The sequence below is a fragment of the Aegilops tauschii genome, chromosome 3 (assembly GCF_002575655.3).
Source record: "Aegilops tauschii subsp. strangulata cultivar AL8/78 chromosome 3, Aet v6.0, whole genome shotgun sequence".
Classification (NCBI taxonomy): domain Eukaryota; kingdom Viridiplantae; phylum Streptophyta; class Magnoliopsida; order Poales; family Poaceae; genus Aegilops; species Aegilops tauschii.
Genome location: NC_053037.3, coordinates 561518135 through 561590223, shown reverse-complemented (window position 1 = coordinate 561590223; position 72089 = coordinate 561518135). Strand labels below are relative to the sequence as shown.

Below are 72089 nucleotides of genomic sequence, written 5' to 3'. Positions count from 1 at the left end.
CACTGTTTCTGTTCAAAGTTCAGAAATTCTGTGTTTCAGTTCAGACGACAGTGTCGTTTCCTCAGAACCGCGGCGTCAATCTCACCAGCGCACGCGTTGGCGCCTTGCTCCCTGCTCCTCCTTCTTATCCACCGCGCCGCACGGTCGCCTGGACGGTTGCGAGCGTCGGCGGTGAGCTGGCAGAGGTGCATCGCCCCCGTGAGCGGCGGCAGCAGCACTTGCTGCGGCTGCCAGAGAGGCGCAGCGAGGGACGGCGCTGTCCAGCACCGCCCACACCACCAGAAGCCTACGCGTGGCCGTCTTCTTCCCCGTGCGTGCTGCAGCACAGTCGCCGTGGCCTGAGAGGCGCAGAGCACGCTCTCTGCCGCCGACGGGCCCGTGAGGCCGTTCCGTCGAAGACTTGGAGTATCGCCCAAGTCTGGTCAAGTTTAGCTACGGGATGAAGCTAGTGATCCAATCCGCAGCTGCCCCGACCCCTAAACCCCCGTTCGACCACTGCCTCGCCGTAATCATCGCCGGAGTTATCCCGTTCTCCGCAACCGCCTCGGACCGGCTATAAAAAGGAGCCCCGAGCTCGCCTTCGACCCAGCACCACTCCTACATCTCACCAGAGCCACGCCTAGCTACTAGGGAGACCTCGGGGAGGCCTTCTTCCCCGACTCCGGCCGCCCCGATCCGCTTCGGGCTCCGGCACGATTCCCTCTGCCCTCCCCGGCGAGATCCACCACCGCCCGAACCACCGTCCGCCGGAGTGGAGGCCGCAGTCGACGTGGTGCTCGCCGACGACCAACTCCACCACCCACAGACGCGGGAGAGCACCGTGAGTCCGTAGGTACCATCCACTCCCCCTACCTCGCCGTGGATCGCCGTCGGCGACCACCGCGACCCTCGGGCGCCGGGTGCTCTGTTTTGATTTTTAAACCTGACGGGTGGGACCCCCTCGTCAGCCTCTCTCTTTTATTTGAAATGTTTTCTGAAGGAAGCGCCTTCGGGCAAAGTATGTTTTCTATTTTTATAAACTAACCCCTGGAAACTTTCTGTTTCATTACAGATGAGTCCCTGGGCTAAAATCCTTATAACTTTTAAACAAAAGATGATTTTGAGTTGATTCTTTTTCTGTCTAGTTTTTTATCATATTTATTTGAAAAAAATTGGAATAATTTTTATACACACACGCTATTTACGTTAGTATGCGATTTCTTTATACCGTAGTACCGGAGGAGGTGACGGAACCGCGAACTTCGCCGAGCTAGACTCCGACTACTCCGAACCAGGCAAGCATGTTTGAACCTTTGATATGATGAGTGTTTTGCATGTTTGCTTGAATAGTTAGTTCATGGCATGTTTATATGAGCATCAGTGAGTGTTATATTGCATGCAAGGCAACTGCCAGTATGCTTCGAAACTTGATGTGATCATTTGATGGGAGATAACATGATCATGTGGTGACATGAAAGGTGGTAAGATGGTATTGTTGAAGCATGCCAGTCTTATGTCAACCGTTAAACTCCAGTGTTAACGTGGATCAAGCCACGTTACCGTCCGTCCCCTTTTCGTGCTGCCACATGTTTTCTGCAAAGAATACGGTTTAGTATGTTGCAAACCTCTTTCCTCGTACACACCAAATAGAGGGGCCGTGATGAGGGTTCCATGGCCCTGGATTAAAGCCCATCATCCGGTCAGGGGGCATGGGTGTTTCCGGTTGGGACCGAGAGGGGGGCACCCCTTAGAGCACGCGATATAAATTTGATCCCATGCTACTCGAGGTTGTGGCCTCCCCGCCTTAAAGTTTTTCTTGAACGTTGCCTAGGGTGATCCCTGGCAGCGGAATGTGGAATGGGTGTGTACTGGTTAGATGTGTTTCTCCTAAAATACCGTAAACGGAACTAGTCCTTTGTGACTACACAAATCCGTTGGCTGTGGTTAAAGAGTACAAACTCTGCAGAGTCAAAACCCATCCGAGTAACCGTGTCCATGGTCAAGGATCTTGGTCAACATATCCATATCAGTATCAGTCTCAACGTCCGTCTCAGCGTCAGTCTCTGTGTCAGTCTCAGTGAAAATCCCCGGTGAATAAACATGAATGGTAAACCCGGCTGAATGTTATTCCCGTGGATGGACTAACCAGTTTATTATTACATACATGAGTATTCCCTTGAGATGATTTAAATTCATGAGCTACTTGAATTCGAATAATGAAATATAAGCCCTTTATGTGATGTCGCTCAGACGTCCGACTGTGGCACTCTTGTTATTTACTTTTGATATAAGCCCTTTATGTGATGTCGCTCAGACGTCCGACTGTGGCACTCTTGTTATTTACTTTTGATATAAGCCCTTTATGTGATGTCGCTCAGACGTCCGACTGTGGCACTCTTGTTATTTACTTTTGATATAAGCCCTTTATGTGGTGTCGCTCAGACATCCGACTGTGGCACTCTTGTTATTTACTTTGATATAAGCCCTTTATGTGATGTCGCTCAGACGTCTGACTGTGGCATTCCTGCTATTTACTTTTGATATAAGCTCTTTTCGAGATGTCGCTTAGACATCCGACTGTGGCACGCACTGTCGTTTATATTTCAATATGAGCCCTTTATGTGGCGTCGCTCTGACGCCCGACTGCGGCATTGTTAATTTATTTTACCTTTCGAGGCGTCGCTTCAGACACCCGATCGGTCTTCAGCTATTTTATTGGGATTTCGGGAGGACTACCGCCTGACTTCCTTTTTATTTATCATGCAGTGCAATTTATTATCTGAGTGCGCATTACTAATCTGCTCATGTGCATCGTGTTTGCATTTGTTATATCTTATGTCCAAACTGTCTTGCGAGTACATTCAAAGTACTCACCTGGCTTGTTGATTTGGCCAGATGTTGACGAAGGCGATCTTATGGATGAAGAGTTCGATAGCGAGTCCGACGCCTAGAGGAGTCCCAGTCAGTTCTGTGCGATCCTGGAATTGGTCACTTGTGTTATAAACGCTTCCGCTACACCAACAAAATCATCGAGCCTCACTCCGGCGCTCGATGAGCTGTAAAATTTAGGAGTCTTGTCACCCATTTCGCTGTGACATATCCACCACCACTTTTATTACGAGTCAGTAGTTATGCCACCATACTCCTTGTGTCATATCCGCCCTTATGTATTATATCGGCGTGCTTGTAATAAATTGTTGAGCAACCTCAGCTCAACCTTGTATAATATTTAGTACTTCTGGATTTCTGTATCAAGGATTTGTCCACCAGTAAGAAGGATTCTTCTATACTGGTTTGATATAAGGGTCGGTTTCTCAATAAATGTTTTATTGGAAAACCGGTCCTGACAGACAGCCTACTATCCGGACCAAGTTCCCACGCTGCACAATAAGGTGTCTCGATACAATACAGAAGAACCCAAGTATAAACCCAAGCTGCCTCTATTCATCGGGCAAGGGGGCAGGGCTGGATGCTCGACACCTTATATCATGCCACGAGATGAGTGGGAGGATGTCATGTTCTATATCTTGCACAACATCAAGGAAGTTGAGGATGAGTGGATGAGGTAATACCTTTGCACCATTCTTTTAGTCAATTCGTTATGTTCACTTTGCCTAGTTCTTATACCGCTTTTCTTATTGTAGTCGATTCGTTGATAAAGAGTGGACGGGAATGCTGCCTCCTACTGAAGCGGGGGCACTTGCTCTTCTCCGAAAGGGTGCTGATGGAAGGAAAAAATTCGTTGTGTGGTTCATGGAGAAAGTAATTTTTCACACTTCCCTATTACCTATTTCACCGTACAATTCCAATTAAACTCATGCACCCTATAATTTCAATTAAACTTGTAGGGAAATGATCCGAACGAATCAATGGATGAAGAATTGAGATGGGTTTCCATGTGTTTTGACCCTGCCGTCATGACATGCCAAAAGTATGATGTGAATGGGTATCGCTTCCATACAGAGGAGCACTAGAACAGTCGGCCTGATCCCAAAACCATAAATACGGGAGTCTTCATCGAAGGAGATAATAAAGTAGATTACTACGGAAGGGTAGGAAAAATATACGAGCTTACATTCAAACGTGGCCGCGAACCCCTAAGTCTCACTATGTTCAAATGCCGATGGTTCGACCCCAAAAAGGGTCTGAGACATCCGCCTTCTGTTGGTTTAGTTGAAGTTAAACCATCAACCGTCTATGCCGGAGCTGATCTCTTTATCGCCGCTACCCAGGCCACACAAGTATATTATCTGCCTTACCCATGCCAGAAAGAGTACCTAAAGGGTTGGGAAGTTGTGTTCAAGGTGTCGCCACATGGTAAGCTACCGGACCCGAACGATGATGATTACTACAACATAAACCCCATGACATACGAGGGAGTGTTCTTTCAAGAGGAACATGATGACGTGGTCTGAAACAAGGAGGAGGATGACTTGGGTTATATTGACCTGGACCCAAACAACAACGACGCACGGATTGATGGTGAGCCAGTTGTGAATCAAAGAGACATAATTATGCTTGAAAAGTTAAATGAAGACGCTGACGATGAGGAAGAGCCTCCACCTCCGTCAGACAACGAAGAAGATATGCGTGATAGTGATGATGAGACCGGTCGACAAATAGATTACAATAGTGATGATTCATATGGGTTCTAGAAAATGTAAGTTCTTTTAATGATCATTACAATAGTATGCTTAATGTGCTCTTCTGTTATTAATGTTCTTTCCTGTATGCTTAATGTGCTCTTCTGTTATTAATGTATTTCCTGTATGCTTCTTTATTTGATATCCTTACTAATTGTTTATTCTATTCTCAATGCAGGTTTGCTAATCATGGGCAAGTCCAGTGGCGCCAGTTTCCTCAGTAAATTCAAAGGACTTACTCGGAGTGGACGAGCCCACAAGGTTCCCTCCCGATTACGCGAGGATGACACCTCACAGGGAGGTGGATGGTTCGGGGGAGGAGAGCCTAGAGGAGGAGGGGGTGGGGGAGAGCCCCTAGAGGAGGAGGAGGTGGGGGGAGAGGCAGCCGGGGCAAAAAACTCCGGGCCGTGTCCGAAATAGGAGGGTCTTCTTCGATGCCCTCCTATACTGAGGCACCTTCTGAGTCTGAGGAGGAGGACTATGTTCCTGATGGCGAGGAGGGGGAGGGTGAGGAGGAGGAGGGCGAGGAGGAGGAGGGTGAGGAGGAGGAGGCCGAGGAGGAGGGTGAGGAGGAGGGCGAGGAGGGTGGTGGAGGGGAGGTTGACCCCGAGTTGTGGGGTGACTTGCCACCGGGTGCTCCGCAGGGGTGGCTGCGTGGTACTGCCGGAGTACCTACACCACCTTCTATCAAGGCGCACAAGTGGCTCATTGAACCTGCGGGGACAGAGTAAGTGCCTCTCAATCATATTTTCAACACATGACAACATTTTCTTATTATACACATGGCAATCCTTTGATTCTTTTGCAGTAACTAGATCCTTCACGGAAAGGGCCGTAAACCGAGAACGGCCTTGTCACTGTCCTATTGAAGGAGTTTTGGCCGGGCCTATTCTTCCCGTGGCCAGACAGGGACCCGCAGCTGCGGGTTTTGGCCACGAGCTGGGCCCACTACGAGGCTTACAGCCACGCGGAGTATGGGACGGCCGCTAAGGTTGTGATCACCAAATTTTGGGTAAGTTCTCTTCTGAATCACTTGTCTTCAGTTTCGTTCATAGTTTATCATTGAATCACTCAACTCATGCCTTGTTTGCTTCTGGTTTATGCATGATTGCAGCAACTCTATAGAGTTCTTGACGAGCACAAGGCCAGAGCCGACGTGGTCTTGCTTGCGGCTGCGATGAAGAAAGATCCTTAGTTGCAGTACGAGGTGCGCTGGGTTGCCGTCTCGCAGTACTACCACATCTACCTGCACCAAAAGATGACCAAAACTCAAGCACAGAGGCGACGACTTTCTCATGAAGGTAACTATTACTGACTTTTCATTATTTCAAGCAGTCAACTATATGTTTCGTGCTCACATGTCATGCTTCCAACATTTGCATAGGTTGTTCCTCGTTGGTGCTATGGAAGGGATGACAGATGGGCGAGTTTGGTGGATAGGTGGCTCGGCGACGATGCAGAGTTTGCTGCCAAGAGCAGCAAGGCCCGGGTTAACCGTGGAAAAGACGGGACACACGGCCAAGGAAATAGGAACCATTGGGGCTTCAAGGCCATGAAGGTATATCTATATGCATGATGCATTTTTGTTCTTCTTTACCGTCATGTTCTTATGTATGGCTAACTTCTGTTTGACGTTGCAGGAGGACAAGTTGAAGAGGCCGCTCTCAGACATTGAGTCATGGAAGCTGGCCCGCGAGCGGAGTGATCGCACGGACGGCGAGAGCCAGTACTACGGCAAGACCGAGGAGCACCTGGAGTCTTACACTCAGCACTTTTAGAAGTTGCATCCGGATGTTCCTGTTCCTGTGGTCGCCCAGTCTCAGATCGACGACACGGTGGTGGTGGCCATCCAGGGGAAGCCCCATGGCCGGTATCCGTGTTTCGATGGCTTGATCACTCCTTCGGTCTCGTACACACGGCTTCGGGCTACCAACCGGATCCCATTAGAGAGTACGGGGCGTTCGTAGCCTCGCTTAGCCCGCCAGCATGCTGTAAGTACTTCCCCTTTATCTTCTTTCTCTCTAACATTCTCAGTTTATTTTTAGCATTGCTCACTTAGAAACAACCTAATTTATGTAGGCATATAAGGCCTTTGTCGAGCATAGGAATCTCGAGGTGCGGGAGTACTTGCAACAAGTGAAGGCAAACGATGATTACAACCGTCAGATGATGACGGTTAGTTTTGCCCTCTTAAAACCAAGCTAATTTTTTGCACTTTCATTCCTTTTGACCTTCTAGTTTGTTTGTTTAACTAACATCCAGGCTATGTTGGCGTCTTGGAGTAACCGCACGGATCCACCACAAATGGGACCCCCACCACCACATGCGGGAGAACCCCCACACGTGCCCACGTTCGATGAATGGGTGGCACTAGGCAGTGATAGTCCGGTTAGTACATTTGCCTAACTACTCACAAACTAGTTCTCGTTCATTCAACACTATCATATGATATTTACCGTTAGAATCTTCTCTCAAACATGTAGGGGACTGGTGGCTCGACTCCTGCTTCGTCGACCCGAGTCACTCTGATCTGGCAGAATGATGGTGGTCGCGGTGGCGGTTTTGGCGGAGGTGGTCTTGGCGGTGGTGGTTTTGGCGGAGGTGGTCTTGGCGGTGGTGGTTTTGGCAGAGGTGGTCTTGGCGGTGGTGGTTTTGGCGGCGGTGGTCTTGCTTGATGTTGATGATGATACCCATGCATGTGGCCGTCGTGCCATACCTTTCATGTTCCTACTTGTTAGTTTCTGCTTTGAAATGATGTTCTATGTCTTGCACTACTTATGTTCATGAACTTTCGCCGGTGATGATCTTTAGATGATGAACTTGAGTATGTTTAAATGATGATGATGAACTTGAGTATGTTTAGATGATGAACTGTCATATTTCTGCATAATCCCATATTTTCTGCTTTGAAATGCTGTCAAAATGAATTGAAAAAGAGAAAACAGGGGAAATAAAAAAACAGATCTATGCCGCCATCGGCATAGATGTGCCCAGGGCTTCCCATATTTTATCTACGCCGACGGCTTTGCCGTAGGCATAGCCCTGCCGCCAGGAGGCACCAAAGGACGCCACGTGGCAGAGGTATGCCGACAGCTTGGCCGTCGGCATACCTCTGCCACGCAGCGCCCCGTGCTTCGTCAGCGCTTTTGACGGCGCCGTCCATTGCCGTCAGGCGAAAAACACTGCCGACGGCCGAACGAGAGCCGTCGGCATAGGCCCTTATTCTGACGTCTAAACTATGTCGACGGTTTGACAAGACTACGCTGACGTGATCTATGCCGATGGCAGACGTAAGCATAGATGTATGCCGACGGGAAATGGCCTATGCCGACGGCCCTGGGCCGTCGGCATAGGTGGCGAGTCCGGTAGTGATTTAAGGGACCAACAACGTAAAGATAGTCAAGCATTGGACTTTTGTGTAACATTATTTACTTACACAATCATACACTTCTTTTAATGTGCGAGGACCACCAATAATACACATTTTATTTGTTGTGTTATTTCCCAAGAAAATAATAAATAACTGTACTATCGAAGTCACCACTAATAACGATTCGATCGGGACATCTAGATTCTTGCAAGTGCAAAAAAGTAATTCTTAATCATACGGCTATCTAAAATTAAGTAAGAAAATAGTTATCTCTTAGTCAAGTGACTCAATTCTCAAGTGAACCATAGGCAAGCGCATTATCCATGTGGAAATTTAGAATACACTTACCAAGTTATGATATAGCTAAGCAAACAATCACCCCTTCATTTCTTAGTTGGAAAATAAAATATACTCTACTTTCATATTTAGAAAATAAAATAATGAGCACTGCATGTTGTTTATTTCTCATTTATAGTTCTATACATGCATGAGAATTAACACGTCTACGCAGCTGCTAGCAACGTGCTTTTTTGCGGGAAACTGTCGATATATTCATCTTCAATCATGGTAGTACAACAAACACCAGAAATAATAAAAATTACATCCAGATTCATAGACCATCTAGCGACGACTACAAGCACTGAAGCGAGCCGAAGGCCCGCCGCCGTCATCGCCCCTCCCTCTTCGGAGCTGGGCACAACTTATTGTAGTAGATAGTCCGGAAGTCGTCGTGCTAAGGTCCCATAGGACCAACACACCAGAACAGCAACCGCCGGCGATGAAGAGAATTTTAGATCGAAAGGATCCAATCTGAAGACACATGAACAAAGACGAACAAAGACCGGATCCGAGCGGATCCACCAAAGACAACCACCGACCAAATCTCGCAAGATCCGCCGGAGACACACCTCCACACTCCCTCCGATGATGCTAGACAGACCATTGGAACGGGGGCTAGGCCGGCAGAATCTTATTTCATCTTCAAGAAGTCGTCGCCGTCTCGTCTTCTTGGGCAGGACACAAAACCCTAACAAAACTTGAAGAAGCACCTAAAAACGGAGCCCTCCCGCCAACAAGGACCGGGACCCACCGCGCACCCATGGCCAGGCCACAGGAGACGTGGAAGATCGGCGGCACCGCTGACGGGAGGCAGAAACCCTAGCCGCCTTTTCTTGGAGGAGAGACAAAGGGAGGAGACACGTTGCTAGCAACGTGCTTGTGAACTATAATACGTGTTAGATATGTGTGTCAAAGATGACTTCTTTAGGGATACATTAGGCGTGCATGCAATATATGTTCACATGTGTTGATTACACTATGTTTAAGTGTACATGGCTAACCTGCATCGATCAGAATCAGATACTCTAATAGCACCGTCCCTTCCTTAATTTGCTTGTCTTTTATAAAGTGATGATGCTACACAAGTACATTGTACACTCTGTACACGTGTATCTTGCCGATGGAGCATCTATAAGTGAATGATGCTCTTCCATTTGCACGTTCTTGTTGAGGTGAGAATCTGTTCAATCGTGTATTAGATACGCTACAGTTGAGACTTGTCGAATAAACGGTGTGTGTGACTGCTGACTTGCTTCGTGTCTTGTTCCAGAGATCAGCTGCTCGACACTTCACTATTTATCTTTTTCCATCCTAAGTCCAAAAGAAGAATAGATTAAAAAATTCTTCATTTTACATGTGAGAATATAGACACCTTCACACGGTACGTAGTACTATATCACAACTGAAGTTTTAATTAGTCGTCATGCTTGCATTGCATGACAGTTTTCCAGAAACCGGGACAAATAACATTCTTATAGACAAAATTGACTCAAGAGCCAACACGCCCCCCTTTATGGTTAAGCATAATTTCCTTGACCCGCAAAAAGAAAAGGCATAATTTCCTTGGAATTTTCTGTGCTGAGTGCTAGCTGAAGGACCACAATATTTAAATCTACTAGCTTGCTTCAAACGAATTTCGTTGTTTAGTTGAGCATGTTTCATCCTAAAATGTTAACAAAAAAATATTTGCGTAAATTCATACTCTGCAGGCAAGCAACCAAATGGTCCGAGGCACAATGTTTTTTGATGATAAACGTGCCCTCTCCGTGGACGTCACTACCGTCGTAGACTTGTGCAAGCAGTATTCTGGTCCAATCGCCGCGGTTTCCTTTTTTGTTTATTATTTCCATGTCTTCCGGAGAAAGTGCATCGATTCGGTCAGCAAGCTCACCTTCTCAAGATCCCCTCTCTCCGTCTCTTGTAAAATAGTGTATTACATACGTACGAACGGTTTTTGTATGCTATCTCCAAATGATTAACTCTGTGATTAACAAATAAAAATGATCTTCAGAAGTCTCCCGTCCAAATGATATAGTTTATGCTTCATTATTAGCAGAGCTGCTGATCTGCACAAGGCTGCCGATTTCGTGGCATGCCCTTGCTTAGTTTAACACTGCATCTCTGGCCATCTTGTTTCTTGCTCTTGTGAGTTGGGCTAATCAACCCAATAAATATATTCAGAACCATGCAGGCATGGCATGCACATCCATTTTAATTAGGTCAGCACCACAAAGTGCCGTTAGCAACTTAGCATGCAGGAAATGAACTCATGAGCACTAATATAGTTAGATCATGGAAAACTATGGATGGAGCTTATTTTTCTGTTACTCTGTCAATTGCCATATGTGGATAACTGTTGTTGTAAAATAATTAGTTCATGATGTGGTTCGCGGCCCTAGTTGTGTGGAGTGACACCAGAGAAAACACGAAAGGGAACAAACACAAGAACAGGGATTAGATCGATCTTTAGCTAAACCTAGCTAGCTTTTTTTAGCTAGCAACTTAATTGGGTGCAATGCAACAAGGAGTTCCTATCATCGTCTCGTTGTGCGTGCGTACGATTGCCGGACCAACTTTATAGATTAGATGCTCGCCAAATAGAAGAATCCGTAGGACACTTCCATCATCGACGTTGAGGTCCAAGTAATCGCACATGCTACACATTGCGGCTTGGATATTGAATCCAAGTTCCAGCTTCGTGTGTTGGAACGGAGAAAGCGAGACGATTCATGTGTTGTACGTTGCAGAGCAAGAGCGCTCAATGCCAAGTAGCATGTGTCGATCACACCGGTCCTCCCTTTTCACAAGCGTTCAAAAATTCAATGTGATGGTGCTTGGACTAAGTAAACTTTTTGCTTGTGTGTTTCTTGGGCAGCACACAAAATTTACAGCTAGGCCTCCTTGGATTGCCTGTTATTTAGACCTAGTCCAAGCAGACCCTAATCCTACGTTTTTTCCTCCGAACATATGCACGTGGTAAGTAGGACGGTAGGAGTAGTAACATTTCTATTCTTATAAACTTTGGAAGCTATAACATGTGTGCAAGTGAAGAAGACACACTTTGAACTGTTCCGCCACTTGTATATGCATTCTTCTTCCACGAGCTGAGTGAATTGCAAAAAACCACCACATTGACGCATAGGTTTGCAGAAAATACTAGTCTACAAATTTGGGCCAGAAACCACTGATCCTTGGCCTAATCTTTTGCAAAAAACACTGATAGGTCTCTTTGAGCATTTTAACCAAGATTATGACATGTGGGTCCTACAAAATCTGACGTGGCATAATTGTTGGTCCCTGGTATTTTTACATAGGCACCCTTGGGGGGGGGGGGGGGGGGGGGGGGGGAATCCAAAACGCAATCAGCTCCTGTGGCACACGCGCGGCTGCTGCTTGCTTGCGCTCCGGCTCCGCCGCACGGCTGCTGCTTGTTCCGCTGCAGCTGCTTGCTCCGCCTCCGCTGTTGCTGCTCCGCTACTGCTGCTTGTGCGCCGCTGCTGCTGCTTGCACGCCGCCACGATGCTGCTAATTGCTCCGATGCTGTTGTCGCTTGCACGCCGCCGCATCGCTGCTGCTTCCGCGCAGCCACGCCGTTGATGCTTCCTCCGCCGCCGCTGCTGCTGCTCCCGCGCCGCCACGCCGTTGATGCTTCCTCCGCTGCTGGTGTTGCTGCTCCCGCGCCACATGCACCTAGGTTATGATGTCTGCCGTGCAAATGCAATATGTCGTCACATACATGGGACCGTCTATTTGTCAGGTACCTAAAAATCATGTTTAATCAGTCACTTTCATCAATGCCCGTTAGATCTTCATCAAACGGACGAAAATAGATCAAGCACTGTTCATCTTCAACCTTCAGCTTCCTCTTCCTCACCCCACCCCCTCCCCCCCCCCCCCCCCCCCCCCGTTGTTGCGGGCCCGCCCTCCGCTTGCCCTCCCCCCACCGCCCTGCTGGTCGCCGCCCCGGCCATTCCTCTAGGCCCCGCCTGCACTAGTGTATAACTCCGGCGTTCCCCTGCACCCCCCCCCCCCCCCCCCCCACACACACACCCCTAAGATAAATAATGGTGTTATTATGGCTTCCTCCTAATTAAAATAGATAACAAGGCTACGTCTTCCCCCTAAAATATATAGTAGGGCTGGTTCTTCTCCAGCGAGGTCGGACTCGGACCTCCACATCTCGTGTGCTTGGGAAGAAGAAAAAGATGACTGACGCAACAACAAAAAAACAGGTACATAAGAAATAGCAAAACGGTAAATAGAAATATTAGGCAGTATTTCTAAAAGTTTCGTTAACCTCTATCGTGATGCCGTATTGCCATGTCATCTAAATTTTTTTAGCCCAAACAAACAATACACTGTTTAAACGTGGTCGCAACTGCATGCTGACTAGTGCAGTGCTAGATGGAGCATAAACAACTTTGGCATAGCACTATTCTATCCTAACCAGTGACGCGTACAGCGCCATAAACTAATGATTCAGACACCCTCCCATAGTTTAGTACGCCAACGATCTGACAAGAATACACCGTCGCATTTAGTACGCCGACGGTCTGACAAGAATACGCCGACACATTCTATGCCGACGGGAGTATGCCTACGGCCTCGGAGCAGGCCACATACGAGCACGAGCCCAACGACGAGTAGGCGATCCGCCGCGGGGCCCATCATCAGCGACATGACGTCCTTCCCCAACGCCACAACGGACGCCGTCTGCTTCCTCCTGACCGCCACGACCGCGTCGTCCCCTGCGTCAGTGTTGCTAACTCTGTAGTACTCGGACCCGTGCGAAGCACCATAAATCGTGTACGCCTTCCCATCGCGGCGACCCTGACGATGGCTCTACTGCCGTGTCGCCGGCCGTCCTTGTTCAGAATCCTGTGCTCCTTCCGAACACTGAAGTATAATACGGTTTTGATCGATATGAGATGATGAGCACTGCATGCAGTACGTTTCTCATTTATACATGCATGGAGCATTATGAAAGCACCTGTTCCTCCATGTCTTTCTGATAATTAAAATTATGGGCGACATGGCAACGTGCTCGTTAAGTATAATACGGTTTAGATGTATGTCAACGATGAGTTCTTTAGGGATACATGTATTGTTCAAAGTGGTGATTCGACTAAACTATGTTTAAGATTAAGTACATGGCAAACCTGCAGGGATCAGAATCAGATACTTTACAAGCTCTGTCCATCCCTTCGTTTGTCTTTTGTAAAGTGATGATGCTACACAAGTACATTGACTGTACACTCTGTACACGTGTATCTTGCCGCTGGAGCATCTATACGTGAATGATGCTCTTCCATTTGCACGTTCTTGTTGCGGTGAGAATCTGTTCAAACGTGAGCAGTGCTGCACTCGATACACTACAGTTGAGACTTCTGCGCGTCTTGTTCCAGAGATCAGCTGCTCCACACTTCACATATTCTTTTTCCAACCTAAGCCCAAAAGAAGAATACATTAAACAATTCTTCCTTCTTACACGTCAGGTATATATAGAAGCTTGACGTCTTTTCTTCCAGAGAATATGAACACCTTCACACGGTACGTAGTACTATATCACAATTGAAGTTTTAATTCTTTTTCATGCTTGAAAGACAGCTTCCCTGAAACCGGGACAAATAACATTCTTAGAGCATCTCTAGTAGTACCCCTAAACCCCCAAATATGTAAAAATAACTGCTTTTTTACAGTTTGGACAGAAAAAAGTGCGTAGACTAGACCCCTTTAACCATTAGACCCTAAAATTTTTTTAGAGGCCCAACCCGGAAACACATCTCCAACCTGTAGAAGTGAGGGCTTGGGAGGAAAACAGGGGTCGACCCCCAAATCGTAGCAACGACGCGCGGGAGGGAAGTTTCATCCTCCCCAACCTCCGCGCCGCCGCCGCCGCGCGGATCCGACCGCCCGCCCGCCGTCCCCGCCGTCCCGCCGGCGCCTCACGCCTCGGCCGCGTCCATCCCCGGCCCCGGACGGCCGCGCCTCCTCCTCTCCGCGCGGATCGCCGCCCCTGCCCGCCCTCCGCCCCGCCGCGGTCTTCCCCGACGCCGGCCGCAGCGCGTCCTCCCCGCCGCGGTCTTCCCCGGCCTCCGCCCCGCCGCGTCCATCCCCGGCCCTGGACGGCCGCGCCTCCTCCTCTCCGCGCGGATCGCCGCCCCTGCCCGCCCTCCGCCCCGCCGCGGTCTTCCCCGACGCCGGCCGCCGTGCGTCCTCCCCGCCGCGGTCTTCCCCGGCCTCCGCCCCGCCGCGTCCTCCCCAACCCACCTCTGCCGCGCCCCTGCCCGCCTCGGCCTCGCCCGAAGGTATGTTTATTTTTTTTTCTTTTTTGTTTCATTTTCTTTATTGTTTCAATTTGTAGCACTAAATATTGAATGCTTTTTGTAGATGGAGATGAACAACGATGACGTTGCCATGGACTCGATGTCCGATTCGTCGGATTGGTCGACATCCGATGATTCCGACATTGATGAGTTGTTGCAAGACGACGACGTCGAGATGATGAGCCTCCTCATCGACGTGCAATCGTTTGAAAACCGCGTGAAGCTGATGGATCAGAGGAGAGGGTCGAAGATGGGGCGAGTCACCATCTACCGGAACCGCGCTCTCGGACACGAGCATTTGATGGAAGACTACTTCGCGTAGGTACCTACATACCCTCCTCGTCTCTTCCGCAGAAGGTACCGAATGCGGCGTAGTTTGTTTGTGAAGATTGTCACCGATTGTGAGGCCGCCTCCTATTACTTTAAACGTCGTAGATCCGCCGCCGGTATCATGGGGTTTAGTGCATATCAAAAGATATCGGCGGCAATGCGGGTACTCGCTTATGGCATACCCGCGGATTATACCGACGAGTATCTTCGCATTGGGCAAGATACAACTACGGAATCAGTCCGTAGGTTTGCCAAGTTGGTCATCCGGTTGTACGGTGAGCAGTATCTTCGGGCACCAAACGAGGAAGATACAAAGAGATTAATGGAAATGAATGAAAAAAGGGGATGGCTGGGGATGCTTGGTAGTCTTGATTGCATGCATTGGAGGTGGAAAAATTGCCCAAAGGCATGGCACGGAATGTATTGCGGTAAAAGCCGCGATGCTACCATTGTGCTTGAGGCCGTAGCATCTCAGGACACATGGATTTGGCATGCATTCTTTGGGTTGCCGGGAACACTCGATGATATCAATATCCTCAATAGATCTCCTTTGTTCAAAAGATTAATTTCTGGGGATGCTCCAGCTTGCAACTACAAAATCATGGACAATGAGTACTCAATGGGATACTATCTCACCGATGGCATCTATCCCGAATGGGCAACTCTTGTGAAGTCCATCAAGGAGAAAAATGGGGTGCCCTTAACAAGAAAAGAGGCTCATTTCACCAAGGCACAAGAGGCAGCCCGCAAGGATATTGAGAGAGCTTTCGGTGTTTTGCAAGCAAGGTTTGCCATAGTTCGTGGTCCAGCTCGGTTTTGGGACAAAAAAACCTTGGTGAACATCATGAAATGTTGTGTGATTCTACACAACATGATCCTAGAGGATGAGAGAGGGTTAAACCTCCCTTGTTTCTATGACAATGTTGGTACCCGTGTGCAACCGGAAAGAAACCCTTCTCGCATACACGCTTTTCTTCAAGCACATCGTGAGATTGAGGATGCAACCACTCATGGTCGGCTCCGGGATGATCTAGTAGAGCACCACTGGCAGTTGGATGGGCGGCGCATTGGCCCATGATGTATCTTTGGTTTACTTTTCTATGTCCTATTTGATTCGAACAATTAGTGTAATTTGCTCAAACATTGTTGTAATAATTTGAATGATTATTGTTTTATTCGGTGTTGTAATAATAACTATTGTTTTATGTCAAATGTGATGGAATTTGTGATATGTCATATGATGAAATGTGCGATATATGAAATGACAGTTTTAAATGTTGGGGGTGAGGCAAAGACTAGAACCCTCAAATCCAACCCTTAAAGCAGTTTAAGGGTTGGGTTTGAGGGTTCTAGTCTTTGCCCCTGTTTTTCAACCCTTAAAAGTGTCAAAAACTAGCACTTCTCAACCCTTAAAACTGCTATAAGGGTTTGAGGGTTTGAGGGTTCTACTAGTAATGCTCTTATAGACAAAATTGACTCAAGAGCCAACACGCCCCCCTTATCGTTAAGCATAATTTCCTTGGAATTTTCTCTACTGAGCGCTAGCTGAACGACCAAAGTATTTAAATCTGCTAGTTTGTTTCAAACCAATTTCGTGTTTTAGTTGGGCATGTTTCATCCTAAACTGTTAACAACAAAAATTGTTTGCACGAAATTCATACTCTGCAGGCAAGCAACTGAAGGCTCCGAAGCACAATGCTTTTTGATGATAAACGTGCGCTCTCCGCGGACGTCACTACCGTCATAGACTTGTGCTAGAACTATTTTGATCCAATCGATGAGGTGTCATTTTCTGTTTTTTTTTATTTCCATATCTTGCAGAGAAAGCGCATCGATTCAGTCAGCAAGCTCACCTTCTCAAGATTCTCTCTCTCTCTCTCTCTCTCTCTCTCTCTCTCTCTTAAAATAGTGTATCACATACGTACGCACCGTGTGCTATCTCCAACTAATTAGCTCTGTGATTAACAAATGAAAATGATATTCAGAAGTCTCCCGTCCAAATGATATAGTTTATGTTCCATTATTAGCAGAGTTGCTGATCTGCACAAGGCTCCCGATTCCGTGGCATGCCATTCCTTTGTTTAACACTTCATCTCGTTGCTCTTCTGAGTTGGGCTAAGCAACCATATAAATATGTTCAGCACCATGCATGCAAAGGCATCCACATCCATTTTAATTAGGTCATCAGCACAAACCGCCATTAGCATGCAGGAAACAAACTCATGCGCACTAATCTAGTTAGATCATGGAAAACTATGAATGGAGCTTATTTTTCTGGTACTCTGTCAATTGCCATGTGTGGATAACTGTTGTTGTAAAAGAATTAGTTCATGGTGTGTATTGCGGCTCTAGCTGCGTGGAGTGACATTAGAGAAAACAGAAGGGAACAAAACACAAGAATGGGGATTAGATCGATCTTTTAGCTAAACCTAGCTAGCTTTTCTTAGCTAGCAGCTTAAGTAGATGCAATGCAACAAGGAGTACTCCCTCTGTAAACTTTTATAAAATCTTTTGGATCACTACCTATCATCGTTTCGTTGTGTGTACGTACGTGTCGGACCTGCTTTATAGATTAGATGCTCATCAAATAGAAGAATATGTAGGACACTTCCATCATTAATGTTGAGGTCCAAGTAATCGCGCATGCTACACATTGCGGCTTGGATATTGGATCCAAGTTCCAGCTTCATGTGTTGGAACAGTTGATGTATTTGTATGTTGCAGAGCCAGAGCGTTCAGTGCCATGTTGCATGTATCGATCACTCCAGTCCTCCCTTCTCACATGCATTTGCAAATTCAATGTGATGGTGCTTGGACTGAGTGGATATTTTTTGTGTGTTTGTTTCTTGGGCAGCACACAAAATTTACACCTGAGCCTGCTTGGATTGCTTGTTATTTAGACCTAGTCCAACCAGACCCTAATCCTACAGGTTTTTTTTCCTTTGAACATATGTATATGGTAAGTAGGACTGTAGGAGTAGTGAACATTTCTATTCTTACAAACTTTGGAAGCTATAACATGTGTGCAAATGAAGAAGCCACACTTTAAACTGTTCCGCCACATGTACATGCATTCTTATTTCACATGCACCTAGGAAAAAACATGTTTTATCAGTCACTTTCATTAATGGCCAATAGATTTCCATTCAATCGATGGAAATAGATCAAGCACTGTTCATCTTCAACATCCTCCTTCTTCCTCATGCAACTGTCGGCCAATCCAGGCCTAACCGCCTGCCACCGCCCTCCCCCACGGCTGGCGGCAATTGCCGCCTTGCTGCTCTGCCCTCTCCTTGACCTCTCCCCACCGCCATGTTGGCCGCCAGCCCGGCCACTCCTCTAAACCCCGCTGCACTAGTGAACAACTACATCGATCCCCTACACCCCCATCCCTAAGCTAGATAATGGGCATGTAGCTTCCCCCTAATTAAGATGGATGATGAGGCTATCGCTCTCCCTAAGATAGATAGTGGGGCTGGTTCTTGTACAGCGAGGTTATGTTCACATCTCTCTAGCCCGCACCCCCCGCGTCGCCCCCGCTCGGGCGACTCGGGCGGGATCCCAACCCTAGCCGCCGGGGGCTCCCCGTCCTTCTACCCCTCCCTCCGCCGCCGTCGAAGGACGCCGCCGGCCTATAGCCCGGGGACTGACGGCGGTGGCGGGGGCCTTCCCTCTCTCATGCGCCATGGGGGCGGTGCGGAGCCCCGCGACGTGTGGTGGCACGGCTGATCTGGCCTTGGTGGCGTGGCAGGCCTGCCTTGACCGGCGGCGGTGCGGCGGCCGCCTCGGCCTAGGGCGGATGGTGGCGGGTGCGGCGGCTGGCCCTGCTTCGGGCAGCGGCCTTGGCTGCGTTCAGCGGCGGCGGCCGGGTCAGCGGCGGCGGCCGGGTCAGCGGCGACGGACCATCTGACCTGGGATCGGCGGTGGCGGCATGGAGGGCCTGGTGGTTGGGTCGGCGCCATGTGTGGTTTGCCCTCAGGACAGATCTGATCTGGCCGGTGCGACCTGCTCGATGTGCGGAGGCTCAGATCGGTGGCGACCCGTGCACACGATGCTTGATGGAGGTTCCTCGAGCGGATCCAAGTGAAAACCTAGTTCTCTGCTTGATGCCAAGACCGGCGTTGGCGGCACTCTTTTGTGTCATTACCTTCTTGAAGGCATCGCCGTGGAGAAGCTCCAGACCTCTATCCGCTACCTCCGGGGGAAAGCCTAGATCAGTAGATCAGATGACAGCGGCGCGTTGGTGTCGTTTCCTCCTTGGGGGCGTCATTCTTGGAGGCGTACACGGGATCGAGGGACCAGTGGGCGCCTTTTTTGGTGGAGCGGTGCTTCATCCTACACAGTGATGACGGCGGATCTCGGCGGCGTGGCACGGTGGAGACTCGGCGCCCGATGCGCGGTGATGGACTCGCGCAGGAGGAGTTTGCTGTCTGGCGTCATGGTGGCGTTGATGGTAGAGTGGCCTGACAAGGTAGAAGCCTCAATATCTGCTCTGAAGACGGACCAGTGGAAGATGGCGGCGACGACACATGTAAGTGCGTCAGACTAGTTTATGCCCCAGACCCGGTATGTGGCTCGGCTGGGGCTTCTGGCTTTTGATGATAGGTTTAGGTGAGTGGACTGGGTATTTGGCCCAGCTAGCGCCCCTTCATCATATGGATAGGAGTAGTGGCATATGATGCCAAAATGGCGGATTCAGGCATATTATTGTAATACTTTGTAAGGTCCTCAAAAATAATCAATAAAGTGGCCGCATGCATCTCCCAGATGCAGAGGCCGGACTCATCCTCCTTTAAAAAAAACAGCGAGGTTGGACCTCCACATCTCGTGCGCTTGGGAAGAAGAAGAAAATCACTGACGCGACAAAAAAATTCAGGTACGTGAGAAATAGCAAAATCGTAAATAGAAATATAGGCAGTATTTCTGAAAATTTTGTTAACCTCTATCGCTATTCCGTATTGCTGTATCATGCTAAAAGGTTTTAGCCAAAACAAACAACACACTATAAACGTGGCGGCAACTGCATGCTGACAAGTGCAGTACTAGATGGAGCATAAACAATTTCGGTGTAGCACTATTCTATCCTAACCAGTGACGTGTACAGCGCCATAAGCTAATGATTCAGACACCCTCACATTTGTTAACAAAGCAGAAGCACCTATAAATAGGCCAAACCAGCCACTGACGCCAATCATCCCAATCATCTTAGCTCATCTCATCTCAATGTTAAAGTAGACCAATCTCTCTCGTCCATGGCCAAGATCCAGCCTCTCACTGCCGCGGCCTCACCGTCGTCCTCCGACGATCACCCGAGCCAGCAGGCGTACACGGTGTGGATGAAGTCGCTGGTCTTCAACGGCAACGGCTGCACGGTGTACGGCCCCGACGGCGCCGTCGCCTTCCGCGTCGACAACTACGGGTGCAGGGGCGGCCGCGAGGTCTTCTTCATGGACCGTCAGGGGAACGCCCTCATCAGGATCAGACGCAAGGGCTTCGGGATGGTCAGGAGGTGGGAAGTTTGTCGCTGCGCCCACAACGGCGGCCAGGAGGAGGAGGCGACGCCGTGGTTCAGCGTGCGGCGGGCCGAGAAGGGCGGAGCCGCCGTGGCGATGCACGGCGGCGCGGGGACGTGCTACACGATCGACGGGTGCTCTGCCCGCAAGTCGGAGTACAGAGTACGCGGCGTGGATGGCGCGGTGGTGGCGGAGGTCGCGCGGAAGCAGACGGCAGCGGGGGTGGTGCTCGGGGAGGACGTGCTGACGCTGAAGGTGGCCCCGGAAGCGGATCACCTGCTCTTCCTGGGTTTGGTCGTCGTGCGTGGCCTCATCAACCGCTCCTTGTGATGGATAGCTGAAATGGCAATCCTCTTCTTCTCTAACTAGGAACGTAGTACATGATGAGAGTACCTGTAGGCGGTCTGTGTGACTATTGTTTTTCAGACAAAAAATTTAGGAAGTTTTTGCCCAAACTGAAGACATTATGACTCTTTTTGGTGCATGTTTTTACCCTTTCTCAAAGGGGTTTCCATACCAAAATCTCAAATCAATGAATTTATACAAGGTTGTTCACTGATTGTATAAATATTTGTATGTGTTTCTTTGTAATTTATACTGCAGTGATATTTTTTTTTAAATGAGGTTGACCTGGCCTCTGCATCGTTGTGATGGTATCTTCGTATATACTCCTACTTCATAATTTATGTCAGAAAAAGATCCAAAAAGATTTTATAAAAAAGGTCAACATTTCAAGCAGTGACAAAAATAGCCAAACTGACAAAATTAGACAAAGCGGCCGTAGGAAGTTTAATTTAGGCGTAATGAAATTAATCATATAAAAAAGCATTGGACTTATTTAATACAGAAAAACTTCTCCTTTTGAAATTCTACTGGATAATATTTTCCTAGTGCCCCCTCACTGATCCAGAAGTTCATTGTTTTCCCTAGAGGGAATTGCACAAACCACCAGTTATTGGGGCTAGTGTTGCACAGGACACCTACTATACAGGTTTGTTGCAGAAAACACCACATATCGGTGTAATACTTGCAGTTAAGTCTAATCTAGTGTTTGGATACATTAACATAATTTAAGACAGATGGGTCCCGCTTGTAAGTGTACATGTGGCAAGAAAAACCGGTCACATCAGCCAACATATTAGACTGTATTATCTCCCAAACATGTGGTCCAATTGAGCCGAAACTTTTCCAAATTAATATTGAATACATGAGTATTTACTGGATTTGTTTCTCATTTTTCTGAAAATGTCAAAATTTGAACCAAAAAATAGTATGGGCAAACTAAAACTTCCACCATCTAGCAAACCATTGGTCCAAATGGGTAAAACTTTCCCAGAAGGGTACTGTAGACATGTGAAATTTACTGAATGTTCTTTTTTCAAATTTTCTAAAATTGTTAGATTTTGAACCGAAATTTGAATGAAACAAGTTCAGCATGTGAGCAACATCACCAAAAACATGATAGATATTGTTGCCATTAGATTTTAGCATCCAAGTAGTTGCTATGTGGACACTACAGCAAAGTAGTCGTCATATGGCCAATACAACCATCACAGAATAATATGACTAGTCTCACACGCCTGGTCTAGAGGAGGCACTCGAGCTCTCCACGACCGGCCGGCGGTTTTAATGTTTAATTATGTTTTATTAATTTGCATGATTTAAATTTAAATATTTTGTGTGTCAATTTAGTTTATTTAATACCACGCGGACAAATGCGTCGGCCACAGTGGGCACATCAAATGACCCAAATCAAAAACCGGACACGCGTGTCTGTTCGGCTGACCCAAACTCATAAAAGCGAATAAAAATCACGTCCGTTTGCATCGGTCGGTTGAAATTGCCCTTACAGGCGGGACCTATTTATCTGAAATTATGCAAATGTATCTAAGCACTATATTAGACCTATCTGCAATGTATTACACCAATATACAGTGTTTCTCGCAACAAACCTGTATAGTAGGTGTTTTGTGCACACTAGCCCCAATTGGTGGTGGTTTGTGCAATTCCCTCGTTTTTCCTAAGCCAAAAGTGCATGCTTGCATAAGCAAACAATACTATAAGAAAGTCCAATACTCCATGTGGAAAAAAAACTTGATGGTTCCGTACAAAATAATTTGAAAGACTCAAGGTGTTTTCTACAGTAGTACTAAAAATTAGTTCAACCTTTGGCGCAAACAGTCATTGGTAGGCACAAGCATCTGGCCCAATAAAATTGGCTTGCGGGGAGAAACATCACAACTTCAACGCCAAGAGGAAAATGAGCACATCCACATCAGCCAACTAAAACAACATTTGTATGATTGTATCAACCTATTAAAGTCGTATTCTAAAAAACAAACTATTAAACTTGTCAATTTGTAAAAGAAACCATGTGTATGTGATAACGTATTTTATGCTCTCTTCGTCCCAAAATGGTTATTGCAGAAATGAATAAAAATGGATGTATCTAAAATTAAAAATATGTCTAGATATATTCATTTCCGCAATAAGTAATTCTGGACGGAGAGAGAGTGAGAGAGAGAGAGCGCGCGCGCTTGCTGACCGAATCTTTGCTCTTTTTCTGCATAAGATGTGAAAATAATAAACAGATCAGAACAGTAATATAATATAATTATATTAAGTCTACAAAGGTAGTGACATTCACGGAGCGCACGTTTATCATCGACAGTACGAAAGTTGCTTTGCCCGAAAAGTACTATTTCCCATTCAAATTTAACGATAATAATTCAGAATGAACACGAGCAGTTTTTTAAAGTGAATTTCCAATCGAACAAACTAACAAGTTACTCGCAGACAGTCAGATCATAGGCAGGGAAATCGAAAATCCCAAGGAATGTATCTTCAGTCATGGATCGGTCAAATAGGAGTGCTATGGGAAATTGGTCGCACGTGCATACCTGTGGTCGGTGCCTTTTTTCAAAAGCCAAATATGCGAAATCTTCCATTCTTACGTGCTGCGGCTTCCAGCAATTCTGATGAGCTATGCAAATAGAAAAATGGCCCGATATCGGTGAGAAACGGCCCATATTCGGGGTGGTTTAGCGTTGAATTCTCAGTATAAATAATTTTTTTATCACATAGTTCATCATAGAAAATCAAATAATTCAATAAAATAGTGCAACAACAAATAGTTCAATACAAATTATATAGTTCAACAAATAAAAACTCATCACACATCGAGCTAGGCGTCGCCCTTGATCCTCCATAGGTGCTCCACCAGATCCTGCTGCAGTTGATGATGCACTTGTGGGTCTCGGATAAACCCGGGCATGGTAGCCCGGCCCGACGACCCGGCCCGAAAAACCCGGGCCGGGCATGACATTCGGGCCGGGCTCGGGCTTTGTTTTGCAGCCCGAAACATAGTTCGGGCCGGGCTCGGGCTTCAATTTTTCTGTATTTCGGGCCGGGTTTTCGGGCTTCGGGCCGGGCTTGCACGTGCGCGTACTAAAAAACAGCGTTTGGGCCGGACTTTCGGGCTTTGGGCTTGATTTCGGGCTGGGCTCGGACTTGAAAATAGGGAGTATTTCAGGCTTCGGGCCGGGCTCGGGCTTGAGAAATGAAGGTCGGGCTTTTACAAGCCCGGCCCGGCCCGACGTTGGCCCGGGTTTAGTCTCAGATCTCCTGACGCATACCGAGGTAGGCAGTCCAGATTGCCGGTAGCTGGTGATCAACTTCGGCTAGAGGACCTTGCCTGTAGTATGGTTCAGTGTCAAACACTGTCTCTTCCTGCTCGCTCTCGATGATCATGTTGTGCAAGATGACACAGCAAGTCATGATCTCCCACATTTGATTTTTCGACCAGGTCTGAGCAGGGTACCGGACAACAGCAAATCGAGATTAGAGCACACCAAATGCCCGCTCGACATCCTCCCTGCAAGCCTCCCGCACCTTGGCAAAGTGGGACTTCTTGCCTCCTAGCACAACGTTTGAGATAGTCTTCACAAATGTAGACCATCTCGGATAGATGCCATCAGCTAGGTCGTAGTACCCCTTGTTGTAGTGCCGCCCATTGACCTCGAAGTTCACCGGAGGAGAATGACCTTCAACAAGCTTGGCAAAGACAAGGGAGCACTACAGCACGTTGATGTCATTGTGAGTTCCTGGCATACCAAAGAAGGAGTGCCAAATCCAGAGGTCTTGTGTTGCCACCGCTTCAAGTACCACACTGCAACCGCCTTTGGCGCCTTTGTACATCCCCTGCCAAGCAAATGGGCAGTTCTTCCATTTCCAATGCATGCAGTGGATGCTTCCAAGCATCCCAGGAAATCCTCTTACTGCATTCTGTGCTAGGATCCGAGCAGTGTCTTCCGCATTGGGTGTTCGCAAGTATTGCGGTCCAAACACTGCCACCACTGCCCGACAGAACTTGTAGAAACACCCAATGTTGATGGACTCGGCCATGCGCCCATAGTCGTCGAGTGAATCACTGGTAGCTCCGTATGCAAGCATCCTCATCGCTGTCGTGCACTTCTGGATTGAGGTGAATCCAAGTTTGCCGGTGCAATCCTTCTTGCACGTGAAGTAGTTGTCGAACTCCCGGATGGAATTCACAATCCTGAGGAAAAGCTTTCGGCTCATCCGATAACGGCGCTAAAATGTTTTGTCGCCGTGCAGTGGAGCGTCGGCGAAGTAGTCGGAGTAGAGCATGCAGTAGCCCTCGAGACGATGTCGGCTCTTTGCTTTCATCTGCCTCGACGCCGAGCCACCTCGCCGCGGCTTTTCATTGCTCGCCAGCAGGTCGGCGAGGGCGGCAAGGACCATGAGATGTTCCTCTTCCTGGACGTCGGCCTCGGCTTCCTCCTCTAGCAGCGCGGCGAGCGCTTCCTCGTCGTCCGAGTCCATTGCCGAGGCAGGCAAATCGCCGAACACCTTGCGGGCGCGTACCCGCCGCTACGCCGCCCCTTCGCGGCCGGAAACGCCAAAAAAATCGCCCAGCCGGTGGTGGAGAGGCTGCCTCGGCGAAACCTCTAATCTTTTTCAGGCGGGGATAGGCTATCTAGCGGTGGCGGGCGGCGGGCGGCGCCGGGATCAGCCGGTTGGCGGCCGAGCGCGCGGGGGGTGGGTGGCGAATCTGGAAGAAACACTTGACTTTTCGCTTGACGGTGTGGGCCAGACATGCTTTTCCCTCGCGCCGGAGCCCCCGAGCGCCCCCAGTGCGCCGGGTTCGGCCTGCGATCGCCGGACCTAAAAACGGGCCGAGCCGGCGGATTTCGGCGTCCTGGGGGCCCGACTGGGGCGTTTTTTCGGCGCCGGCGCCGAAAAAGTTGCCTGGGGGGGCCTGTTGGGGGCCCGGCTGGAGATGCTCTTAGCGCGTCGAATGTAGCACTGCTTAAGTTTTAACAGTCTTGACCACACCAAGAACATCACATATACCAATATTTTTTGACAAATCTGGCCCTTTTGAACGACTTGATGCACATCTGGCCCTTGGGCAAAATTAATTTGGAATCTGGACCCCGGGGTCGGCGCCACATAGCATGGCGCCGAAGTTGTACATGTCGGCGCCACACTACATGGCGCCGAGATGTACAAGTTCGGCGCCATACTAGGTGGAGCCAAGCAAATCTGGCCCTTTGGGTTTCTGTGGGCCCATCTAAGATCGGCTCCATGTAGCACGGCGCCGAACTTGTATATGCCGGCTCCGTGTAGTGTGGCGCCGACATGTACAACTTCGGCTCCATGCTATATGGCACCGACCCCAGGGGCCAGATTTCGAATTAGTTTTACCCAAGGGCCAGACATGCCTCAAGTCGTGCAAAGGGGCCAGATTTGTCAAAAAATACTATACCACACGTACCATTTTTTCCCGATAAGGGACGACTTTATTAGTTAAAAGGTTTAAATGCTACACCTGATTTCTGTATAACTAAGATGCACACAATCAAACCAAGTCCAAACTAAAAAAGAGAAAGGCGAAATACAAGTAAATATAAGACTGTATGACACATAATCCACGGGCCAATCCTAAGATCATGTTGCCATTCATGTCGGGTAAAAGTATCATTCGCCGTGTTTTCGAATCATGTACACACCTCCGTAAGTAGGTCTCGATTCACCACATGTTGTAGAGATGACCATAAACAGAGCGTACCGATACATCTGTAGATAACCTGCATAAGAGAAATGCTTTTATCGTTGAAAACCTTATCATTCCTACATAGCCAAAGCGGCCAAACAACAGCAAGCACTCTCACCTTGAGAAGAATTTTCTAAATCTGTGATTAATCGCGTGTAACAAGTTGCCAAATATATTAGCATCATCCATGTGGAAATTTAGAATACACTGAACAAGTTATGATATAGCTAAGCAAACGCTCACCCCTTTTGTTCACAGTTGGAAAATAAAATATAATGTACTCTGACATTTAGAAAATATTTTTTTCATTTTTTTCTGCTATTACTTTTTTTGTGATGGACGTGTTAATATACGTGGATGGTAATTAATACTAGTTATAGAAAATATTTTCGTCTCAAAACAAGTTAGAGAAAATATTGAAGGGACCATCAACATCAAGATTATGAAGCATTGCACTTTCGTGTAACATTATTTGCGAGGAACACCAATAATACAAAATCTATTTGTTGTGCTATTACTCGGTAAAATAATAGATAACTATATTGTTGATGTTGCCACTAATAATGATTCGACCGGGACATCTGGATTCATGCAAGTGCAGAAAATTTTTTGTTAATGAGACGGCTATCTAATATTAACTAAGAAAATATTTATTTCTTAGTCAAGTGACTCAAGTCTCTAGTGGACCACATGCAAGCGTTTCATCCATATGGAAATTTAGAATACACTGAACAAGTTATGATATAGCTAAGCAAACACTCTCCCCTTTTGTTCATAGTTGGAAAATAAGATATAATGTACTATAATATTTACAAAAAAAATTCATTTTTCTGCTATGAACAGTTAAGATTATGTACACCTCTTGCATGCATCACTCTGATGCAGAGGCCGGGGTTAATCCTCCTTTTCTAAGAAATAAAACTCAAAAGGTACGCACGAAGGTCCAAGTGAATAGAGCGAGAAAGTGTCATCACTTTTCCCTCAACACCCAAGGGCTGGGAAACAATAATTCCATCTACTTTTTGTCCAGATTTTTTTTACTTTCTCCAGACACGAAATAACCATAATGTGTTTTTTCTTCCTGTCCAGTGAACAAACAATCGAAAAACCCCAGTGTAAAATCACTTGAAACTGAAGCCTCTAGGTCCCCTTCATCAACCAATCAGATGCAGCGGCTGAGCAGGCCACACACGACCACGAGCCCAACGACGAGCAGGCGATCCGCGGCGGGGCCCATCATCAGCGTCAGGACGTCCTCTCCCAGCGCCACCCCGGACGCCGTCCGCTTCCTCCTGACCGCCCTTGCGTCGCTGTCGCTGACCCTGTAGTACTCGGACCCGCGCGAAGCACCATCGATAGTGTACGCCTTGCCATCGGCGGCGACCCTGACGATGGCTCTACTGCCGTGCCGCCGGCCGTCCTTGTTCAGAATCCTGTGCTCCTTCCGAACACTGAACCATGGCTCCTGTTGAAAGCTTGAGGTGTCGTCGTCGTCGTCGTCATCGTTGCAGCATAAGTAGCCTTGCCATGTCTCGAAGAAGCCAAAATTCTGCAATAAAATCGACCACAGATCAACCCCGTGTTTTGGTGAAGTTATTTGTAAGGTGGACTATACATCTTCATGCTTGATGTACGTGCCTAAAACGTATTATATTCATTGACAGAGGAAATACCTTCTTGAGGTGTAGCTTGATGAGTGCTTTGCCGGCGGTGTCCATGACGAACACCTCACGGCTGCGGGTGCAGGCATAGTTGTCGACGCGGTAGGCCACGCGACCGTTCTGGCCGTAGATGGTGCAGCCATGGCCATTGAACACCAGCGATTTCATCCACACCGTGTAGACCACCATCTTCTTCTGATCCTGATCGCCGCCGGCAGATTCATGCTGCTGGCCAGCGGACAGCGGCTGGATCCTGGCAGTGGCCATGTTTCCTGATGAGCTAGTGTATATGCTGATCGATATGAGATAATGAGCACTGCACACAGTATGTTTCTCATTTATAGTTTCGTACATGCATGGAGAATTATGCAAACACGTCTAGCCAGCTGCTAGCAACGTGCTTGTGAATTATAATACGTGTTAGATATGTGTGTCAACGTTGAGTTCTTTAGGGATGCATTAGGCGTACGTGCATGCAATGTTCACAAGTGGTGATTCGACTAAAATATGTTTAAGTACATGGCTAACCTGCACGGATGAGAATCAGATACTCTACGAGCTCCGTTCGTTCCTTTGTTTGTCTTTTGCAAAGTGATGATGCTACACAAGCACATTGATTGTACACTCTGTACACGTGTATCTTGCCGATCAAGCATATATAATAAGTATATACATGGTGCTCTTTCATTTGCACGTTCTTTTTGAGGTGAGAATCTGTTGAAACATGAGCAGTGCTGCATTCGATGCGCTACAGTTGAGACTTCTCAAAGATAGGAAAGTGCGTCGAATAAACGGTGTGTGTGACTCCGCGTTTTTTTCCAGAGATCAGCTGTTCGACACTTCACTATATTGTTTTTCCAACCCAAGTCCAAAAGAATAATAGTACTAGTAGATTAAACAATTCTTCATTTTTACATGTGAGGTATATATAGAAGGTCGACGCCTTTTTTTTCTCCAGAGAACACAAACAGCTTTACACGGTACGTAGTACTATATCACCATTGAAGTTTTAGTTTTTTTTTTCATGATTGAATGACAGGTTCCCTGAAACCGGGACAAATAACATTCTTATAGACAAAATTGACACACAAGACCCAATATGTCCCCCTTATGGTTACGCATAATTTCCTTGGGAATTTCTCTACTGAGTGCTAACTGAAGGACCACAGTATATAAATCTGCTAGCCTGTTTCAACCGAATTTCATGTTTTAATTCAGCATGTTTCATCCTAAACTTTTAACAAAAAAATATTTGCACAAAATTCGTACTCTGCAGGCAAGCAATAGAAGGGTCTGAAGCACAAAGTTTTTTGATAATAAATGTGCGTTTCTCGGTGGATGTCACTACTGTCGTAGACTTGTGCACTATTCTCACCCAATCGCTGAGGTGTCATTGTTTGTTTATTATTTCCATATCTTGGAGAGAAAGGGCATCGATTCGGTCAGCAAGCTCACCTTCTCAAGATTCCATCTCTCTCTGTCTCGTGTAAAATAGTGTATCACATACGTATGCACGGTTCTTGTATGCTATCTCCAAATGATTAACAAATGATCTTCAGAAGCCTCCAGTCCGAATGATATAGTTTATGCTCCATTATTAGCAGAGTTGCTAATCTGCACAAGGCTCCCGATTTCGTGGCATGCCCTTGCTTTGTTTTAACACTGCATCTCCGCCCATCTTTTTTCGTTGTTCTTCTGAGTTGGGCTAATCAAGCAATAAATATATTCAGCACCATGCATGCGTGGCATCCATATCCATTTTAATTAGGTCATCATCACAAACTGCCGTTAGCATGTAGGAAACTAACTCATGTGCACTAATCTAGTTAGATCATGTAATACAATGAATGGAGCTTATTTTTCTGTTACTCTGTCAATTGCCATGTGTGGATAACTGTTGTTGTAAAACAATTAGTTCATGATGTGGGTCGCGGCCCTAGCTGCATGGAGTGACATCAGAGAAAACGAAAGGGAACAAACACAAGAACGGGGATTTGATCGGTCTTTAGCTAAACCTAGCTAGCTTTTTTTAGCTAGCTAGCAGCTTAATTAGGTGCAATGCAACAAGGAGTACCTATCATATCGTTGTCCATACGTACGATTGCCGGACCCGCTTTATAGATTAGATGCTCATCAAATAGAAGAATCCATAGGACACTTCCATCATCGACGTTGAGGTCCAAGTAATCGCACATGCTACACATTGCGGCTTGGATATTGGATCCAAGTTTCAGCTTCATGCGTTACAACAGTCCATGTAGGAGCGTTGGCCATGCCCTCAAGCAGCCGGGCCAGTTTTTGTTCTAGTTTTCTCCGGTTTTCCATGGACTGTTCTGGACCGTGGGGCGATAAAGCTTCACTCGTCCTCCCCCCTTCTCTGATGTCAGGCTGCCGGCGACCCTCAACTTTGTTTACAACATCACTTATCCACACATGGGATAACTGCATAAAAAGAAGGCACTATTCTTCTTGTCACAATACTGTATTCTTGGATTAGTGTAATCAGGTTCCAGCTCTTTGGACAATTGGTTGTTTAGTAGCGATCGATGACAGAAAATGGATATGCATGCCTCTGAGTATAACTTAATCAGCCACCACTCATTATTTAGCTTCCAACTAACAAGGACACGGACGATGCAAAGCAGATCCCTACCGCAAATTGGGAACCTTGTGCAGATCAGTAACTGTCAATAATAAAGCTTAAACTATGTAGTCCAAGGGCAGGGTTCTCAAGATCACTAATTATTCATGTCAATTATTCTGCCGAGTGCGCATAAACCATGCATACCTGTTACCATATTTTGTATTCCCTCCGTTTCTAAATACAAGCCCTTTCAGATATTTCAATACCCTTGATATATATAGATATATTTTAGAGTGTAGATTTACTTATTTTGCTCTATAGATAGTTTATATTGGAATCTTTAAAAGGTCTTATATTTAGAAACCAAGGGAGTACTGGAATTTTTTTTAGACAAGGAGGAAGACCCCCGGCCTCTGCATCTGGACGATGCATGCAGCTACTTTATTAATAGTTCACACAAGACCTTATAAAGTCATACAACAGTAAGACTAAAGCCACATCTGTCGCTACTCCTAATCAGTTGATGAATGGGCGTTGATAATCTGGGCTTAATACCAAACAGACCTCACGTCCAAACCTAACATCTAAGACCTGAGGTCCCAACCAGGACGCCTGCCGGGTATGGGCACCCACCAGTCCGGCACACTCCTCAACCGGGACGCCTGCCAGGTATGAGGCCACCGCAACCACCTGCCACCAATCCATCTTCAGTGTTGTACTGCTGCATATACCTTGCCCGGTCTCGCTGCCGTCTACGCCACCATGGCGCCAGACAGCTCCACCGCCCTGCGCTCGTCCATCCAGCCGCATCCGTCGTCGATATGCAGCTGCACCATGCCGCCAAAACTCGTTGTCATCTATGCGGTAGATACAACGCCGCACCACCTGGCAACCTCCACACCGTCGCCACTGCTGGAGGTACTCGGAGCCGACCATCCACAGCATCTCTCCCCCGAACAGCAGATCCTCCCAAGACGGCGCCTCCATGGAGGATACGACGCGCAGGACGCGGCCGCCGCCCAATCCAGACTGGATTTTGGACTTTCGTCCGAGAGGGGTTCGGAGGTGGATAGGAGAGACCTCGACTTCGCCTCCACGGAGGGTAACGGCGACGAGTGACGTCGCCGATGCCAGGCCGGCCTAGCCTACCAATGTTTCCTCCGGTCCCCATCCTATGCCACCAAACCTCCGTCTGCTCCGGATCATGCAACGAGCCACGATCCAAAACCTGCGATGATGCAAGAGCCATGGGGTTCAACCCGCCAGAAAGGCGGATCGAGAAGAACCCGTTGTAGATCTCCAGACGCCGAAACGAGCGGTCCGACGTGGCCAGTGACGACCATCACCACCCTGCGGCGGGCGACGGAGTCCGAAGACAGGATCCAGATGGTTCCGATCTTGATCCGGCGGCACCCGCAAACACCGGGCAGGCCCAACGCAGCCACCACCTCGCGACACGCAGGCCGCCACCGTCGTGCCGCACACGATGCCGCCGGGAGACCCGCCCGCCGCGCCGCCGAACCCCACGTTCGCCCGGCGCTCCTGTCGACCCCGCTGTCCCGCGCCAGCCAAGACGAAAAGGATGGGAAGAAGCCCCGCCGCCGCCCAGCCGGCCAGGCTTCGCCCGGCGGCGCTGCGGACGGCGACGGGAAGGGAGAGGGGCGGAGAAGATGCGAGAAGTGGCGGCTAGGGTTTCCCCCTAGGTCGCCCACGGGGGCGACACGAGGGGGCGAGGAGGGAGAGGGGCCAGTGAAAATGTCCTACAACGCTCTTTTGAGGAGGGAGTACTGGAATAGGAACGGAATCAACCAACAGAGACAATGAAACTCGTTGACCAGATCATTCGCCTTTTTTATGAACACGAGATGACCGACACCTCGAAGCGTGGACGTGAACAGTGGTGCCCCAAGTTTCTTTTGGCATTAAAAAAAGTTTCTTTGGGCATTTACCTCACAAAGAGAAAGAAATTTAGAAAAAAAATTGCGCATTTATGCTACGAGTCGTATGTACGTGTGGAGCAGGCCGAACTTTATATATATTTTGATTTAGAATACATACACACCACGTGCGAGCGTACATATGGTATACTGTGTGACGTACACATCACGTCGTGGATCGGCTTGCTAGAAAGTTAGAGGAAAAGGATCGAGCAAGCATAGTTCGGACCTGATCCCCGATTAGCCCCACTTAAACAATTTAGGCTTCAAACATCAACGAATCCCTTTTTTGCGGGGACTCCACCTAATCGTTGGTTAAAGAGAAACACCCTCAGAGAATTAGTACCACTTGATGTACGGACCCTTTTACCATGCTCTAGTTTATTCCTATGTCTTTATTTGACTAAAATGTTTTGGTAGAGTTTTGTTAATATTTAAGGGGTCATCAACATAAAGATGGTTAAGCATTGGACTTTTGTGTAATATTATTTGCTTACGCAAGTATACACTTCTTTTAATGTGCGAGGAACATCGATAATATGCAAGTATACACTTCTTGAGAAATGAGTCACTTGACTACTAAATAACTATACTGTTGAAAGCGCCACTAATAACGATTCGATCGGGACATCTGGATTCTTGCTGCGAAAAAATAATTCTTAATCAGACGGCTATCTAAAATTAACTAAGAAAATAGTTATTTCTTAGTCAAGTGACTCATTTCTCAAGTGAACCTAGGCAAGCGCATCATCCATGTGGTAATTTAGAATACACCGAACAAGTTATGATACAGCTAAACAAACACTCACCCCTTTTGTTCTTAGTTGGCAAATAAAATATACTCTACTCTCATGTTTAGAAAATAAAATAACGAGCACTTCACGCAGTATGTTTCTCATTTATAGTTTTATACATGCGTGGAGAATTATGGAAACACGTCTAGCCAGCTGCTAGCAACGTGCTTGTGAACTATAATACGTGTTAGATATGTCTGTCAACGATGAGTTCTTATTAGGGATGCATTAGGCTTGTATGCAATGTTCAAAGTGGTGATTCGACTAAACTTCAACTGTGATCAGAATCAGATACTCTGCATGCTCCGTCCCTTCCTTTGTTTGTCTTTTGTAAAGTGATGATGCTACACAAGTAAATACATTGATTGTACACTCTGTACACGTGTATCTTGCCGATCGAGCATCTATAAGCATATGGTGCTCTTTCATCTGCACGTTCTTGTTGAGGTGAGAATCTGTTCAAACGTGAGCGGTGCTGCCCCACGATCGAGTAGCCCGTTCCCCGCGTCCCTCTCTGAGGCGACTCGGGGGAACCCTAGCCCCCTCCGCCGCCGGCCCTCCTCCACCCTCCCTTCCCCCTCGCCGCCGCCGAGGGACACAGCCGGGCAAAGCCTAGGAAGTGCCGGCGGCGGCGGGGCCTCTCCCTGGCGCGTCTCTCTCTTCCCTGGCGGCGGCGCGAGTTCTTCCGGTGGCGGCTTGGCGGCGTGGCGCGGCGGAGCTCCGGCAATGACTCGGTCCTACGGCGGGGTGGTGGGCAGGGCACCGTCCAGTGGTGCTGCCTCCACGGCGGCTGCGGCTTGGGGCCCTTGACCCCGATCCGGTCTGGATCTGGTGGTGCTTGGGCCTGGGCCATGGCGGCTGGCGAGGCGTGGTGTTCGTCGGGGCTTGTCGGCCTTTCACCATCGGGGTGCCGCCGGCGACGCGTGCCCGGCGTGGTGACGATGGTGGACGTGGTGGTCATCTTCTTTCAGAGATGGCCGGCCAGAGGCTTGGTGATCGGATCTCGAGATCCATCATCTAGTCCCGCCTGAGAGTAGGGGAGACATGGTTGCCGGTGAAAACCGAGCCGATGGCAGGCGATGGCGGTGTTCTCGCCGTTACCTTGATGGAGGCATCATCGTGTAACTACTGTTGACCCACTTGTGCTGCTCCGGGGGAAACCCTAGGATCTGGTGTTTCAGATCGGACGATGGCGGCACTACGGTGTCGTTTCTCTTTTGGGAGCATCGTTTGTGGAGTAGCGCTGGAAGTCAGAGGCAGGAGGTGGAGCGGCTTCGTCTTGCACGGAGCTTCAGTGGAAATGTCAAGTCATGCCTGACCGACAGGTGCTACTCTTTGCCATGCCTGCTCGGCAGGTGCTACGCACGACAGATCTTCCAAAGACTCCAAGCTGTGTCGGCTGGTGGTACTTGGCAGCATGGCGCTGAGGTGTATCAGTGGCGACCGCGACGTGCTCAGATGTTTGAGCGCAGGGAGGAGGTGCCGTTGGGCACCATGGTGGCGTCGACGATAGCTAGACCGAGCAAGGTTGATGCATCAGCATAGTTCTGAAGATGGAGCGGTGGCAGTTGGTGGCGGCGGCCTCTGGGAGCACGCCGAACCAGTGTGTGCCCCAGACCCGGCAAGTGGCTAGGTTGGGGTCTCAGGTCTTCGATGTTAGGCTTGGTTGCGATGTCTGTTTGGTATTAGGCCCAGGCTATCTGCGCCCCCTACATCAACTGGATAGGTGTAACGACAGTTTGTTGCTTAGACGGCGGCTTTAGTCTTACTGTTGTATGACTTTGTAAGGTCTTATGAGAATAATTAATAAAGTGGCCGTATGCATCGCCCAGGGCCGGGGGTCATCCTCCTTTTCTAAAAAAAATCGATACGCTACAGTTGAGACTTCTCCGCGTCTTGTTCCAGAGATCAGCTGCTCGACACTTCACTATATTCTTTTTCCAACCTAAGTCCAAAAGAAGAATACATTAAACAATTCTTCCTTCTTACATGTGAGGTATATATAGAAGCTTGACGTCTTTTCTTCCAGAGAATATGAACACCTTCACACGGTACGTAGTAGTATATTACAACTGAAGTTTTAATTAGTCTTCATGCTTGCATTGCATGACAGTTTCCGGGAAACCGGGACAAATAACATTCTTATAGACAAAATTGACTCAAGAGCCAACACACCCCCCTGATGGTTAAGCATAATTTCTTTGGAATTTTCTCTACTGAGTGCTAGCTGAACGACCAAAGTATTTAAATCTGCTAGTTTGTTTCAAACCAAATTCGTGTTTTAGTTGGGCATCTTTCGTACTCTGCGGCAAGCAACTGAAGGGTCCGAAGCACAACACTTTTGATGATAAACGTGCGCTCTCCGTGGTCGTCACTACAATCATAGACTTGTGCCAGAACTATTCTGACCCAATCGATGAGGTGTCATTTTCTGTTTTTTATTTCCATATCTTGCAGAGAAAGCGCATCAATTCGGTCAGCAAGCTCACCTTCTCTCTCTCTCTCTCTCTCTCTCTCTCTTAAAATAGTGTATCACATACGTACGCACGGTGTGCTATCTCCAACTAATTTGCTCTGTGATTAACAAATGAAAATGATCTTCAGAAGCCTCCCGTCGAAATGATATAGTTTACGCTCCATTATTAGCAGAGTTGCTTATCTGCACAACGCTCCCGATTCCGTGGCATGCCCTTGCTTTGTTTAACACTGCATCTCGTTGCTCTTCTGAGTTGGGCTAATGAACCATATGAATATATTCAGCACCATGCATGCAAAGGCATCCAGAACAATTTTAATTAGGTCATCAGCACAAACCGCCATTAGCATGCAGGAAACAAACTCATGCGCACTAATCTAGTTAGATCATGGACAATTATGAATGGAGCTTATTTTTCTGGTACTTTGTCAATTGCCATGTGTTGATAACTGATGTAAAACAATTAGTTCATGATGTGTGTTGCGGCTCTAGCTGCGTGGTGTGACATCAGGGAAAACGAAAGGGAACAAACACAAGAATGGGGATTAGATCGATCTTTTAGCTAAACCTAGCTAGCTTTTCTTACCTAGCAGCTTATGTAGGTGCCATGCAACAAGGAGTACTAGGGGCGGATCCAGACTTAAAATTACCCGGTGTCCACATAGAAGAACACATGCCTATATATCAAACAATTGAATGGCCTACACACTAAACCAATAAGTAAGTGCAAATTGCACCCGGTGCCAGTGACACTGGCTAGCTACGTAGCTCCGTCCGTGAGTACTCCCTCTGTAAACTTTTATAAGATCTTTTGGATCACTACCTATCATCGTTCCATTGTGTGTACGTACGTGTCGGATCCGCTTTATAGATTAGATGCTCATCAAATAGAAGAATATGTAGGACACTTCCATCATCGCGTTGAGGTCCAAGTAATCGCACATGCTACACATTGCGGCTTGGATATTGGATCCAAGTTCCAGCTTCATGCGTTGGAACGGTTGATGTATTTGTATGTTGCAGAGCCAGAGCGTTCACTGCCATGTTGCATGTATCAATCTCACCAGTCCTCCTTCTTCTTCCTCACACAACCGTCGGCCAACTCAGGCCTAACCGCCTGCCACCGCCCTCCCCGCAGCCGGCGGCAATTGCCGCCTCGCTGCTCTGCCCTTTCCTTGACCTCTCCCTACCGCCATGTTGGCCGCCGCCCCGGCCACTCCTCTAAGCGCCGCCGCACTAGTGAACAGCTACATCGATCCCCTACACCCACATCCATAAGTTAGATAATGGGCATGTGGCTTCCTCCTAATTAAGATAGATGATGAGGCTATATATGGCTCCCCTTAAGATAGATAGTGGGGCTGGTTCTTCTCATGCAAGGTCGGCACTCCATAGATTGACACAACAAAAAATTTCAGGTGCCTGAGAAATAGCAAAATCGTACATAGAAATATTAGGCAGTATTTCTGAAAGTTTCGTTAACCTCTATCGCTATGCCGTACTGCCATGTCATGCTAAAAAGTATTAGCCCAAACAAACAACACACTATTTAAACGTGGCGGCAACTGCATGCTGACTAGTGCAGTACTAGATGGACCATAAACAATTTCGCTGTAGCACTATTCAGATACCAAACAAGCCACTGACGCCCACCATCGCCATAAACTAATGACTCAGATACCCTCCAATAGTTAACAGAGTAGAAGCACCTATAAATATGCCAAACCAGCCACTGACGCCCACCATCCCAATCATCTCATCTCGTCTCATCTCAACGTTAAAGCAGAGCAATCTCTCTTGTCCATGGCCAAGATCCAGCCCCTCGCTGCCGCAGCCTCACCGTCCTCCGATGATCAACGGAGCCAGCAGGCGTACACGGTGTGGATGAAGTCGCTGGTCTTCAACGGCAACGGCTGCACGGTGTACGGCCTCGACGGCGCCGTCGCCTTTCGCGTCGACAACTACGGTTGCAGGGGCGGCCGCGAGGTCTTCTTCATGGACCGGGCCGGCAACGCCCTCGTCAGGATCAGGCGCAAGGGCTTCGGGATGTTCAGGAGGTGGGAGGTCTGTCGCTGCGCCCAGAACGGCGGCAAGGAGGAGGAGGAGGCCACACCGTGGTTCAGCGTGCGGTGGGCCGAGAAGGGCGGGGCCACCGTGGCGATGCACGGCGGCGCGGGGATGTGCTACACGATCGACGGGTGTTCTGCCCGCAAGTCGGAGTACAGAGTACACGGCGTGGATGGCGCGGTGGTGGCGGAGGTCGCACGGAAGCAGACGCCGGCGGGCGTGGTGCTGGGCGAGGACGTGCTGACGCTGACGGTGGCCTCGGAAGCGGATCAGCTGCTCTTCCTGGGTTTGGTCGTCGTGCGTGGCCTCATCAACCGCTCCTTGTGATGGATGCCTGAAATGGCAATCCTCTTCTTCTCTAGCTAGGAACGTACATGATGTGAGTAGCTGTAGGCGGTCCATCTGACTATTGTTTTTCAGACGAAAAAATTAGGAAGTTTTTGCCCAAACTGAGGACATGGTGACTCTTTTTGGTGTAGGTTTTTACCCTTTCTCAAAGGGTTTTCAATACCATAATCTCACCAAAATGAAGTTGGACAAGGTTGTTCACTGATTGTAATACTCCTATATTAGAACTATGTAATACAAAAAATCTTCACCTTTTGAAACCCTACATGGATAATACTTTCCCAACGCCCCCAAAAGGGCATGCTTGCATAAGCAAACAATATTATAAGGAAGTCCAATACTCCTATGTTCAAAAAGTTCTTGAAGGCCCCATACAAGATAATTTGAGAGACACAAGAAGTGTTTTTAGAGTAGTACAAATTAGTCTAATCTTTGGCGCACACACACATAGAACGTTACTCAGTCATTGGTAGGCACGACAAGCATCTCTCCAAATATATTTGGCTTGCCTGGAGAAAGTTCAGTATGGCACATCGCAACTTCAACGCCAAGAAGAAAAGGAGCGCATCGACATCAGCCAACTAAAACGATGTTTGTATCAACCTATTAAACTTGTCATATATAAGAAACCAGTGTACAATAGGCCAGCACCCCTCTTTGTACAATGAGCCACTACGAGAATCATTTCATATGCCAACGGCCAAAAGCCGTCGGCAAAGGACAGAAAACCATGGGCATAGGCTATGCTGACGGCCCCGATAAAAAGCCGCAGGCATATATTTTGCCATTGGCAAATATGTTGTTTCCGTAGTGAGCAGCACACCGGTACATATATATATGGTGGCCGAGATAGATGAAAATGTTGAAATATCCTCCTCATGCGGGCTATGAAAAGATGACATATGGCCATTTTAAACTTTGTACACGAGAAAAGGGAAATGTAGTGTTTAGCATCCGTCCCCCTCGCCGGCCCTGCCGCCGGCGCCCTGGGATCCGGTACTCCTCCCCGCACTGCATGCCGCTCCTACGGCGAATAACAACACTGGAGGTGCTGATTGGTACATGGACACCGGTGCTACGGCTCACATGTTTGCTCATCCTGGTAACCTTGCCTCCTTCACTCCTGTCTCCACCGACCGCCGCATCATTGTCGACGACGGTTCCACACTTCCTATCACACACATTGGGCACACTTCTTTTCCTTCTAGTTCTACTCCATTATCTTTGTCTAACATACTTGTGTCACCTCATCTTATTAAGAATCTCATTTATGTTCGTTGTTTCACTCGTGAAAATCCTGTTACCGTTGAATTTGACGAGCTTGGTTTTTGTGTCAAAGACGCTCGAACCAGGATGGTACTTCACCGCTGTGACAGCCCCGACGAGCTCTATTCGGTGCACCCGCCTTCATCCACCACCACCGCACCGGTTGCTCTCTCTGTTGGAGTCGATCTCGGGCACGCTCGCTTAGGTCATCCCAACCCTGTCACACTTCATCATATTCTTAGGAGTTTTTGTTTCAGTTGCAATAAGATCGAGGATCACACTTGTCATGCCTGTCGAGTCGGCAAACAAGTTCGTCTGCCATTTAATAATTCCACCACCATTGCTTCTATTCCTTTTCAGTTGATTCATAGCGATGTGTCGACTTCTCCAGTTTCCAGTAACTCGGGCTATTTATATTATCTAGTCATTCTTGATGATTATTCTCATCATGTGTGGACTTTTCCTTTGCCCAGAAAGTTGGATGCACTCTCTACCTTGATGGCTTTTTACTCCTATGTCCGCACGCAGTTTGGGCGTCCCATCCTTGCGCTTCAGACGGACAATGGAAAAGAGTTCGACAACCTCGCTTTCCGCACCTTTTTGTCGCATCACGGTATAGTTTTCCGCCTCACATGCCCGTACACTTCACAGCAGAACGGTCAAGCCGAACGCTTCCTTCACACTCTGAATGACTGTGTTCGCACACTCCTGTTTCATGCCAACGCGCCGCCTCATTTCTGGCCGGGCGCACTCGCCATTGAATCACTTCTTCTTAACATTAGACCCTGCCGCCCACGGTGGAACTACGCACCTCACCATCTTCTCTTTGGTACGCCCCCGTCTTATGACGACTTGGGTATTTTTGGGTGCCTTTGCTATCCCAGCACTACCGACACTGCTTCTCACCAGCTTGCGCCTCGATCTGTCGCTTGCATCTTCATCGGCTACCCCTCTAACTCCAAGGGATATCGGTGCTATGATCCCGTCTCCCACCGTGTGTTCACTTCCCGGCACGTTTACTTTGATGAGCATGTGTTTCTGTTTCACCAGGTACTCCCAGCTGTTCCTCCAGCCACTGGTGACGCGGGCTCCTCGATGCCTCTCCCAGGGCTCTCGCGCGCCTCTCTTGGCCCGCCCCTAGCTTTGAGGCGCGCCCCCTCATGCGGCGCCTCCTACAGCCGCGGCGCCCCCGACGTTGGCGCACGCGGCCCCCGCGGCGCCCCTGGTGCCCGCGGCCCCCGCGGCTCCCCCGGTGCCCCTGGCGCCCTCGGCGCCCCTGGCGCCCCTGCCCCCTCGCTGTCCCCGGTTCCCCCGGCCCCCTCGGCCCCCGCGGCGCGCCCCCGGCGCCCGCGCCCCCCTGGCGCCTGTGGCTGGTCCGGTCACCCGCGCCCGTACGGGCGTTTTTCGACGGAGCTCGCGCTACGCCTCGGATGACTACGTCCATGCGGCGTCCACCTCTGAGCCGTCACCGTTGCCGTCCTCCGTTCGAGCCGCTCTTCGTGACCCGCTCTGGATGCTGGGATGCAAGAGGAGTTTGACGCCCTGTTGCGCAACCGGACGTGGCAGGTTGTTCTCCGTCCCTGTCACGCCAACGTGATTACCGGGAAGTGGGTCTTTAAACACAAGCTCCGTCCTGATGGTACCCTTGATCGCTACAAAGAGCGCTGGGTCGTTCGTGGCTTCTGACAGCGTGCTGGCATTGACTTCACCGACACCTTCCTCCGGTCGTCAATCCCGGCACGATACGCACGGTTCTCCACCTTGCAGTCTCCCATGCTTGGACGGTGCACCAGATGGACGTCTCTAACGCCTTCCTCCATGGTCACCTTGAGGAGCAGGTCTTCTGCCAGCAGCCCACCGGGTTTGTTGACCCGGCACTTCCCGACCACGTGTGCTTGCTTTCGCGGTCCTTGTACGGTCTCAAGCAGGCTCCGCGCGCTTGGTACCAGCGCATCGCAGTGTTTCTTCACCAGCTTGGGTTCCGCTCTACCCGCTCGGACGCCTCGCTCTTCGTCTATCATTAGGGCTCCGACACGGCCTACTTGCTAATCTATGTCGATGACATCATCCTGATGGCATGTACGGCTGGTCTCCTCAGTCAGCTCACGGCTCGTCTTCGCGCTGAGTTCGCCATCAAGGACTTGTGTCCTTTGGACTACTTCCTCGGTGTCGAGGTGGTGCGCCGTCCCGATGGCTTCTTCCTTCATCAGCGGAAGTACGCTCATGAGCTCCTGGAGCGCGACATCATGCTTAACTGCAAGCCCGCCGCTACGCCTGTTGATACGAAGGCCAAGCTTTCTGCCACGGATGGTTCTCCTGCTTCGGAAGCTGCTTTCTATCGGTCTATCGTTGGTGCTCTTCTGTACCTCACTCTAACTCGACTGGAGATCCAGTATGTCGTGCAGCAGGTGTGTCTTCATATGCATGCCACTAGTAGAAAAAGGGCCATTTGTCCCGGTTCGTAAGGGCCTTCTGTCCCGGTTTTGGAACCGGGACTAAAAGGTCGTTACTAATGCCTTTGGCCTTTAGTCCCGGTTCTTACACGAACCGGGACAGATGGGCCTCCACATGGCCGCTGCGGCCAGCCCAGGCAGGGGGGACTTTGGTCCCGGTTGGTGACACCAACCGGGACCAAAAGGCGAGCTAAGGTTTTTTTGAAAGGGGCTAGTTTAGGGGTTTTGGGGGTTAATTTTGGTTGTTATTAGCGAGCTAATAGAGAGAAGTGTCCTCTCTTATATCTCCGTGCTTGGTTTACCAACGCTACTGCTATGCCTAAACATGGCTTAGATTGAAGTGAAGGCAACATGTGGCGCATGTCAAAAGCAATACTAATCATAACTTGATCAAGTTTGGATTGTACTACTTTCAACATGAATGTTGCCTTCACTTCAATCAAATCCATGTTCATTTCACCCGCTGATATATAATAACTCTTCATGCTTGCATCATGCATATACAATAACAAGTCCTACTAATCATCATCATACAAATTTTACTCGTTATTAATAACAAGTCATACGATCATCATCCTCATAGTCATCGAACCAACCCTACTTAATTGTTCTTAGCACATGATCATCAGTATTAGGTAGGAGCTAAATACCCTCTTTAAGGTAAAATAGCATAAAACAATATAGACCCTGACTCTCCATTATGGAGAATGGTGATTATCCTGTCTCCAATTCTTGTGCTTCGCTTCCTTTTGCTTCCAAGAACCTCCTTACGACTGTCCACACATTTTTTCCATTCTTTGATTAGCATGTCTCCACTTCTTTGAGAAATCCGGTATGGACAGTTGAGATTCGTAGGATGACCTGGATGTATGTTCAAAACACGAAGGCTGCCATTCTGATACATCAAATGAGGCGCACAATCAGTCGGGATTCTCTGTTGAAAAACATAATAATAACTTCATAGTTAGCAATGATGTACTAGTTTTAGAAGTATGCAAAAGATGCACGGATGTCGTAATAGTAAAAAGTCTTACCAGGGTATCTCCATGGTAGTTACCGTAGTTCAACACATGCACTAGTGGCACGTATTGACCGTAATGTTGAGGAGTTTGATTGTAGATATTGTAATTCTCAATATCAGTACAAAATCCGACCAGATGATTTTTCTCCTGATAAGTTAATTCGGAGCCATCGGTGTAGTGGGTTTTGTCTACCATCTTCCGCACATTCTTTGAAGAATGAAAATAAGCTGTCAATGGAAATAAGCTGTCAACTATTTTGAAATAAACAATATAAATTAGCTAATAACTATGTTTGAGAAACTCACATAGCGGTAGAATTGGAGGCGTATCAACAAGGACCCAAATGTCCATATTGTCTTGCTCGATTTCAGGATCACCAAGATCCATAGTGACAAGCATACCCTCATCAAAACCATACATTTTGCAAAGTGCTTCCCATTTTTTGCAACCAAAATGGGTTACGCTCTCAGAATTGTACAACTTTACTTCAAAATCCACACCATGATGGGTCCTTAGGTGAATTTTCTTTGTTTCTAAACTTTCATGGTCTTCAAAACCCATCCTCTACAAGACATAGCGTCTTGCATGGCATGGGATAAGCTAGTCGAATTGTAAAAGATGAAAAGTACACGTTGAAATATTTGAAGTCGTGCTTAATTACGAAAAAATAACACTTGTCGTCGTTGTGTACCGTTTCAACATCGAAGGTCTCCTCCAGCTTAATGCTGAAGCGCCGATTTTCGTCTAGGTGAGGCCTGTCGCACCGACCTCGGTCGTCGTGGCACCAGTCGCACTCCCCCGGGAGACTTTCGTCGTCCGAGTACGACATTTCCTATGTTCATAATTCAAATATTAAACATCTACAATTAAATATATGTACTAAAAAACCTAAGTTAGATCATTATTATTCATCACGGGTTGACTATCGGTCTGTCGAGTCTTTTCTTGAAAACTCCCAGCTCACGTGGTGTACATATTCGACCGTCGGTGATGGTAGCTCCTCCGTTCATTCCCGAGTGCATTACACCAAATTGTCTAGCACACGGGAATGAAGGAGAAGCTACCCCCATGACAACAGTCGGGATTCTTCGTCCTCTCATATATATATGGTTGGAGACTCTCCCTCACTGATTCCTCTCTGTCATTTGCGACCGTCGGTGATGGTAGCTCCTCCTTTCGTTCCCGAGTGCATTACACCAAATTTTCTAGCACACGGGAACGAAGGAGAAGCTACCCCCACGACAACAGTCGGGATTGTTCGTCCTTTCATATATGGTGGAGACTCAACAGACTTAAAGTCAACCCGAGGACTCATATTATAGGACTCATATTGACATGGAGATTTGGCTGGTCTCATCTCGAGGTCGGAGGGGGTCGGTGACGGGGACGACGGCGGGGATGATGGAGGGGGGCTCCTAGATTTATGCGAAAACAAAAACCCTATAAGCTATCAACTAATCATATGCATACGCCTTGCATAGTGCTCTCCAATTTTAGCATTCAAAGTAGGAGTAGTTTTCCAATTTGAGCATTCAATAAGCAAAATCAAATCGCAAAATAACGTAGCATTCAAATTAGGGTGCATTCAATTATAAGCAAAACTACATCATCTCTTGCGTTCGTACATCGTCGAATATTGTCACTAATACACCTCGAATACTATCATACATATAGCATCGCTAGTAAGAACCGTAGCGCCCGACGGGTATCGGCGCGGGCGGTGGACACCCAAAGAGAAGGAACCATCACAGGTTCATAGCTCCAGTGAGATCCCTGAAGAAGCTGCCAGGTATTGTCAAACCTGCCCTCCAACGCAACCTTGTAGCGACGGACGTGTTCGTCCTCCTCGCTGACACGGTGACGTACGACCTCCGCGGTGTCCGGAAGCCTCGGCACTGTCACTAGCCCACGCGACCGCCACCAAACAAGGATCGGGTCAACGACGGGCTGGCTCCTCACCAACCTACGTCCCCCGGAAGGTAGCACCTCCCAATACCAGCCTGGCGGAGCCCAGTCCTGGACATGGCCCCTCTGATCAAGCCAGCCTCCTCCGCCGAGTCGACGACGAGGATGCGGGATAGGCATCGTCGACGTCGATGCGGGAATAATTGCTTTAACTAAAAAAATAAACTAGTTCTATAAATTTTCTTGCTAAAAATAAGCTAATTCTATAGTAAAATAAACTAGTTTTATTAAATCAACTAGTTCAACTACTAAGCACTTACTATACATAGAATAAAGTAGTACTTACTAAAAATAAACTAGTTTAACTAGTTCTATTATTTTTCTAACTAATTCTATTAAACACTTTCTAAGTAGTACTTACTAAAAGTTATCGGGGAGGGGGGTATATCGACAACGACATACCCGATAAAAAAATAAGAAGAGGAAGAAGAAGAAAAAAAAGAGGAGAAGAAGAAAGGAATAGAGGAGGAGATCGAAGAAAAAAGAAAGAAAAAAAAGAGGAGAAGAAGAAGGAATAGAGGAGAATAGCGATGCTATATATTATTCTATTTCTTCTTCTTCTCCTCTATTCCTTCTTGTTCTCCTCTTTTTTTCTTCTTTTTCATCTTCTTATTTATTTCTCCTCTTCTTCCTCTCCTCTTCTTCTTATTCTTCTTCTTCTTCTCCTTCTTCCTCTTCTTATTTTCCTTTTTTCTCTCCTTCTTTTTCTTCTAAACATGAACATATACATAAATGACTTTGATCATACACAATTTTCCTATACATACACAATATGAACGTATACATAAATTGACAAAGAAAATTCTATGAACAAAAAAAATCATAAAAATTCTATGAACAAAATTACAACAGAAAAAAATCATAAAAATTCCGTGAACAAAATAAAAATTCTATGAACAAAATTACAACAGAAAAAAATCATAAAAATTCTATGAAAAACTTGACATATTCTTTGCATACGAACATACAAATATTTGCATATTCAAAAATAATATCACCCAAAAAAAATCTAAACTACACATCTAAATTAATACAACTAAATTAACTACAAATCTAAAATACACATCCAAATTAATACAACTAAATTACAACATCTAAACTACACATAATAGGGGGCACGGCGGCGCGGCGGCAGCGGCGGCGGCCATTACAGGAAGGAGGAGGAGGGGATCGGGGCGGCGCTCACAGGGTGCGCGGCGACGGTGATGAGGAGGCAGGGCCGGCGGCGTCGGGGCAGGGGTGGCGCGGGGCGGCGACGGCGTCGGGGCGGCGCGGGACGGCGTCGGGGCGGCGCGTCGGAGGCAGGGGCGACGACGGCGACGGCGTGGCAGAGGGGGGCAGCCTGGCGGCGTCGCGACGGGAGAATGAGGAACTGAACGAATAATTTACAAGTCCTGGTTATATAGACGAGGCATTGGTCCCGGTTCGTGGCACAAACCGGGACCAATGCCCCCTTTAGTCCCGGTTGGTGCCACCGGCCGGGACCAAAGGTCTCTTTTCAGCAGCCCAAAGGGCGGGAAGCAGAGGCCTTTGGTCCCGGTTGGTGGCACCAACCGGTACTAAAGGAGGGCATTGGTCCTAGTTGGTGCTACGAACCGGTACCAATGCCCCCCTTTAGTCCCGGTTGGTGGCACCAACCGGGACCAAAGGCCTCGTGCTGCTCGTGCCCAAATGTTTAGTCCCACCTCGCTAGTTGAGAGGGGCGCGCAGTGGTTTATAAGCCCCACTGTTGCACCCCTCTCGAGCTCCTCTCCATTGCAGGCTTACGGGCCTAATTATCACTGCTATGCCTGATGGGCCTACTGGGCCTTCTGCGGGCCTGAATCCGGGCCCATGGATGGTTTCTAGTCGTATTCAGGCCGTGGTGGCCCAGTAGGTGGCATATTTTTTATTTCTTCCCTGTTTTTTTGTTTTCTTTTTGCTTTATTTATTTTGTTTTGTTTCTACTTACAACAAAAAACTTATTTATTTTATTTTATTTTGTTTCTAATTACTTATTTATTTTACTTTATGATAATTATTTTTGCTATTAAAGTTTGTAACAAAAAAGTTCTTTACGAAAATTATTTTTGCTTTTAATGATTTATGGAAACTCGTCTGTTATAAAGGGATTCTATTTTTTAAAATTTATTTGAACTCCTGACTTTTTGTGTGTTCAAAATGCACCATTCAAAGCCACATCATCAATTTTCAACCCTTTTTGACTTCATTTGTTATTTTTCATGCATTTATTGATTATTTTGAGCTATAAGACCCTGAAATTAAAAAGCATTTCAAATAAACTCTGAAAAGGTTGAAAGTTGGCATGGTATCATCATTTCATCCACATAGCATGTGCAAGAAAGTTGACAGGGTTACGGCAAAAACTGGATGCACTTCATGTACAAAACGGACAATCTCTTTCGAAGTATCAGGATTTCATACGGAAACTCGTCTGTTACAAAGGGATTTCATTTTTTAAAACTTATTTGAACTCCTGAATTTTTGTGTGCAAAATGCACCATTCAAAGCCACATCATCAATTTTCAACCCTTTCTGACTTCCTTTGTTATTTTTCATGCATTTACTGATTATTTTGAGCTATAAGACCCTGAAATTGAAAAGCATTTCAAATGAACTCTGAAAAGGTTGAAAGTTGGAATGGTATCATCATTTCATCCACATAGCATGTGCAAGAAAGTTGAGAGGGTTATGGCAAAAACTGGATGCACTTCGTGTACAAAACGGACAATCTCTTTCGAAGTATCAGGATTTCATACAGAAACTCGTCTGTTACAATAGGCATTTCAAATGAACTACGAAAAGGTTGAAAGTTGGCATGGTATCATCATAATAGTTGTGGAGAGAAAGTCTTCATTTTTTCTTCGCTTGTGTCCTTTCCTTATTGCGCCGTAACCATGGATAATCTTCATCATTTATCAGGATGCTTGGGTCAGCCTTGACTTTAAACGGAGGAATTTCATGAAACTTTTCATAATCTTCGGACATGTCTGTCTTGCCCTCCACTCCCACGATGTCCCTTTTTCCTGAAAGAACTATGTGGCGCTTTGGCTCATCGTATGATGTATTCGCTTCCTTATCTTTTCTTTTTCTCGGTTTGGTAGACATATCCTTCACATAGATAACCTGTGCCACATCATTGGCTAGGACGAACGGTTCGTCAGTGTACCCAAGATTGTTCAGATCCACTGTTGTCATTCCATACTGTGGGTCTACCTGTACCCCGCCTCCTGACAGATTGACCCATTTACACTTAAACAAAGGGACCTTAAAATCATGTCCGTAGTCAAGTTCCCATATGTCCACTATGTAACCATAATAGGTGTCCTTTCCCCTCTCGGTTGCTGCATCAAAGCGGACACCGCTGTTTTGGTTGGTGCTCTTTTGATCTTGGGCGATCGTGTGAAATGTATTCGCATTTATCTCGTATCCTTTGTAAGTCAATACAGTCAAAGATGGTCCCCTGGACAACGAGTACAACTCATCACAAACAGTGTTGTCACCTCTGAGACTTGTTTCCAACCAACTGCTGAAAGTCCTGATGTGTTCACATGTAATCCAGTCGTCGCACTGCTCCGGGTGTTTGGAGCGTAGACTGTTCTTGTGTTCATCGACATACGGGGCCACCAAGGTAGAGTTCTGTAGAACTGTGTAGTGTGCTTGAGACCAAGAATATCCGTCCCTGCATATTATTGAGTCCCCTCCAAGCGTGCCTTTTCCAGTCAGTCTCCCCTCATACCGCGATTTAGGGAGACCTATCTTTTTAAGGCCAGGAATGAAGTCAACACAAAACCCAATGACATCCTATGTTTGATGGCCCATGGAGATGCTTCCTTCTGGCCTTGCGCGGTTACGGACATATTTCTTTAGGACTCCCATGAACCTCTCAAAGGGGTACATATTGTGTAGAAATACGGGGCCCAGAATGACAATCTCGTCAACTAGATGAACTAGGACGTGTGTCATGATATTGAAGAAGGATGGTGGGAACACCAGCTCGAAACTGACAATACATTGCGCCACATCACTCCTTAGCCTTGGTATGATTTCTGGATCGATCACCTTCTGAGAGATTGCATTGAGGAATGCACATAGCTTCACAATGGCTAATCGGACGTTTTCCGGTAGAAGCCCTCTCAATGCAACCGGAAGCAGTTGCGTCATAATCATGTGGCAGTCATGAGACTTTAGGTTCTGGAACTTTTTCTCTGGCATATTTATTATTCCCTTTATATTCGACGAGAAGCCAGTCGGGACCTTCATACTAAGCAGGCATTCAAAGAAGATTTCCTTCTCTTCTTTGGTAAGAGCGTAGCTGGCAGGACCTTCATACTACTTTGGAGGCATGCCGTCTTTTTCGTGCACACGTTGCAGGTCCTCCCGTGCCTCAGCTGTATCTTTTGTCTTCCCATACACGCCCAAGAAGCCTAGCAGGTTCACGCAAAGGTTCTTCGTCACGTGCATCATGTCGATCGAAGAGCGGACCTCTAGGTCTTTCCAGTAGGGCAGGTCCCAAAATATAGATTTCTTCTTCCACATGGGTGCGCGTCCCTCAGCGTCATTCGGAACAGCTAGTCCGCCGGGACCCTTTCCAAAGACTACGTGTAAATCATTGGCCATAGCAAGCACGTGATCACCGGTACGCATGGCGGGTTTCTTCTGGTGATCTGCCTCGCCTTTGAAATGCTTGCCTTTCTTTCGACGTTGATGGTTGGTCGGAAGAAATCGACGATGGCCCAGGTACACATTCTTCCTGCATTTGTCCAGGTATATACTTTCGGTGTCAGCTAAACAGTGTGTGCATGCATGGTATCCCTTTTTTGTCTGTCCTGAAAGGTCACTGAGAGCGGGCCAATCGTTGATGGTTACAAACAGCAACGCGTGCAGGTTAAATTCCTCCTGTCTGTGCTCATCCCACGCACGTACACCGTTTCCGTTCCACAGCTGTAAAAGTTCTTCAACTAATGGCCTTAGGTACACATCAATGTCGTTGCCGGGTTGCTTAGGGCCTTGGATGAGAACTGGCATCATAATGAACTTCCGCTTCATGCACATCCAAGGAGGAAGGTTATACATACATAGAGTCACGGGCCAGGTGTTGTGATTGCTGCTCTGCTCCCCGAAAGGATTAATGCCATCCGCGCTTAAACCAAACCATACGTTCCTTGGGTCACGTGCAAACTCAGCCTAGTACTCTCTCTCGATTTTTCTCCACTGCGACTTGTCAGCGGGTGCTCTCAACTTCCCGTCTTTCTTACGGTCCTCACTGTGCCATCGCATCAACTTGGCATGCTCTTTGTTTCTGAACTGTCGTTTCACCCGTGGTATTATAGGAGCATACCACATCACCTTCGCAGGAACCCTCTTCATGCGGGGCTCGCCGTCAACATCACCAGGGTCATCCCGTCTGATCTTATACCGCAATGCACCGCATACCGGGCATGCATTCAAATCCTCGCACGCACCGCGGTAGAGGATGCAGTCATTAGGGCATGCATGTATCTTCTGCACCTCCAATCCTAGAGGGCATACGACCTTCTTTGCTGCGTACGTACTGTCGGGCAATTCGTTATCCTTTGGAAGCTTCTTCTTCAATATTTTCAGTAGCTTCTCAAATCCTTTGTCAGGCACAGCATTCTCTGCCTTCCACTACAACAATTCCAGTACGGTACCGAGCTTTGTGTTGCCATCTTCGCAATTGGTGTACAACCCTTTTTTGTGATCCTCTAACATGCGATCGAACTTCAGCTTCTCCTTTTGACTTTCGCATTGCGTCCTTGCATCGACAATGACCCAGCGGAGATCATCATCATCGGGCACATCGTCTGGTTCCTCTTGATCTTCAGCAGCTCCCCCCGTTGCAGCATCACCGTATTCAGGGGGCACATAGTTGTCATCATAGCCCCTATTTCTCCGTGCCTCGTCCAAACATTATAGTGTGGCATGGAACCCTTGTAAAGCAGGTGGGTGTGAAGGATTTTTCGGTCAGAGTAAGACTTCGTATTCCCACATTTAGGGCATGGACAACACATAAAACCATTCTGCTTGTTTGCCTCAGCCACTTCGAGAAAATTATGCACGCCCTTAATGTACTCGGAGGTGTGTCTGTCACCGTATTGCCGGTTCATCTGCATGCATTATATATAATTATGTGTGTCAAAAGTAAGAAAATCAGACAAGTATCTATCTAAAGTAAGAAAATCAGACAAGTATCTATCTAAAGTAAGAAAATCAGAAAGAAGATAAGAATAAGAGGCTCACCACGATGGTGCCGGCGACGAGATCGGCGCGGGCGATCGACGGCGGTGAAAATGGGGACGGGGTGTGACGGACCGCTAAATCTAGACAAATCTCGGGAAAAATGGAGCTCCGAGGTCGAGCTTTGAGAGGAGAAAGCTTAACTAGTGTGGCTCGGGCATTTCATCGAACACCTCATGTGCATAGGAGGTGAGCTAGAGCACCCAAATGCCCTCCCCTCGCCGGCCAGAAAAAACAGAGCACTGTGGAGTGCTCTGCCGCGGCGATGGGTATATATAGGCAACTTATTTGTCCCGGTTCGTGGCAGGAACCGGGACTAAAGCCCCCCCTTCTGTCCCGGTTCCAGGCACGAACCGGTACCAATGGCTGTAGGCCAGGAGCGCGGCCCATTGGTCCAGATTCATGCCTAGAACCGGGACAAACGGATCTAGACGAATCGGGACCAATGCCCACGAGGTCCCGGCCGGCCCCCTGGGCTCATGAACCGGGACTAATGCCCACCACACTACTAGGAAAAGGGCTATAGATAATATGGACACTAATGGCGCACCACACATGTGGTGCGCCACTACTATATACTAATGGCGCACCATGTGTTGGTGCGCCATTAGTGTCCAAATAATAATGGCGCGCCACATCCACGGTGCGCCACTAGTGATTTTTTTTTTCAAAAGTACTAATGGCGCACCAGGGGATAGTGCGCCATTACTAGTTTTAACTAGTAATGGCGCACCAGTAAGAGATGCGCCATTGCTATCTATACGTATGGCGCACCCCCTACCAGTGCGCCATTGCTAGCACCCCTTATCCCCTCCCTCTAGTTACGTTCTCTCCCCTCCCCTTCCTCCTGACACACCCACCCACCTCCCTCGATTTCGATCTAGATCGGGAAGCCCCGACCGCGCGCCTCTTCCTCTCCCTCCCGACCACGGCGAGCCCCCTTCCCCCTCCCTCACACCAGATCCAGGGCATGGAGCCGTGGTGAGCTCCTTCCCCAACCCTCCTCACCGGATCCAGAGGTGAGCTGGTGACCATGTCCTCTGGCGAGGGCGTTGCTCCGGGGTGTGGAGGCCGCCGAGCTGCAGGAGGAGGAGCTCCCCTCGCCGCCTCGCGCCGGACCATCAATCCCACCATCCATCGTCCTCTCGCGATTTTCTGTTCCTCTGTCGCGCGAGGCAAATCTCCCCCAGGCGTTCCCGGAGCAGGTGCCGCGGCGAGAAGCGCGCGTCCCCGGGCCTTCGCTCTCCACGCCGGCAAGACCAAGAGAGAGCAGAGGCGAAGGGGCCGGACCCGGCGGGAGCGTCGTCTCCCGGCGATCGGCGCGGCCAGCCGCCACGATGGATTCGGCTCGCCCCCGGAGGGTTCCCAACAAATCACGCCGCCTGAACTGGAGAGAGGAGGTTCGTTGACTTTGTTCCATTCCCAGCCCATCTCGCCGGCGGCGCAGCTAGTTCTATGCTGTCATGCCGCGCGCAGCAGGCTAGAGTCTGAAGCGTGATGCTACTGTTGGATTGCTGGACAACGGGTGCTGCCGCCATGCGCGCAAGGTGTTCGGTTGATTGCCTAGAACTGCCAATAGGGTGTCAGCTGTGTCGTGAAGTCAAGCATTTTTCTGCTATTTTGTTAGGAACCATGAATCTTTAGAGTAGGTTTTGGACTGAACTGCCTCTAGGGTGCCATCTCGCATTGCCTGTCAGTGTTGCATGCAATCTTATAACTTTTATGTGCCTTCATCTCGTATTACTCATAATTTCTCCTTGTCCCCTGTTGTCTTGATCCACAGCTTAGGGCAAATTGCATGACAAGAGTTAAAAATGAGAGAGTTTACTTGCTCTGGAAGATGAGGAACCAAGGGCAGCCGCCTGCTAATGACATGGTATAAGCTACTGTTTTGGTATAAGCTACTGTTTTGAAAAGGAATGCCGAACTCAAGGTTGATCAGTGTCCAGTATGATACCATTTCCAAACACTTGCAGTGTGTTTCAACCGGCACCCTGTAGTTTAACCATAGATTTTCATAGTTGATGATATTAAACTTTCTGAAGTGATTCTGTTGTTAGAAATTTTCATAGCTCTTGTTTTTTCTCAGTCTTGTTCATATTTGCAATACTGAACTGTTGTAGCTGAAATATGATGCAGTAACTTCACTGTAAGGGCATAGAATAAATGTAAAGTACTCCAGGATCATGCTGTTAAGTATTGTTCCTGATTGCCCACTACATCTCTAATTATTGATAACCTATTCGGTTCAATTCATTATCATTATTTCCACAGTTTTTTTGTTCAAACATATACACATAGTGAAAGTTGGCCACCGTAATAATACTGAGTACACCATGACTACCCCAATTGATTAATATTTCTTGATTTTCCTTCTTTTATATGCATGTCTAATCTCTGATTTATCCATATATATGTTGGCCGACAGAAAACGGTCGAATCTTAGTGCTGCTGCCCCATGAACACACTTTTTTAATTTGACTGTACATTCAAATGAAGCCTTTGTTAAGTATACACTCCAAAATTCAGTTAACAGTAGCCTAACTGAATTTTCTGTTTCTGAATTTATAAACTCACTTTATATTCAGTTTATAAATTAACAGTAGCTTTAAAATTAAGTATCATTCGCATGGATCAACTGTTATTTTACTTTGTGGAGGATAAAGTTCAGATCATGAATAATGGCATTACAAGTCAACTTGGTACAATTACACATGTCCTGAACCTCATAGAATCTGACACTAGCAAGTCTTCATTGGCATGCAAGTACTACTTTTACATTGTCATGACAGGAACAATTAATTTGACATGTATCATTGCTATTGCTAAAACAATTCGTTCATGTTTCAACAAATTTGGTGAATACCACTTCATATGTATTTTGCATATATGAATTATCTCCTGTTGCTTTCTAAGATGTTAGTTCTTTCAGTTCTAGCCCTCCTATCTTTAATTCCTGGCTGCTGGACTACCTGCAGGACAACGAGTTCATCTGCTGCAGCTATCGCTGTGAGCAGTCCGTCCGCGACGCGCTCCGCAGTGTCTTCGTCGGGCACAACGAGATCCTCAACGTCTGGAAGTAAGTCGCCGGCCATCTGTTTCCTGATGAATTTTCTTTCTAGCTCAATGTGATCGGATCTGACTAGTACGTTCAGATTTGCTCTTGTTTTCTTTTCAAATAGTACTAGTAGTCTATATTCCAGCTGTGCAACTACCTGTAGCCACTTGAACCGATGAGAATTCTTCAAGCCTACCTATAGCCACTTGAACAGATGTCTATCTCAGATCTGCTCATCTAAAAAATCCGAGTGGAGTAGTATACTGGTAGTATAGTATAATAATATTATCAAAAGGTAAATGCCCTGATTATTTAGCTCTGTCAGATAAATAATTTGTTTGTCTTTCTGTTTATTTTGTTACATTTTGCAGGGATAAAGTGAAGAAAAAGAAGAAAAGATTACTAGAAGATTAGTTTTAGGATTTTCTTTTATTTCCTTGCAATTTTCCTTTTATTGGAAACTTGTAAAGACATTGTAATATTCTTACTATAATCAAAATTATGATTCTATTCCATTTTTTGTTTTTAAATTATTTTTCCTTATAGGTTGTTTCTGTAAATTTAGATTTTTTTTGTTTTCCAAATACATTACTAGTGGCGCATTTAAGCCCTTATTAGTGGCGCACCTTCCTTTATTACTAGTGGCGCACCTATAAGGTTATTAGTGGCGCACCTGGAGGGAATACCAGTGGAGCACCGAATGGTATACTAATGGCGCACCAGATGGTGCGCCATTAGTATCTGGTATACTAATGGCGCACATGTGGTGCGCCATTAGTAATAAAATCTAATGGCGTGGTGCTAGTGGCGCACCTGTAGTGCGCCATTAGTAGGCAAAACAGGTGCGCCACTAGCAGGCCTTTTCCTAGTAGTGCCATGGGTCCCGATTCGTGAAGAACCGGGACTAATGGGCTGGCCAGGCCCGAACCAAAGCCCTGTTTTCTACTAGTGATGCTTCTCGAGACGTTCACTGGCTGCGGTCAAGCGGATTCTCCGCTATGTCTGTGGCACTATGGATCTTGGCATCACGCTTCATGCCCCCGCCGACACCGCCCTCACCGCCTACTTCGATGCAGACTGGGCAGGCTACCCTGACACTCGTCGCTCCACCTCGGGCTATTGTGTCTACCTTGGACCCTCACTTATCTCGTGGTCGTCCAAGCGGCATCCTACGGTCTCTCGTTCCAGTGCTGAGGCTGAGTATCGCGCGGTGGCCAACGCCGTCGCCTAGTGTTCGTGGCTTCACCAGCTGCTTCAGGAGCTTTCTTGCCCTGTTGACCGTGCCACAGTGGTCTACTACGACAACGTCTCGGCTGTCTACCTCTCCGCTAACCCGGTGCATCATCGACGGACCAAGCATATTGAGTTGGATATTCATTTTGTTCGGGAATAGGTGGCCCTTGGCCATATTCGTGTTTTACACGTCCCTACTTCCCAACAATTTGCAGATATCATGACCAATGGCTTGCCTACGGCGTCATTTGGGGAGTTCCGGTCCAGTCTTTGCGTCAGCCGCAGTGCCGGTTCGACTGCCGGGGGGGGGGGGTGTTGAGTATATGTGTTATGTGCATATTGTGTATTGGGCCCGCCTCCTAGTTCCTTGTATAGTTGAGGTCTGTGGCCCACCTTTGTACATCATATATACGTGCCTATGCACGAAGAGCAGTACATCGTGCAATCATCACATCTTACACGCATAAACCATGCATACCTATTACCATATTTTATACTCCCTCCGTTTCTAAATATAAGCCCTTTTAGAGATTAATACAGTCAATACTATAAGGGTTGGGCTCGCTTTGCTGCGCCGTTGGTGTTGTTGAATTTCTTTAAAACAAATACTCTATTTGAAAATATAATGTGTATTACTTTTTTGAAAAGTCAAACCTTTTAAGTTTGATCAAATTTGTAGAAAAATATACCAAAATCCATAAAATCAAATCGATGATTAGATTCATCATGAAATAAATTTCCATACATTTTTTAAGTATTGTGGATATCGATATTTTTGCTCTGAACTTGGACAAAGTTAAAGAAATTTGACTTTCCAAAAAATTAATACCCCTTATATTTTGAAACTGGTAGAATATTTAGTTTGGCGGGAGGGGGAGATGGTGGAGTTTATTTTTATTTATGACGCCGTGATTTGATGGGCCTTTTCGTGGTGTGGTTCTGTGTTATCCACTAACCAACGTATATTTATGTGGAGAAATTTCTGCACAGGTGGCTGCATCTACTATATTGGTGCTACATTATCGTTGACACTTTTTTTTCTAGGTGGTGGAAGGGTGTGCGCGATTGATATGTTTTTATAGGTCGGTTGTTGTTGATTGATTTGAAAAATCGTTGGTCCGGTCAAAATCGAAAACCAAATCCAAAATTCAATACCTCAATTGAATGAAAAAACTTTAAAATAGGAACATTGTGAAAGAATCGAATGAGACAGCCCTTGAGAAATTGTTGACCCGGTCAAAATTGGCTGACCTGATTCTAAATTGAAGACCTCAATTAATCGCGAGGCCTTAAAAATTATGAAGCATAATATATATAGTAGTATAAAAGAATTAAATGAGAGGGCTTTGAGAAAATTATTGACCCGATAAAAAACGGGTGACCTAATCCTAAGTGGAGACCTCAATTGAATGTAGGCTCTTTAAAATTAGGGAGCATAGTGTTATAGAGGACGTGGATATATATAGACATATTTTAGAGTGTAGATTTATTTATTTTGCTTTGTATATAGTTTAAGAGAAAGCTAACTTGCAAACGATCGGAAGTTAGCGACAGGTCCGAACGACTCCTCCTGTACGCAATCCTCGTTTTTCCTGATTTTTTCTCCCCATCCCTTTTTTCTCTCACACAACGGTTCTCTTCTCTGTCACCTTCTACCAACTGAGCTAGGTAAGTTTCTATGTAAACAATAGGAAAGACCACCTTTTAAGGGCTGAGTTTCTACTCTTAGGTGCAAATGCACCAGACGAACAGTAAAATTCAAATCTATACAACTTTTTTGCTCCCATGTCATTCGAACCGTGGATGATGTAGTAGTTTTTTGAGGGAATGGATGACGTAATAGTTAATTTAACTAAGCCATCTCACTGATGTCTTCTTTTTCTGAAGAAATAAAAGGCAACATGCTTTTCATATCTACATAACCCATCGTTTTTTATTAAACGTGCTCGGTAAATTCTATGTAAATCGCATGATCGTTTAAGCAGTGGCCTGATAACTTAGGTACAAATACCACGAAAACTCTGACCAAGTGAAAAAATTATTGAAAAACACACCCGGTAAATTCTGTGTAAATAACATGATAGCATACGCCTCCGCATCTGATAACTTACATACAAATACCATGGTAACATCAACAAGGCGATTTTTGTTGTTGTTCAAAATATACAGCCGGTAACTTCTTCTGTAAATAGCATGATCATTTAAGTACTCTAGACCTGATAACTTAGGTATAAACTCGAGGTAACTTCAACCAGGTGACAAAATTGTTGAAAACATACACCTCAACAAGGTGATTTTTTGTTGTTGAAAACATACCCCGCTAAATTATTTTGTAAATAGCATGACCATTTAAGCAATGCAGACCTGATAAGTTAGGTACAAACACCGCGGTAACTTTGATCAGGTGAAAAAAATTGTTGAAAACATACAACCGATAGCTTCTATGTAAATAGCATCACAATATACGCATCCACACCTGATAACTTGCATAAAAATACCACAGTAACCTCAACAAGGTTATTTATGTTGTTTTTGAAAACATACCCCTGGTAAATTCTTTTATAAATAGCATGATCATTTAAGCACTATAGACCTGATAACTTAAGTATAAACACCGTGGTAATTTGATCAGGTGAAAAAATTGTTGAAAACATACAACCGATAACTTCTATGTAAATAGCATGATAATATAAGGATCCACACCTGATAACTTACATATAAACACCGTGGTAACCTCGACTAGTCATTTTTTTGTTGATGAAAACATACCCCGGCAACTTCTGTGTAATAAATAGCATGATTATTTAAGCATTGTAGACATGATAGTTTAGGTACAAACATCACGGTAACTTCGACCACGTGAAAACATACACCTGATAAATTTTGTGAAAATAGCATGATAATATACACACCCATGCCTGATAACTTACACACAAACACTGCGGTAACCTCGACTAGACGGTTTTTTGTTGTAGACAACATATCCCTCGTAACTTATGTGTAAATAGTATGGTAATATACGCACCGCAGATCTGTTAACATAAGTACAAACATCACTGTAACTTTTGACCAGGGGAGAAAAGTTGAAAAATATACCCCATTATTTCTGTATATATAATATGATAATACAAGCACAACAGAGCTGATAACTCATGTACCAACACCGCAATAACTTCTGAACAGGGGAGAAATTTGTTGAAATAGCCCCCATCACTTCTACATAAATAGCACGATAATATAGGCATAACAGATCTGATAATTTACTTAGCCCGGGCCTGATAACTTTTTGACAAAAAAAGGTCCATGGAACATATCAACATGGGATCTAGTTTCGATGGCCTCGCCACGACGGATTTTTTATGTGAAAACTAATTTTTGGTCGGGCTGACAGTTTGAGCTACAAAATATTTTGAATTTTCAAAATAGAAGAATGTAAGATAAGATTGGCCTTTTTGTCCTCTGATGCTTGTATGCATGATGCATGCATGTGCACGTAGGGAGATGATTGTAAGAACATTCTTCGTATCAGATAATTTATATGTGAACAACATGGTAACTTAAGAACCAGATAACTTTTTTTAAAAGTAATATCATCGGAACATACCAACATGGAATCTAGCTTCGAAGGTCTCGTCGCGACAATTTTTTATGTGTTTTTTTTTTCAATCAGAGCGATGGCTTGAGCTACAAAACATTTTGAATTTGAAGATTAAAGAGACTATTTGTTGATGTAAGCAATTTTGTTCTATATGCATGGTTTCATACGATTGACTAGTGCAAATTCACGTCACACATGAAGTGAAGCTGCGTTCGGATCTGTTGCTAAATTCCGAACGATCGGAAGTTAGCACGGTCGTATAGTTTATATTGAAATGTTTAAAAGGTCTTATATTTAGAAACCAAGGGAGTATTGGAATGGGAATGGAACCCATCAGCAGAGCCAATGAAACTCGTTGACTAGATCATTCGCCTTTTTTATGAACACGAGATGACCGACACCTCGAAGCGTGGACGTGAACAGCAGCGCCGTTTCTTTCGCCATTAAAAAGAAGTTTCTTTGGGAATTTACCTCACAAAGAGAAAGATTTTTTTAAATGCGCATTTTTTTTGCGGGAAAAAGAATTGTATTACTCAATGATCAAGTTCTTACAATCATCATGGACAATCCTCAACACTTCCTCCGGGCCCGATCCAACCCAAGTAATAGTTCGGCCCTCAGTTCTAGCGAAACTAGCAAGTTTATCACTAGCTTTATTTTGACTACGAGGTACATGAGTAATACAAAACTTTCTAAGACTCAACAGGTGCTTGATCTCACCCACCAAAGGGGCGTGTACTGAGCGTTCCATCTCACAAGAAATCATAGACACAGCATTGCTCGAATCCATCTCAACTTCAATTGGTAGGTCCGATCGCTGAATTGCAAAGGACAATCCTTCCATGCATGCACATAGCTCTGCTTCCAATGCATCTCTACAAGAAAACAAGGTTCTGCATGATGAGAAAATGATCGCCCCAGCGCTATCCCGCAGGATCATCCCGGCTCCAGTTCCATCTGATTCAGCAAAGGACCCATCTGTGTTTAGTTTGACCCAGCCCCGCTTGGGAGGCTTCCACGGTGTATCTTGTACCGGATGCTTCACCTGTTGCTCTGCACTACCAAAGATTATGCTTGCTTTTTTAAATGCGCATTTATTCTACGAGTCGTATGTACACGTGGAGCAGGCTGGACTTTATTTTTTTTTTTTGATTGAGAATACATACACGCCGCGTGTTTGCGTACATATGGTACACTGTGTGATGTACACATCACGATTTAGGCTCCAAACATCAATGTCTGCGGGGACCCTAGCTAATCCTTGGTTAAAGAGAAAGACCCTGAGAGAATTAGTACCACTTGATGTACGGACTCCCCTAGTTCATTCCTATGTCTTTATTTGACCAAAATGTTTTGGTATAGTTTTGTTAATAAGGATGGCAACTGTTTGTGCTTCATTCTCGTATATGGCTGGAAACAACCCCCCCCCCCCCCCCCCACAACACACACACCCTTAGTTTTATTGTTTTCGTATTCATTGTGCCAATAAACCGTACATCTATATTGTCAATCATTTTACCAAATAAAAGCATTTTATTACTTTGTATAACAATAATATTCATGATTTGAAGCATGTACACAAAATAAAAAACTGGGACGGAAAAGAATATTGAAAATTGAATAGCGTGCGAAATTTGTTACTTTTGCACATGACACACATGCTTTATTTTAAAAAAGGAATGAGATTAAACTCTCGGGCTATGTATTGATCGACGCATACAACCCTAGGATGCACATGTTTGAATTAGGATATGAAATATAATTAGGATCGGTGACTACGCGTATGTATAGTTTCATTTTTATCAAATACAAATCTTTTGGAAAAAACCTTTCGGTAGCATGTGTCTATGTACCTTTTTTCCCGGTTAGTACTTTAATTCCGTCATTCGGATGTCACTCACAATCTCGTTTACATTTTGTAACTTTCATACAAACCAATTGGGCCCGGAGCTATCTGCTTTGACTCATTTTTCGCCCTCTGGAAGTCGTGTTAATATATATGGGTGTAATACTAGTTAGAGAAAATATTTAAGGGGCCATCAATATAAAGATTGTTAAGCATTTGACTTTTGTGTAACATTATTTGCTTACACAAGTATACACTTCTTTTAATGTGCGAGGAACACCGATAATACAAAATCTATTTGTTGTGCTATTTCCTGGGAAAATAATAAATAACTATAGTGTTGAAGGCGCCACTAATAACGATTCGATCGGGACATCTGGATTCTTGCAAGTGCGAAAAAATAATTCTTAATCAGATGGCTATCTAAAATTAACTAAGAAAATAGCTATATTTCTTAGTCAAGTGACTCATTTCTCAAGTGAACCTAGGCAAGCGCATCACCCATGTGGTAATTTAGAATACACTGAACAAGTTACGATATAGCTAAACAAACACTCACCCCTTTGGTTCTTAGTTGGCAAATAAAATATACTCTACTCTCATATTTAGAAAGCACTGCATGCAGTATGTTTCTCATTTATAGTTTTATACATGCGTGGAGAATTATGGAAACAGGTCTAGCCAGCTGCTAGCAACGTGCTTGTGAACTATAATACGTGTTAGATATGTGTGTCAACGATGAGTTCTTTTTAGGGATACATTAGGCGTGCAAGCAGTGTTCAAAGTGGTGATTCGACTAAACTATATGCGTTTAAGTACCTGGCTAACCTGCAGGGATCAGAATCAGATACTTTGCATGCTCCGTCCCTCCCTTTGTTTGTCTTTTGTAAAGTGATGATGCTACACAAGTACATACATTGATTGTACACTCTGAACACGTGTATCTTGCCGATCGAGCATCTATAAGCATATGGTGCTCTTTCATCTGCACGTTCTTGTTGAGGTGAGAATCTGTTCAAACGTGAGCAGTGCTGCATTCGATACGCTACAGTTGAGACTTCTCCGCGTCTTGTTCCAGAGATCAGCTGCTCGACACTTCACTATATTCTTTTTCCAACCTAAGTCCAAAAGAAGAATACATTAAACAATTCTATATAGAAGCTTCACGTCTTTTCTTCCAAGAGAATATGAACACCTTCACACGGTATGCAGTACTAGTATATCACAAATTAAGTTTTAATTATTTTTCATGATTGAATGACAGCTTCCCTGAAACCGGGACAAATAAGAATCTTATAGACAAAATTGGCTCAAGAGACAACACCCCCCCCCCCCCCCCCCCCTATGGTTAAGCATAATTTCCTTGGAATTTTCTCTACTGAGTGCTAGCTGAACGAGCAAAGTATTTAAATCTACTAGTTTGTTTCAAACCAATTTCGTGTTTTAGTTGGGCATGTTTCATCCTAAACTGTTAACAACAAAAATTGTTTGCACGAAATTCGTACTCTGCAGGCAAGCAACTGAAGGGTCCGAAGCACAATGCTTTTTGATGATAAACGTGCGCTCTCCGTGGACGTCACTACCGTCATAGACTTGTGCTAGAACTATTCTGATCCAATCGATGAGGTGCCATTTTTTTTTATTTCCATATCAGAGTAAGCGCATCAATTCGGTCAGCAAGCTCACCTTCTCAAGATTCTCTCTCTTTCTCTCTCTCTCTCTCTCTCTCTCTCTCTCTCTCTCTCTCTCTTCACATACGTACGCACGGTGTGCTATCTCCAACTAATTTGCTCTGTGATTAACAAATGAAAATGATATTCAGAAGTCTCCCGTCCAAATGATATAGTTTATGCTCCATTATTAGCAGAGTTGCTGGTCTGCACAAGGCTCCCGATTCCGTGGCATGCCCTTGCTTTGTTTAAGGCTGGTCACAATGGGCAGGAACATAAGCTAATAACCTACACACTTTTCTAAACTATGTTAGTACCTTCATAGTGGGTAGGAACATGTATGTAGTGTCATGCAACGATGTATTTATTAGATCATAGACTCATTGTTTCTTGGAGTGTGTGATGTTCCGGTAACTTAGCTAGTTACCACAAGCAGCTCTCTCTTCATTAAATATGTGCCACATAAGCAAAGTTGCATTGGAGTGTGTGATGTTACTCCTAAGTTCCTGCCCATTGTGACCAGCCTAACACCGCATCTCGTTGCTCTTCTGCGTTGGGCTAATCAACCATATAAATATATTCATCACTGCATGTAAAGGCATCCACATCCATTTTAATTAGGTCATCAGCACAAACCGCCATTAGCATGCAGGAAACAAACTCATGCGCACTAATCTAGTTAGATCATGGAAAACTATGAATGGAGCCTATTTTTTCTGTTACCCTGTCAATTGCCATGTGTGGATAATTGTTGTTGTAAAACAATTAGTTAATGATGTGGGTCACGGCCCTAGCTGCATGCGTGGAGTGATATCAGAGAAAACGAAAGGTAACAAACACGAGAACGGGAGTTAGATCAATCTTTAGCTAAACCTTTTAGCTAGCAGCTTAATTAGGTGCAACGCAACAAGGAGTACCTATCATTGGCTTATTGTGCATACGTACGTTCGGGCGTGCTTTACAGATAAAAAAGAGATGCCCACCGAATAGAAGAATCCATATGACGCTTCCATCATCGAGGTTGAGATCCAAGTAATCACACATGCTACACATTGCGGGTTGCACATTGGACCAAAGTTTCAGCTTCATGCGTTGGAATGGAGGAAAGCGGGACGGTTCATGTATTGATCACACCGGTCTTTCCTCTTCACACCCATTTGCAAATTAAATGTGACGGTGCATTGACTGAGTGAGTTGTGTGTGTTTTTCCTGGTATATATATTTAGCTCAAGTTTGAACTAAATACCAGGGAGCACCCAAATTTTACACCTAGGCCTTCTTGGATTGCTTCTAATTTATACCCAATCCAAGTATACCCTAATCCTACAGTGTTTTCTTTTACCTCCAAACTATGCTTATGGTATGTAGCAGTAGTAACATTTCTATTCTTACTTACTCCCTTCGTAGTGGTCCAAAACGTCTTATATTAGTTTAAAGAGAAGTACTTTGGAAACTATAGCATATGTGCGGGTGAAGAAGCCACACTTTGGACTGTTTTGCCGCATGTACAAGCATACTTTCACATGCACTTAGCTAATGATGTCTGCCGGGCAATGCAATGGGGGAGAAATATTAGGCAGTATTTCTGAAAGTTTCGTAAACCTCTACCCCTATGCGGCATTGTCCTTTTAATGCTAAAAATTATAGTCCAAACAAACAAGCAAACACCAGGTAAACGTGGCGCCAACTGCATACTGACTAGTGCATTGCTAGGTCGAGCTTAAACAACTTCGGTGCAGCACTGTTCTATCCTTACGAGTGACGCGTACAGCGCCATAAACTAATTCAGATACCGCCCTGGACAGTTAACAGAGTAGAAGCACGCACCTACACATATAAATAGGCCGAAGCAGCCACTGGCGCCCACCATCCCCATCATCTCATCGCGACACTAAAGCAGAGCAATCTCTCTGGTCAATGGCCAAGATCCAGCCTCTCGCTGCCGCCGCCTCGCTGTGTTCCTCCGATGATCACCGGAGCCAGCAGGGCAGGCAGCTGGCGTACACGGTGTGGATGAAGTCGCTCGTGTTCAACGGCAACGGCTGCACGGTGTACGACCCCGACGGCGCCGTCGCCTTCCGCGTCGACAACTACGGCTGCAGGGGCGGCCGCGAGGTCTTCTTCATGGACCGTCAGGGGAACGCACTCATCAGGATCAGACGCAAGGGCTTCGGCATGTTCAGAAGGTGGGAGGTCTGTCGCTGCGCCCACAACGGCGGCCAGGAAGAGGAGGCCACGCCGTGGTTCACCGTGCGGCGGGCCGAGAAGGGCGGGGCCACCATGGCGATGCACGGCGGCGCCGGGACGTGCTACACGATCGACGGGTGCTCTGCCCGCAAGTCGGAGTACAGAGTACGTGGCGTGGATGGCGCGGTGGTGGCGGAGGTCGCACGGAAGCAGACGGCGGCGGGGGTGGTGCTCGGGGAGGACGTGCTGACGCTGAAGGTGGCGCCGGAGGTGGATCACCTGCTCTTCCTGGGTTTGGTCGTCGTGCGTGGCCTCATCAACCGCTCCTTGTGATGGATGGATGAAATGGCAATCCTCTTCTTCTCTTGCTAGGAACGTAGTACATGATGAGAGACCTGTAGGCGGTTCATGTGACAGCTTTTTTTCAGACAAACAATTTAGGAAGTTTTTGCCCGAACTGAAGACATTGTGACTCTTTTTGGTGCAATGTTTTTACGCTTTCTCAAAGGGTTTTCAATACCAAAATCTTAACACAAAGAATTTATACAAGGTTGTTCACTGATTGTATAAATATTGAGATTTTTGGTGAAACTTGGGAAAAAGATAGAAGAACTATCGACAAAGTTTGAGAGGCAGGGTACGTGAGGAGAGAGAGAAGCGTGAGAGACTGAGGCAAAAAAAAGATACGTGAGAGAGATATATAGCATAATTGGTTTGCTACCAACATTTGGCATTGCCAATATTTGGCAAGCTAACATTTGGCAAAATCAGAAGTTGCCAACATTTGGCAACTTCTTCTGAGATTGGCAATGAAAATTGGCAAGCAACCAATCTCTAGTCAATATTTGGCAGTTGCCAAAATTTGGCATGCCAAATTTTGGCATCAAACCAATTATGCTCTACATACATGAGAAGTTGAGGCGTGAGAGATTTTAAAACAAAAAAAAAAGTATGAAGACTCGTGTTCGTATCCATGGAAAAGAAACTATCATAACGAATAGAAACAAAGAAGACACCCATGCTCGGTATGCCTACAGAACCACCTGATCACATCGCAGGTCATGCGGGGTCAATGGGGTCGCCAACCCTGTTTACAGAACATACTGTGATGGGCTGGTTTCTTTCATTGCTCCGTCATTGAATTTTACAAAGATTAAAAATTCAATCTTGTTTTTTTGCGAAACAAAAATTCAAAATTGTTGCATGAGTAGTATTCTTACGAGGGTTAAGATGGAGACATATCCCGTATAGAGAAAAGTAACCTGTTGGTGTGGTGTCGTCGGATCAATGAAGAAAAGGGACATGGACAAGATGTTGATATTTGTCACAATAACATAGAAACATGAGATGGAGATATCAAAGATTTTAATATTTCTGTTTTCCCGTTATAAAGCACGAGCTCTTTTATACATTAGGAAGATGGATAAATGAGGCATGTTTTTGAAGTTCAGCATCCAATCAAAGCATCACAAAAGCTGAACAATATAGTTTTCGAAGGGATGAAGAATCCATTTTTAATATCTTGGTAGAGGGATTAATGAGTCTGACTGGATAACTTCGAACTAACTACTATATTTTCAAAATAATTGCCATTTAGAAATGGATGATTTGAACATGCGAGGATCTTGAGCCAAGCATATCGGGTTTGAGTTTTGTGACATCCTCCTGTTGCAACGCACGGGCATTTTTGCTAGTAGTGTATCACATACGTATGCACGGTTCTTGTATGCTATCTCCAAATGATTAACAAATGATCTTCAGAAGTCTCCAGTCCGAATGATATAGTTTATGCTCCATTATCAGGAGAGTTGCTGATCTGCACAAGGCTCCCGATTTAATGGCATGCCGTTGCTTTTGATTAACACTACATCTCCGGCCAACTTTTTTCGTTGTTCTTCTCAGTTGGGCTAATCAACCAATAAATATATTCAGCACCATGCATGCGTGGCATCCATATGCCTTTTATTATGTCATCATAACAAACGCCGCTAGCATGCAGGAAATGAACTCGTGCGCACTAATCTAGTTAGATCATGGCAAACTATGAATGAAGCTTATTTTTCTGTTACTCTGTCAATTGCCATGTGTGGATAACTGTTGTTGTAAAACAATTAGTTCATGATGTGGGTCGCGGCCCTAGCTGCGTGGAGTGACACCGGAGAAAATGACAGGGAACAAACACAAGAACGGGGATTAGGTCGATCTTTAGCTAAACCTAGCTAGCTTTTTAAGCTAGCAGCTTAATTAGGTGCAACGCTACAACGAGTAGCTATCATCATCTCGTTGTGCGTACGTACGATTGCCGGACCCGCTTTATAGATTAGATGCTCACCAAATAGAAGAATCCATATTGTAGGACACTTCCATCATCGACGTTGAGGTCCAAGTAATTAATCGCACATGGGTTCCGGCTTGGATATTGGATCAAAGTTTGAGCTGCATGTGTTGGAACGGAGGAAAGCGAGACGGTTCATGTGTTGTACGTTGCAGAGCGTTCAGTGCCAAGTTGCATGTATCGATCACACCAGTCCTCTTTTTTCGCATGCATTTGCAAATTAAATGTGATGTTGCTTAGACTGAGTGGATTTTTGTGTATGTTTGTTGGGCAACACACACAATTTTACACCTAGGCCTGCTTGGATTGCTTGCTATTTAGACCTAGTCCAAGAAGACCCCAATCATACCGGGTTTTTTTCCTCCAAACATATGCATGTGGTAAGTAGGACAGTAGGAGTAGTAACATTTCTATTCTTATAAACTTTGGAAGCTATAACATGTGTGCTAGTGAAGAAGCCGCCTCGGCCATCCCTTTAGGCCCCGCCGCGGTAGTGTATAACTCTGGCGATCCCCTGCACCCCACCCCTAATCTTTACCTACTAATTAATAAAATAAATAGTGTTTCTGGTCGTCCGTCATTAAAACTGCCCCTGAAGTTGTAAATAATTACCCACCATGTCATTGGTAAGTGAAAAAAACGGTTCGGTTTGCCCTTTCTACAATCCGCGACAGAGGACGGTTATTAAAATTAAGCCCCTCCAATATACAACTTGCGGGTGGGTGGCGTAGGGGTGTGAGCCTCACCTCTCGACCTGGGAGACCAAGTTCGAATCCCCTTTCTCTCTTTTCTTCTTTTTCTCTCCTCATTACTTAGCAGATGGGCTTTTTCTCTCCTCATTAATGTTGGTAGGCGTAGGATATTACTACTCGCCCCAGCGTCACTTAGCAGATGGGCTGCACAATGTACCAGTTACTCTATTTTTATTCTTTCTATTTTTGGACATATTCAAATATTTCAAAAAAATAATCATAACTTTCAAACCCTAACTCCAAATCTAACATGTTATATATAGAAATCCCTTAAAAAGATGTGTAGATTTCAAATATGGTATTATATATTAATCACTTTCAATGTCAAAAAAACTCTTAACTTTCAAACCCTAACTCCAAATCTAACATGTTATATATCGAAATCCCCTTAAAAAGATGTGTAGATTTCAAATATGCTATTATATTAATCATCATTCCTAAAATTCCATTTAGGATGCAACCTTTATTAATATCTTGTATTTTGAAAATCCCATCTTAACGTTGATATTTCTGTTGTCTAATAAATTGGAAACATGTTGAGTACATTTCACAAATAATACAACCTTATGAACTTTGCGCGACACCACTTATCATGTTGTTTCTCGTGTGGCATTGTGAAAGATTTGAAGGGATTCACCGATGCTGTCAGGTGTGTGTATGAGGGATGATTTTTTTTTTCTGTTGCAACACACGGGGAATAGTGCCTTTCCATGGGATCTGAAGCATGCATGGTTAAAAAAGAAATTCCGAATCATACACCTGATTTCATGAAAATTATTGTGACCTCTTCAAATAGAAAATTCATTTTAGTGTGGTATGTGCAAATCCGTTTATTATGTTTCCTTCTATATGAAAGAGAATTGAGTTGTACTTTAGACTTTATAGGTCTCCGTGCATGTAAGTTTAGAAGAAATTTGGTAACGAAAATCAGTAATGGGCATCTGGTAACTTACCAATTAAACCTTAATTTCTTATATATGTACATACATGTACGATCCTCATGATTTAGGCTCTCAATGATAAATCAAATGATGAAGGTAATGACTCCTTATACTGCAAATTAACTAGGAAGGTAATTTAGATATTTAAATTAATCAATTCTTTCATGATTGAAGTGTAGCATCTCATACATGCATTTTAAGACCATTGGTAAAATATATATTACATGGCTGATGCAACAGAATGTTGTCTTGGGTCATTGGGCCAGGGAAGTGTGTTTTGATTCTACCGGTGCAACGCACGGGCATATTTGCTAGTATAGATAATGGGGTTTTGGCTTCCCTTTAATTAAGATAGATAATGAGGCTATGATTTCCTCCTAAGATAGATAGTGGGGCTGGTTCTTCTCCATGGAGGTCGGACCTCCACATCTCGTGTGCTTGGGAAGAAAAAAAATGCCTGAGGCAACAAAAAATTCCAGGTACATAAGAAATAGCAAAACCTTACATAGAAATATTAGGCAGTATTTCAGAAAGTTTCACTAACCTCTATCGCTATGAGTATTGCCATGTCATCTAAAAAGTTTTAGCCCAAACAAACAACACACTTTTTAAACGTGGCGGCAACTGCATGCTGACCAGTGCAGTGCAGATGGAGCATAAACAACTTCGGTGTAGCACTATTCTATCCTAACCAGTGACGCGTACAGCGCCATAAACTAATGCTTCAGACACCCTCCCATAGTTAACAGAGTAGAAGCACCTATAAATAGACCAAACCAGCCACTGACGCCCACCATCCTAACCATCTTAGCTCATCTCATCTCAACGTTAAAGTAGACCAATCTCTCTCGTCCATGGCCAAGATCCAGCCCCTCGCTGCCGCGGCCTCACCGTCGTCCTCCGATGATCAACGGAGCCAGCAGGCGTACACGGTGTGGATGAAGTCGCTGGTCTTCAATGGCAACGGCTGCACGGTGTACGGCCCCGACGGCGCCATCGTCTTCCGCGTCGACTACTACGGCTGCAGGGGTGGCCGCGAGGTCTTCTTCATGGACCGTCAGGGGAACGCCCTCATCAGGATCAGGCGCAAGGGCTTCGGGTTGTTCAGGAGGTGGGACGTCTGCCGGTGCGCCCACAACGGCGGCCAGGAGGAGGAGGCCACGCCGTGGTTCAGCGTGCGGCGGTCCGAGAAGGGCGGAGCCGCCGTGACGATGCACGGCGGCGCGGGGGCGTGCTACACGATCGACGGGTGCTCTGCCGGCAAGTCAGAGTACAGAGTACGCGGCGTGGATGGCACGGTGGTGGCGGAGGTCGCACGGAAGCAGACGCCGGCGGGGGTGGTGCTCGGGGAGGACGTACTGACACTGACGGTGGCGCCGAGGCGGATCACCAGCTCTTCCTGGGTTTGGTCGTCGTGCGTGGCCTCATCAACCGCTCCTTGTGATGGCTGGCTGAAATGGCAATCCTCTTCTTATCTACGCCATCCGTTCCATATTACTCGCGCTGATTTAGTACAACTTTATACATGATGAGAGAACGTGTAGGCGGTTCATGTGACAATTATTTTTCAGACAAACAATTTAGGAAGATTTTGCCCGAACTGAGGACATGGTGACTCTTTTCGGTGTTGGTTTTTACCCTTTCCCGAAGGGTGTTCAATACCATAATCTCAACAAAATGAAATTCGACAAGGTTGTTCACTGATTGTATAAATATTTCGATGTGTTTCTGTTGGAAATATGAGCAATTTATCAAATAATTTTGCTAACGGAAATACTAGATAAAGCATGACTAATATAGCAGAGATAAAGCAAGTCATGCAATCGGACAGAGAGAAGGTAAATAGCATATGCATATATGAACTTGAACGAAACACATCTAGAACAGACACTAGATGAAATTGCATATGCGAAGTAGAACATAACATATGTAGGGCAGAAACTAGAGCAAAGAACTGTGGCAGGACTTCTAGCAAGAACACGTACGGGACAGCAGCAGCAGAAGCACTGGACTTGGGGTCGACATCCTCTCCAGCCATGTCGTCGATGAGGTTGTCGACGTTGGGGAAGAAGTCGTCGTCGGGGAAGTAGTCGTCGGAGTCCGTGATGAAAAAGTCAGTAGTCGCGCGGAGCGCTCCCCAAAAACCTTATCACCCTTCTCCCGTACAGGACTCAAAGTGGTGCGGTTCCGGAGGCCTACTGTCCCGACTCGCGGTGCACGCCGCAAGCCGGGATGAGGAAGACATCAGCAGCTCAGAGATTGGAACCGGTGGCGAGAGGAAGTAGAAGTTCTGGTGCGTCTCTCTGAGAGGAGCGACCTCCCTTTTATAGGCACAAGAGAAGGAGGCCAGAGGCTGCGTCGGGAGCTGAAGGGAATGAGGGAGATGAAACGAACAGGCAGCAGCCGAAGGGTGCAGCGTTCGTATTCAATATCCACTACAGCAAAAACTTTCCAGCTCCCGAAAATTTAGACATCGGCTCAGCTCATTCCCGCAACCCGCGTCGCGTCGCGTCGCGTCGCGTCGCGTCGCGACTAGGCGAGGCGGGCGGCGGAGGAGGAGCGCGCGTGGATGTCCCTCTTGTTCTCATGCTCATACAAGTGGGAAAGAACCTCCCTTATAAGAAGGTCCAGCTCCCACTAAACTAGCAATGTGGGACTAAACTTTAGTAGTATCCCTTGCCTTGCACAAATGGGCTAAGTGGGCCTCTAGGATTTATTTAGGAATTTCTGAAATAGTTATTGGGCTGTCCCAAAATAGACTAAATTCCAGCAATCCCCCACCAGATGCCAGAGGCACACAGAAATTTGCCTTTGGTTCCAAAACACTGTTTTATATACCGGTATTGCAGTGGAGACTGTTAAGTTGAACTTCCACCTAGAACTCTATGCTACACTAGTAAGCAACTTGAACAGTGGACTGGGCCTTGAACTGCAAGTTTTCTGCGAATCTAGCTTCACACAAAGCCTTGACCGATACTAGGCTACTGTGGGTCTTCCCCGCGGGTGGAGCTTATGCGTCATACTCCGAGACCTTTCATGAGTTTACTAGAGAGAACCCT

At 46.3% G+C, this 72089-nt stretch overlaps 4 protein-coding genes and 1 pseudogene across 4 annotated transcripts; 4 read left to right on the top strand and 1 right to left on the bottom strand.

Annotated features, from left to right (window-relative positions):
• The first annotated feature begins 20196 nt into the window (after positions 1-20196).
• Positions 20197-21048, top strand: LOC109758902 (protein LURP-one-related 11-like). The gene has a single exon (XM_020317761.3). The coding sequence runs from the start codon at positions 20240-20242 to the stop codon at positions 20828-20830; it is 591 nt and encodes a 196-aa protein (XP_020173350.1). The 5' UTR covers positions 20197-20239; the 3' UTR covers positions 20831-21048.
• Positions 21049-27477: 6429 nt separating this feature from the next.
• Positions 27478-28514, bottom strand: LOC109758903 (protein LURP-one-related 11-like). The gene is made up of 2 exons (XM_020317762.3): positions 28253-28514; positions 27478-28128 (listed from the first exon to the last, which is right to left on the bottom strand). The coding sequence occupies exons 1-2, from the start codon at positions 28505-28507 to the stop codon at positions 27742-27744; spliced, it is 642 nt and encodes a 213-aa protein (XP_020173351.1). The 5' UTR covers positions 28508-28514; the 3' UTR covers positions 27478-27741.
• Positions 28515-37790: 9276 nt separating this feature from the next.
• On the top strand, positions 37791-38674 carry LOC109758900 (protein LURP-one-related 11). Its single transcript, XM_020317759.3, has one exon. The coding sequence runs from the start codon at positions 37835-37837 to the stop codon at positions 38423-38425; it is 591 nt and encodes a 196-aa protein (XP_020173348.1). The 5' UTR covers positions 37791-37834; the 3' UTR covers positions 38426-38674.
• Positions 38675-64700: 26026 nt separating this feature from the next.
• Positions 64701-65966, top strand: LOC109758901 (protein LURP-one-related 11-like). The gene has a single exon (XM_020317760.4). The coding sequence runs from the start codon at positions 64733-64735 to the stop codon at positions 65333-65335; it is 603 nt and encodes a 200-aa protein (XP_020173349.1). The 5' UTR covers positions 64701-64732; the 3' UTR covers positions 65336-65966.
• Positions 65967-69857: 3891 nt separating this feature from the next.
• On the top strand, positions 69858-70585 carry LOC109758894 (protein LURP-one-related 11-like; annotated as a pseudogene).
• Positions 70586-72089: the final 1504 nt, after the last annotated feature.

Coding starts and splice junctions, on each gene's coding strand:
- LOC109758902 (XM_020317761.3), top strand. CDS start 20,240: ATGGCCAAGATCCAGCCTCTCACTGCCGCGGCCTCACCGTCGTCCTCC.
- LOC109758903 (XM_020317762.3), bottom strand. CDS start 28,507: ATGGCCACTGCCAGGATCCAGCCGCTGTCCGCTGGCCAGCAGCATGAA. Junction 28,129..28,252: donor TCAAGCTACACCTCAAGAAG/GTATTTCCTCTG, acceptor ATTTTATTGCAG/AATTTTGGCTTCTTCGAGAC.
- LOC109758900 (XM_020317759.3), top strand. CDS start 37,835: ATGGCCAAGATCCAGCCCCTCGCTGCCGCAGCCTCACCGTCCTCCGAT.
- LOC109758901 (XM_020317760.4), top strand. CDS start 64,733: ATGGCCAAGATCCAGCCTCTCGCTGCCGCCGCCTCGCTGTGTTCCTCC.